This window comes from Phaenicophaeus curvirostris, chromosome 5 (genome assembly GCF_032191515.1).
Source record: "Phaenicophaeus curvirostris isolate KB17595 chromosome 5, BPBGC_Pcur_1.0, whole genome shotgun sequence".
Taxonomy (NCBI): domain Eukaryota; kingdom Metazoa; phylum Chordata; class Aves; order Cuculiformes; family Cuculidae; genus Phaenicophaeus; species Phaenicophaeus curvirostris.
In genome coordinates, this window is record NC_091396.1 from 60,933,151 (window position 1) to 61,005,239 (window position 72,089).

Sequence of the window (72,089 nt, forward strand, 5' to 3'; positions counted from 1 at the left end):
TTATTGCCTACTTTCTTTTTTATTTTATAGCTTGATTGAAAAGATAAGGCAGAGTATTTATTTGGTTCAAAGATCTTAATTGTATTTTCTCTGCCATGGAAAATATTTTTATCTTTTTTAACGACTTCTGTATTTCCCTTCTGTTCTGTGAGGTTTTGCTAGGCCTGGTTTTACAGAGGAAACATAGGGCAACAGGACTTGTACAACAGCGACCAGGTTCATCCTCTGCTTATGGAAGCATCAGTCATGCATTGGAATGACTTGTCTTATCTATGGAGCAAAGCATGCACTGTACACTCTATGCATGTGCCAATACCTCTTCCCTGCTGTTAAAAGACAAAACAGCTGCACATAAATTTGCAAGGCTAGACTTAGGGCAGGCTGTAGTGTGGGCAAGCAATGAGCTCTGCCCAGCTCTTAATGGGAAACAGATTCATAAACTCAATTGCTGGTTCTCAAGTTACGTCTGTGTTCTGATTCGAGCTAAAGTAGAAGCTAAGATTCATCTAAGGATCTTCATTTTCTGAGAATCAGTTGCATGTGTTTCAGACAGTTTTTCTCTGTAGAAGTCATGGAGGATGGTGGTAGAGTCAATTTTGTATATTTTTATACATTCTATTTTCTTATTAATAGAATTTTCTTTTTTATTATTATTGTTTTATTAAGGCTGGTTTTGTTTTAGTTTTCCAACCTATGAGTCTCTCCCATTTCCCTCCCCCCTTCCCTGATGTGCGTGAGAGGGGACTGGGGCACAACTGCTCACATTTAGCTGCTAATCAAACAAGGCTGGGGCTAAACAGTGACAAGTCGGCTAGTCCGTGGGTTGGTGCAACTTTTACAGGGTATTAGCCATTCTGATGAAATTCTGGAAATACTGAAATCCATGGAAAAATATCAAATGTGGGCCTTAAAACTAGGATTTCAGCTTGAGGGATGCTTTTTCCCCTTCAGCAGGTTTTCTAACATACCCTAATAATGAAGAATCAATGTTACTTTATTTTGCTGTTTTCTTATTTTTGCTGGGTTTTTTGGTTGGTTTTTTTTGGTTGGCACACACACCCCCCCCTCCCCCATTTAAGTTACTGCAGGTTTCTGAACTCTGAGAGCTTGCAAAGCCTTAGTTTGTGAGCACAGAGGGCGGGCCAGCTGGATCACTTTCTAAGCTCTATTATTAAGATAATTCATGCGCACTTGTTTTATTTCAGAGTGTTTAGACTTCCTGAAAGTGGTTTATTACATCATTTGAATGCTTCTACTAATTTTTAAAGGTCAGACAAAATCAACCAAACCAAATCAATTTATGTTTTAAAAACGGTGTTAATGTGACACCATTATGGTAACAGAGATTGAGAGACCCTAAGTTTCAGGGATAAATTAAAATAGATTTATCAAAATAAATAACTGCTGTAATTGTGAAGAGCATGGAACTGATGCAACAAAGACAAAGAAAAGGCATTTAGGGATGGGTCTGCATCTGATGTAATTCTACGTGTTGATGCTGATTTTAAACCAAATGAGAACTAGTCCAGAACCCTTAACTGAACAATCATTTATTTCTGTAGGCTTATCTCCTAGGTTTTTTCCCTCTGACAGAATTCCTCTAACCAATCCCAATTCACAGTATATGCATGTCTTAGCTGAAGCCTAGCTCCATACTGAATATGCAGTGTGAAAAATGACTGAGCATATTCATAAGCTTTCTTGCCCCTAATTGCTTCTCCCTCTCCTATTGACACATTTGCTTGGTTTTAGATGATAACATTACTTGTCAATCTTGCTCACTACTGTCTGATTAAAATTCAAACATCAAAAGAATACCATAGACCGCAGTTGTGCTCTTGCACAGCTTTTTGGTGAGTCAAGACAGAGAAGAGCATGTTGGAAGTTGAACACAGGGAAAATAAAACGTCTGTCAGCTGAACTTTCCTGCTCTTTGCAAATTCTAGGGAAACTCGGGTGAGGTAGCTCAGCAATTCAGGGGAATCTCAAAAATGTAAGCTCTTGCTGCAGCTTTTTCCTGCTTCTTTCCCTCTCTAGTTAAGAGGCGGAACAAGCCTCTAATTGCCAAGGCGGTGATGATTTTCAATACTTTGGTTAGAGTTTTGGGAGCAAGTAGCAAGCCATGTGTTGAACTTTCAACATGTGTCAGTGTCTTTATGATTTCTTGCTTATTTTTTTTATTAGCAAGTTAATCACACCCAGCCCTGTTTATATATTACAGAGGATGTGAATGTGAATTTTTTTCATGCTCCCTCCAGGGTCAGGCTATGCATCCATTTTATCTCTTCAAAGGAAAATAAGTTTATTTTCTGCAGGAGTTTGAGAAAAATTAAAAAAACCCTACATTTTTCCTATTGTATTTCCAAATCCCAGCTGGGTGAGTTTCACTTGAAATATCCGATTGAAATGTAGTTGCACTGATTTGGAGAAAGATTCAACTCAGTATCCAAAGATACCAACCCAGCAATATAAGGATAAACCACTTGGAACAAGATGTACTGGATCCTCCTGTTTAGTTTTAGAAGCCAAAGCAACTTCAATAGTTTAAGAAGCTGTTAGAAAGTCTGGGAAAACCTCCTTCTGTATTTACTGTCTTACTGCCTGTTTATCACATTTATAAGATCCACTTAGGACTAGGACCAGAAATATTGCCATGTTGATGAGAAGTTGCTCTAAATTTTAGTTGAGATTAGTGGAAGATTGCCAGAAATCTAGTTAACAGACCCTGCTTTTGTCAGTTTTACAGCCTAGTTGCCGTGGCTTCAATCTCGGCCACACATCATCGTCTGAACTTGCAGATGCTTTTCCAAGCCAAGCCCCAATCTTTTAAGATTTTCCCATTAATAAAGCCCACATTAAATCCTTCATCTGGCAATATTCAATAGTAGTCAGAGTAAATTTTAACTGTTTAGTGATTTTCTATTTACTTCAGAAGTGAGCAGTTCGTCCTTAAAGGCAGAAGGAATGAAAAAATCTTTGAACTAAAATAATAGCTTCAGGTACATTTGATTTGGAGACATCTTAGAAAGTGTCATGAGCAGCAGGGCTGCATGGCAAAGCCAGGATGATTTCCGCAGTCCTTTCTCAGAAAAAAAACCCTTCTGCTGTTTCATGAGGAAGGAAGGTCTGGTGGATATGGCAGTAGATGAGGTGTCAGAAGAACAGGCTCTTCCTGCGTGACCTTTTGGCTGCTCAGTTAATCTCCCTATGCAATTAACAGACTGGTCACTGAAGATAGCAGTCCTCCTATCTCTTGGTCTCTCATCACATCTGTCATGTTTGTTTTACACTTTGAGGGATAAACTTTCTCTCTGGTATTGCCCTATTATAGCCTCCTTTTCCAACCCCCAAGCCCTAATCCAGGCTGGTTTAAAAAGTAGGTAAGACTGTCAGGTTGGAGCTATGAATTTGCTTCACAAAGTTGTGCATCTGAACGACACATGTAGTGATGCGCTGGCAGTGCAACTATTTCATGGCCACAGCAGAACAGATCCTGGGAGGGAGGAAAAATCTGAAAGGTAAGGTAAGCTTGGGAGACACAGTTCCAGTTTCCACTCTTCTCTTTGGCTCTAGTTTTTACCTCCTTACATATAAAGCACACAGTCCCTTTACCCTGGGCAGTTACTTGTATTTCCTATATAATGAGCTGGCTCTGGCTGATACAGCTTCTAAGCATTTGGTGTTTTCAGAAGTCTGCAGCTCCCTTTGCTAATGGAAAGCTAACAGACCTCTGATATTAATACAATGGGTGGGGTTTCCCCTCTTCTTTCCTTTTTCAACTATACTAAAATAGCCATCTCAGTTTTGTCCATCAGTTCTTCAAGGGGAAATTACGCTAGAGAATGGAAATTTTTTTTTAATGCCAAGTTTTAACAATTACTGTGTCAGGTTCCAAATCTCTGCAAAATAGGGTTTCCTAATGGAAACTGACCCTCCTCTCACCCAGATAACACTGTCACTGTAGCTAATGTCATATGTCTCATGATACTGACTGTCAGCCTAAATTGATTACCCAGGATGTTTCCCCCACCACCCTGCTGTAGGATGTCACTGCTCATATTTGTAACTGGCCCCTATCTACATATCTAGCAGACTGCGTATACAAAGCCTTGTCCTCACTCTCTTCACAAATGTTTCCTGAAGAAAGAAAAAAATGCAATATTCAACATTTCTTCCCCACTCCAATCGCCTATGACATGAAAAAATTTAGTGGTATCACAAAATAATTTATATATTTGAAAATTAATTGCAGGTTTCTGAACTTTACCTCAGCTCCACACTATGATGCTATACAGGTATATATTTATGACCTGGGGAGATTTAATCAAAATGATAAAAAAAAATCAGCTGTATTCAAGTGTCAATTGCTACTTAACGCCCAGGCTTACACTTCTTGTAACAGTTGCATTCTTGAATGTTAGAGAGATGAAAGATTGAGAGCCTTAGTTCTATGAATTGTATTTTTTTATGGTTCCTAGAGATGTCTCCCTGAGGACCCAGAACATGATGGCATACATTGGTTAGGAAATAAAAGGCTGTCTACTTAATAAGCATGCTGCCTTTTCATATTTTAAGATATCTAAACAGTATTTGCATTTCCCCAGTCTGGCAAAATTTCTGACAAACATCTCAAGCCATCAGGTAAATAAGAGAAGTAAGTGTTCCCCTACTTTATGAGAAAGGTGTTTTTTGATGTTTAAAGCACCATATTCCATTTAAGGAGATCATTATGGCAATGCTGGACAGACTTAATGAATGTTTTACTTTGATCCTTGAGATTTGATGTCAGGAATATCAGATCTCAAGAAAAGCAGCCAGATTTGTATCTGTATTCATCACATGTTTGTAAAAGGAATGGAGGATGAATAGCTGTGCCTTTGAAGGAGAGGAGCTGAAGAGGAAAAAGATGCATATTTTAACTAGCAGCCCTTTGGCAAAAGACGAGCACATGTTAATGGAACAGGCATGGCCATTCCAGCTGCCATGTTTCACCTCTGCTGGGCCCAGCAGATGGATCCATATTGACTTGAATCAGGTTTCAGAAACAAAATTGACCTCAGCTCCTACGTCCAAACTTTCTGCATCTTACAGACTCCCTTTACTGCACAGACTGTTTTGCTGCTTGAAGTGGTTTAAGAATACAGGGCAGATATTTTTTCCTGCTTTGGAATGTCATTCATACAGCTGCTGTGCACTGGGATCTTTTAATATTTTGACAAAGAAGTTGAATGGTTCTACACAAGAGATCTTTTCCTGTTCTTTCATTAGTGTGTGAAGTTAAATGAATAGGAGTGGTGTGGACTATGAAAGGAGGCTGAGTGCACCTGTTATAAGCTTCTAAGCTGATTTATTTTCAAGGAAAGCCTAAAATTTTCAGTCACTTCAGATGTGGTTCATTGTCTCATGAGTAACTTGATAACTAAGGTTGCTAAGTTGGTTTTACTACCTTTTGTGTCTTGTCAAACCAAATTACTTACAGTTTTTCTACATGTATGAAAAATATTTTTTAAACTTTAGAGCTAGAAAGCAAGGATCTTTCATTAAAAATTGAAATAATTTATTATATTTAACAATAAAACTGTAATACCCGAGAAAGTGAAGCTTTAAGAAAATCATTATTCTAGTATCTTTTTATGTTGATTGCTGAAATAGCCTAGCTTCACAAAAATCTTCTCACAAAAGAAAGCCAGTCTTTAAATTATTGTTAACAATGTAGAAAGTATTTAATCCCAACCTGCTTAAATAGGAAGGTCTCAAAAGGAAGCAGTCATTGAGGTTGATAAAAGCAGTTAATTACTTACACTGGAATAAAATATATTCCTATTGTGGAGAGGATCACCTTTAGAGCATGGGCAAACAGCAGTTATGGAGATATTACCTTTTTTTCTGTAGGTTGCCTTTGCCATCTTTGAGTATTTTTACTCCACGTGGGGGGGCTTCAGGGTTTTTCTTTCAATGCTTCTATTTTCATCTCACTTAGGACTGGGGGAGGAGTGGATGCATTGTCTTCTCTTTGGTGGCTCTCAAAACTGCACAAGATGAGGGAAAGGCTGAGCAGCACATTGAGAAAAGATAGCTGAGCTGAGTTTTCAGAAAAAAAAGAATGAAAAATGAGAAGAAGGGGGGAAAGAAGGGCAAACAGGAAAGGGAGGTCATTGTTGAAGAGTGAAATGAAACTTGAATAGTGAAAAACATGATATCAGAATTACTTTGCTATCTGTCAAATGAAAAAGACATATAGTAAGAAGCACTAGCTGTTTTTTCCTTCACACTGAGAAAGCCTATGTAATGTTTTCAGCACTAGCTACTTGGTTTCTGTGTTTTATAAAATGCCCTCTTACATTGTGAAGTAGGCGTAGTTATTGATTTAACTGTGCAGTCAAACAGCTCAGTAGACAAAAAAATCAGACCTCTTGAACTTTCTCAGGTCCTTATCATCAGGAATGCTCCATCAGAAATTTTTATCAGATCTTGAGGAAAGAAGCAGAAACACATACAAACATACATTGTTTTATTAGTGAAGGACGATTCAGTTTTGATCATAGCAAAAGCCTGGAAATTGTAGAGTCAGTTCTTGTAACTGGAGGTATATTTCCGTAATAAGATACACCATACTATTTGTACTCCATCCAGCTGGCCCATTGGAGCACAGTATTTTATGTTATTATTGTATAAATTTTAAAAGATAAAACATGTAAATGAACCTTAGCGGTAGTAATAGATGATTTTAATTACCCAGACACAGACAAGATTGCATTAAGTAGAGGAAATCTATTTTTAAATCTTGAATGAGAGTGCTTTCTAATTCAATCTGGACATCAGGCAAAGGAACACAGCTGGGTTTGAGTGTAACTTGGAGAAGATGTTGATGAAATAATGTTAGAGGACAATTTGGGCTTCAGTATATTAGCTGTGGTCAGAAATATACTGCAGGGAGAATTAAAATGGCAATCAAAGCTAAAGAGAGGAGCAAAAGGGAGGACCCCAACAATCAGCTTCAAAATAGTAAACTGGGATACCATGTAAGGCAAATTAAATAAAGCATTAAAGAGAAAGATGATAGAAAACAAAAGCGCTAAAATGAACACTGTGTGCTCAGAGACGCTAAACAGCTTTCCTTACACCTGACTGCATTATCATCTGTTGGAGGCTGGGCAAATAGTCCTTTCTTCAAATGTAAGATGAAACTCTTGTGTGCTGCCTGGAACTCATGGATCTACTGACCACAGGAGGCAGAAGAGAAGTTCACAAATTTTCACGACAATTCATAACGAGTGACATGCCTCCATCCCTTTTATGCATGTAGTTAAACTTACTTGAAGGAGCTCTTCAGATTCCTTCTAAGCAAAAAGGTTGGGTTCAAATTTATTTATATGCCTGTGCCTAGTCTTTTTTTTTTTTTTCTTTTTTTGGTTTGTGTTCTCTGCACTTTTCAGCAGTGCAGGTGCTACAGAGCAATAACAGTACACAACTTATGAACTATTTGTGGGTACAGGATTCAGACCTGGAAGGGAACACATAGAATACCAAGTCCAAACTTCTGTAGTTAGATGCAAGTGTGCGATAGATGCTGACGCACTGGAAGGGTTTAGAGAATACTTGCACCTTACACTATCCCATAGGCTAAGCCTCTGAGCTAAAGAAGGACCTGGTTTTCATGACATACTTCATATGACTGTAGATCAGTAAAGATCATCACTTCCAATTCAAAATTTTCTTGATATTTAAGCCACTTTACGTAAATTTTTGATGTGATGTAATGCTTAAGCTGTGATTGGCTTATTGATCCTATCAGCTGCTCCAAACTCAACATATAGACTTAGCTGCAATTAATCTTGTTGCCAGTACAGGAAATGTGAAGGGGATTCATAAAAAGAGGTTTAGCTGGAACAGATCCCTTAGATCATGGGGATCAAAGTAGCCTTCTGCTTACCAACAGCTTCTTGATATGACCATAAACTTACACCCTGAGAGACACCACCATCTACATGAACAATACTGGCCAGATTGTGTTGCCCTGTGCTTTGCTACATGGCCCTTCCCCAACATATGCTTGGAGGCCCCACTTCCATACTAAGCAGTTTCTGTTCCATTCCCTCTTCTCTCATTGCCTTTGAGCAAAACCTTGCCTTGATGGTGACTGTTACCAGGATGCAGTCATGATATATAATAGTATAATGTTCTTTATGTTGTCTGCATTAATGGTCTGGAAAAGGACTAGCCTAGCTGGTTTCCCCCTCTTGCTGCTTGATGGGGAGAGCAAGAGGGGATTTTCGTTCCTCATTTGTTTCTTCAGAAGCTCTTGATCAACCTTATGGAGTACCTGAATTTTGAGGTTGAGTTCATAGCAGAGGTGATACATGGATCTTGCTCTGCGTTGTTAGTGGCTGAAAACCATGCTGACAGGATTTTTTTAAATTATTTTATTTATTAACCAGCTACAAACTAAATTTTGCCTGAAGATCAGTCGCTAATGAGGGTTTGGCATTGAGAAGAAGTAGAAGCTGAGGGAAGCACAAGTGGTTAGTCCAGCCCTTAGGCCCAAGATCTGCACAAAAGATGGAAACTTGACAATTTACCAGGATTTCTGACAGGAACACAGGAAATGAAAATGCCAAGAGAATTAAAGATGAACACCCTTATTTCTCTGTCCTAAGACAGCTGAAGTAAACAGCAAGGTAGTGAGGCTATCTAGCTGTTAAAGATCATGACTGGAAAGTTAGTGACAGTTGGGTTGATAATGTTGCTGACAGTCTGAATGATTTCTTTCCTTCAGCATTCACAAAAGGAGCTGAAGGTCACATTTCTGTCACTAGTATACATTTTCCTGGGGGGAAAGTGAAATGTTAAAAGGCTTTATGATTATACCAGAGCAGATAGGCAATTAGAAATATTAAAAGTTGACAGGCAGCAGGTCACTATGAATTATATCTCAAAATTCAGAATTCAACAAGAAGTAGCAGAGGAAATAACAAAAGCCTTTTGCTGCCGAATTTTGATAGGTCACCACAGACAAGAGAAGAGAATAGGAAGAAAAGAAAAAGGCAGAGACAGCCAGGTTAAATGCAATAACACTGAGGAAAGATGAGCTGGGAGAAAGAAAGAGGCTAGCCAGGACTGTGTTTGGCTTGAGCAGAAGGTGCAGGAAATGTTCAGGAATGAAGGCAGCAAACCATATGGTGATCCTGGGCCTGTAATGAGAAGACCTAGGAATGGCCGTCAAAAGAGAGAGGAAAATACAGTAGCTGTGGAGGCAGTGAGGAGAGATTGAACCGAAGAATAGTTAAAATTTTTCCTTAAAATTCCTAAAATTTTCCATATTCAACTCAGTCTCAGGACAACCTGACACTGAAGGAGTGTCACAGCAGAAGGTTGGCATTCCCAAATTCCATTTCAGAAATGGTCCTTACAGAAGTAATAAAGCTAATCCCTGTCCTCTTCTTGCTGTTGCTCTCCACATTTTCCGTGTTGTGCTCAACTTCTCACTCTTCAAACGCCTTTATCTAAAAGTAGAACAAATCACAGCTGACTTCATTTGACCATATTGGTTGATACTTCTATGGTTTTCATGTCTGAATGTACCTATCATCTTAAGAAGCTCAGGGAGGCACTGAGGAAAGAGCATTTTGTTTCTCTGAGAGAGCAGGGGGAACTTCTGCCAGCATTTTCTGATAGTGCCTCTGCTGGAGAGTTATTTGGAAGTATGAGAGTTATGGTAAGAGTAAAATATTGAAAAAAAATTACTCATAAGAAAATTCTACAGCATTTTGTATGGCTGAAGAGACAGGAAAAAGCTTTTAGCTGGAGTTGAGTAGTTAAACTGACTGCTTTTAAATCAAAAGAATCCTTCATTCTTGTGTTACATGAAGAACTTACTTTGTGACCTTGTATAAATTGTCTGATTTCCTCACATCTCCACCAACACTGGTGAAAAATAGGAAAAAAACCACAGCATCTCACTTAGAAATGCATTTCTCAGATGATCTGTTTTCCCCTAAAAAGTGAACTATGGAAATAAAAAAGGACAACTATTGTTCAAATGCCAGGAAAAAATTAAGGAAACAAGATGAAATCAGGAATATGGCTGGATTCTGTAAGTCGCTTTGACGGTGATGTAAAACTAAGCAAATCTAGGTATCTAGCAAGAATTAGCATGACCATTGTGAGCCTAAAAAATGGGCACAATTGTGTTCATCGCTACAATTGCATAAGGTTTTATATACTCCAGGTCTTCACCGTAGCCATCCTAGCAGAGATGGACAGGGAAATTCAAAAGCCTGAGGCAACTCAGCCTGTTTGTAAGGTGCTGAAAATCTAGCCACTTCTCCAGCTTGTCCAGATCCCTCTGGATGACATCCCATTCTTCTGGTGTAGCAACTGCAGCACTCTGCTTGGTGTCATCTGCAAACTTGCTGAGCATGTATGCGATCTTGCTGTCTATATCATTGATGAAGATATTAAACACATTGGTCCCTGTACGGACCCCTGAGGGGCACCACTTGTCACGGATCTCCATCTGGACTTCAAGCTGTTGACCACTACTCTCTGAATATGACCATCCAACCAGTTTCTTATCCACCAAACTGTCCACCCATCTCCTGATTGCCATGGCTTTTCAAATATCATGGACAGTGTCTTGGCAACCATATTGGCTAATTCCCTCAGAACTCGGGGGTGCATCTCACCAGGTGCTATAGACTTATATATGTTCAGGTTCCTCAGGTGGTCACAAACCTGATTCTCCTCTAGAGTGGGAGGGGCTTTACCTCCCTGGTCACCATCTTGTTGTCCCATGACTCAAGAGGGGTCAGGAGACTGGTTGTCAGTGGAGACTGAGGCAAAAAAGTTAAGTACCTCAGCCTTCTCCTTGTCTGTTGATACGAGGTCACCATTTTCAAACATCAGTGGGGGCACGTTCTCTTTAACCTTCCTCTTCTGATTGACGTACCTCTAGAAGCCCTTCTTGTTGGTCTTCACTTCCTTTGCCAAGTTCAGCTCCAGCTGCACCTTGGCCTTCCTGACCTCATTCCTACACAACCAGGCAGCGTCCCTATGCTTTCCCAGGTTACCTGTATCTGTTTGCACTGACTGTGCAGTTCCCTCTTGTTCTTGAGTTTGACCAGCAGGTCTCAACTCAGCCATGCTGGTCTCTTCCCTTTCCTGCCTCATTTCTTACATACGGGGACTCAGTGCTCTTGTGCCCCATGGAAAGCATTCTTAAATATTTGCCATCTCTGTTCTGCTTTGCTGTCCCTGAGGACCGTGTCCCAGGGGTTCCTACTGTGTAACTCCTAGAAGAACGGGAAGTCTGCTTTCCTGAGATTTAGGGTCCAGACTATACTCCTCACCAGCCCCATATCCCTCAGGATCTTGAATTCCACCAGTGCATGATCACTGCAACCCAGGTTGCCTAAAATCCTAATGTCATTGATGAGTTCACTTGTATTAGTGACCATTAGGTACAGCATTGCAACCCCTCAGGTGGGGGTTTCTGTCAGCTGGGCTAAGAAATTACCTTCAATGAACTTCAAGAGTCTCTGGATTGCCTACAGCTTGCTGTGCTACTTTCCCAGCATATGTTGGTGTGGTTGAAGTCCCCAAGTAGTATGACAGCTTGTGAGTGTGAAGCCTCCTGTAGCTGGAGGAAGACAGCTTCATCGGTTGGCTCTCCTTGATCAGGTGGCCTGTAGTATACATGAAATCCGTTGTGGAGAGACACATGAGGAGGTGTGGGCAAGGAGGGGGATGTTTTCTGCCCTCTTGGTGGACTTTCTTCCACTCACTACTTCCTTTTGAGCCCTTGCCTACAACCTGATGGAGAGAAGATACCAGATCCCTTTGATCCTGGGCTTTTTCCTGTAGCTGATTCTGCTCCTGTATCCTGGAGCTCAGGGTGTGGTTCCACCAGTCCATCTCTAGCTCACTGCCCCTTCGCCTCAATCTAGTTCCCTGCTGCAGCAATTACCACGTCTGCTGCTGAACTGCGTTGATTTTCAAAGTGGAGGCAATAGGTTTAGATGCCAGCAAAACTGCCCTTGGCTCTCTAGAGCTATGTGCGTGACTATTCTCCTAGATAACACCCCAGAATTATTGGTTATTAAGTATATTTAGAGCTGTAATGGCACTCTAGCATTAATATGTTACTCATCGCCAACATCCAGACCCAATTTTCAGGATACAGCTGCAGTCTACTCCACACTATGATTCACAGTTCTGATTCGATGCCAGATTTATTTAAAATGTTCGCGTCAAGGATGATGCCACAGTCTAACTTTACAGAGACTTCTGCTTCTGAAGAGCACCAGCAGGCCTATGCCGAAACTTAGACAGCCATCATCATCAACAGCCTGGCAAGACAAATCAGTTGCATATACCCATATATATGCAACTATTTTCAAGCACAAGCTGTCTTTCTGGAAAGTCACATTCATAATGGAAAGCCAAGAGTCCTGGCAGTTTAATCTAATAGTTTTTGAAGCTCCAGTGAGTTTTAATGTCTTGTGTTTTGGATTAAAATCCTTTATCTAGAACTCCCCAAAACTGATGACTGCATATTCCTTTCATTGCCTTCACTATTCAGAATTCAGCCACAAAAATGATGCTGTGCATAATGCTGTCATCATGTAGATCCCTTTTCTACCCGCTTGTGGTCTGCAATCCTCCAAAAGCCCCAGGAGCTTGCGTAGACATGGGAAAAAATTGCACAGTCCTCCCCTGGTTAATCTGAAATGATTCTTGAATGCTCCTGCCTGACATCTATCTACTCTGTCAGGCTCCCATCTGAAATGTAGAAAGACATAACACAGATGAAGCGGAGTTTAGACCTGAAGACTTACGTTACATGTACAAGATTATATGTTGCTTCAGAAGCCGGTGTTGCTGGCTCAGGAGAAATATACTTACGGCTATTAAACTAAACACAACAAAACAACAACCCAAGAAAAAGTGACAAGTCTAATAACAGATCAAAACAAAGAAATATGCTGGGAGCAGCATTATTTTCCATGGTGACCAGCTTTTCAATGAATCACAAAAAGTCCCAGTGAGCAGCACCATACCGAGATGCTCCAAAGCTCCTACCCCAGCTCCTGATCACTCGACAGCTTACAGGGAGGAACTGCACACAGTTGTGTGCTTTAATGACCTGATCCCCCCAAACACAGGTCCTGTTGCTGCTGGTCCTGCTACAAATCTGAAACAGTGAGACTTCCTTAAGAAATGCATATAAATCAGGCAGAAGTCCACTGAGCTTCAGACTGCAGCCCATTACAGTCTGGGAGACAGGACAAAGACATAAAATATGGGTTTGTTTGCCCATACCAATTGCCTTTTTATCTCCTGTCTTCTAGGCACATAGGCATTTGAAGTGAGGAAATGTCACCTTTGTTTTGTATGTTCACAGTTTCATTGTAATAAATTATGTCTTCCACATGTTTTTGTAAAGAAGGAAAGAAAAGAATAAAACCTGCCCAAACCCTTGTAGTCTCAGGTACAGAGAGACCACATATATTTTGGCAATGATTTTTGACAGCTAGAGAAAAAATGTAATATAAATCTCTAAAGTGAGACATCGGAATGCAGGCTTCAGATGCCCTATGCTTTGCCATGTTGGCTTGCAGCAAATTTAAGCCTATTTCCCAGCTCAGTCCTATTTAGGTCCCAAGGTTCAAACCCTGGGAAGACAGGTGGACAGACTGGAGCCTGTGGGAACTTGAGTGCACTACTCAACCACACTATGGTGCTCATCTGAGTGGTAGTGAAGAGACTCTGTGTCTCACTAAATGGAGAGAAAGAGTTAATGTGTCCATTGCCCACATGAGATTGAAATTGTTGTCTTTGCTCCCTGGCACAAGTTGCAAACGCCTGAGAAAACTCAGCAGAAAAGTCACAAAAGCAGGGGACAGCTGGAGTCCCCTGCCTGCTCTACACTCATTCATTGTGTGACTATGAGAGGCACTCATACCCTCTGCCCCTCCTCACTTGCTCAGCTGCAGAACATGTCTATCAGTGCTGCTCTCAGTGGGGGATTAATTAAAGTTTGTAAAGCACTTTGGATATACTAGAAAAGCACAAGATATTTAATCCTTTGATAATATTTATTTGGCTGATGCATGAGCTAGGAGGGGAAGGAAAACCAGGGCACATGTCTGTTTAAAAATATCCTTTCTCATTAAAAAGAGCCAAGTTAAATGAAAAGGTTTTTGGAATGTGTTTCCTGTCAAACCTCAGACCTGGGGGGAAAAGTACTGGAGGAGGATTTGTCGCTGTAATGTGTGGCTATCTGAGCACAACTACAGGGCTTTCAATGATTTGTGAGATGGAGGGCTGACTTATTTCATCACCCTGTAACATTGCACGCTGTTAATACCTGCATTAGTGTGTCATTTAGTTCAGCTACAGCAGGTATTAATTGCCTATCCAGATAAAACTAGTTTATGCTTTCTTTGTCTGAATCTTTAAAATTTACATAAAGGCTGGTGACTTTATAGTATTTTGCACGACCCAGCTGGAATCTTTCCTGAAGCCCCTACTAAAAATTGGTGTGTTTTATTTCACTATCTAAAAATCTTTAATCTTTCAAGACTGACATAAAATACATAGTTGTTCCTCTCACTTTATTAATTTTAATTTGTTTTGATCCCTTATTTGCTGTTTTAAGAATCCTCTCAATCTAACTTCAAGATCCAAAGCCAGACAAACAGCCTATGGCGCAAATTTCACATCTGTATTATGTTACACTTGGCAGGGGAGATAGGTGCACTCATTTACTGGAGCTCAGCATGGGGTGAGAGTTCAAAGGTTATCGTTCCTGATGGCTTACATCTTTACAGATGTTCTCCCTCTATGAACAACAGAACCAGTTGTCAGTCAGAGCTGAAACCTAAAAAACAGATGCCTATACCTTCTTTTCATAATTATTTCCATGTATTGTAAAGTGCCTTTTTTAGGGTTCAGTAGTGGGGAAATGATTAGAGGTTAACAATTGCAGGAGATTAGTTAACATTTTAAATATGTGTGGAATATGACAATCTAAAATAATAGCAAAAAATATAACGATAGTCAAAACATACGAGAAACCTAATCTGCAACAATCTTGACTCAATATTAAAGTCTGTATCACATTTTTCCAGTCTTGCCGCTGTGGGAATACTGAATTCACACATGTAATATACATTGCTACAGAATTTATGATTTATGTGATATATATTGCAGTAAAACCTAAATTTGACTGAATCAGATTTAGCTACATAACTGATCAGAGTTGTGACCTTCAGTTTGGTCTTGGTTTGGTTTCTCCACCCATTTACAATAAAACTGAAGAACACCACCTGGACAAGAATGAATACCATTTCACAGAGGTATTGAAATACCATTTCAAACTCATAACCAGAAGTTATGTCATTTTCCCAAATCTCATGGGGATTCTATGAAACAATTGAGAAGTTTACTTTTTTTTTTTTCTTCTGAGCAGTCCAGGTTAGCCCAAGAATTTTTTTCTTGCTTGTGGTGACTAATACTTAAGATTTGTGTTACGGATCCAGCCTCAATCTAAAACAGGTATCCAGTAATAACCTTTTCTGCAGTAACTTTCATTGAACATTTGAAAGTTTGGTTTAAGCTCTTTGAACTTCTAAATAAGTGAATTGTAATCACTGGGAAATTGGTAGGTGTTCAAAAAATAAAGAGACTAATTCAGATAGCAATGGGCAGGTCATCAAAAAGAAAGCAATTTAAAGGGTTTCCCCTCTTTGACTATTCTTCAGTAACCAACTTCGTATGAATTCCTTGTCATCTGGAGCACAAGCAATATCAGTGGTGTGAATTTTTCACAAAGTGGATGTTACTTTGCAGAGCAACAGATGTGGAAGTCACACAATTCTAGCTACCACAGCTTAGCTAAGGAGAAACTTTAAATAGCTTCCATTAAATCCTTATTTAGATACTTAATTTAGCTCTTCCATTAGTATAGTTTTATAGTAATTTTTTTTAATACTCGAAATAAATGTACTTTTTGCTTGCATTAGATTTTCAAATTCTAGCTATGATTATGTATGCATAAATTCTTTGTAATAAAGAGTAACTACAGTGACAGAGGCTAGGAATCCGCATTATGCATCTTGAAAGTCTTAGTAGGGATGGGCGACTTGTCACAGGCAATAAAAAATGTCAGTGGTGCATGTTTGTGTGTAGTCTACAAATGCTGTTTGATGTACTTATCAGTTCCTTCTTATAATATGTCGTAGTTACTGAATAGCACAGCTTGGCTATTGATGGGTAAAAGAAGTAGAAGATAAGAGAATAGGCAGACAGTGATTTGGATTCTGTAGATGATATTTTGCAGGTTGGAAAGGACAAAGACAATCTGCAAGCACCAGCAGCTGATACAGCCTCAATAGAAGATAATTCCGGGCTTGGAGACAGAGAAAAAACATATGCACAGTAAATCATGCAAATCAAGTCTAAATGGCAGGGCATTTGACAATAAGGCAGAAAATGATGGAGTTGGAGGTTGTTTCATTTTTTTTAACATCAATTTTGTAATAAAATTATTGTTGCACTGATAAGATATTAACTTCTTGGGGTGCAAAAAGCTGTGATGATGGAGAACACTGGGATAACAGCAAGCTTGTACTGGGAAGAGGAAGGACTGAATAATGGTCCCTCTAGATCTTCTTTACTGACTTATCTGAGTCCTGTGAGAAAGTCACAAGGGGATAAGAAGAGGCCAGTTCGTGGCAGGAAGTGGGAGCAAGTTTCTGTATTTAAGAGCCAGAGGTTCTTTTTTCCCATTTCATTTTTTCCAATTAATTGCTCTTTCTGTGAATATTTAAATCTTAAAAAAAACCAAAACAAACAGTGAGACTGCTTTATGACTGTCTCCCCCTGTAAAATCTCTGGAGCAGTTCTTGGAGTGGATGCTGACCAAATGAAGAAAGCCAAATGGAGCTACCAGCAATTTCTTTGTCACTGCAACATCTTTTGGGAGAGTGAGATGCTTGGGGACAGAGATAATGATCAGCTGTGGCACCATGCCATGGAACTGTCAAATTATCCTGAAAGAGGATGGTAATGTATGTGTATCACTGTTACATATGATTTGCTTTTTAGCAGGTAGGTAGTGCTGTGACTGAGGACAAGCCATTAAATTATGAACAGAAGGAAAGCTATCCAATTTTCTGCCTTGCTAAGGAAATGAATAGTTTTAATGATAACTAAAGACTTTGAGTTTGCCCTTCCTTATGTAATCTTCTTCAATTGTTTCCTTTTAGTACAGAAAATCTCATTCTCTAGTCCATATCATCAATGTTGTCTTGGTATAATTCCATAGATGTTTCTAGAGAAGCTGTGTTTTGTTTTAGTGCCGTGGAAGGAAAAGTGAAGTTCATTGTTCTAAAGGTCCTCTGGCAATGAGATGATTGGAATACACAATTTACCTCCCATTAGCTCCATTACAGAAATGTCTTCAGCAAGAAGAGCTTGGGATAGGGGGCCCTTTCATGATCTGTGCTGCATCTAGACTTTCTTCTTCACTTCCATGGAGAGATTTTGTTCAGGACTAATTTCACCAATGTTTAGCATAGAATACAAAAATGGGGCAAATAAGGAACTGTGGAGCTCCCAGGCTGCTATAAGAGCAATAACTTATGCTTATCACCAGGAGGTTCTGTCACCAGCTCTCTGAGGACGTGCAGAACTGCAAAAACCTTCAGTCTTTTAGACTAATCGTATTGACAATGTTGTTATTGACACAGATTGTGGTCACTGTAAGATCATATCATAGAAAAGAAGGTGCTGTGCTCAAATGTATCTTTAGTAAAGAGGCCTACAGTTTAAAGTAGGGTCTGCTTATGCAGGTCAAATAAAAGAGAAATTTTTCATAGTGAGTTCTGCCTGGACAGTATTTGCTAAGTCCTTTCTCCATTTTGTTGAGATATAACTGAAAAATTTATAGGTATGAATTTCTTACATAGATGTTTTTCTGCTATTGCAAACTGATCTTAAGCTCTGTACCTTAAAAAATAAAGCTAAAAAAGGTGCGCATTAAGGATACTTCCAATACATACTGCATGTCTTCTGAATACCTTTTATCTAGTTCTGACTAAAAGCAATTCAACACCAAGAAAACTTGATGGGTTTATGCCTTATCAACTGTCCTGTTATTGTAACATGGTTAATTGGCCCTCTCCTTGCTTTAATCTCTAATGTTTTATTCCACTAAATCTTTAAAATATTTTTGACTACATCATCCTGCAAGTCTTTAAGATAAATGTTCCTCAAATGCATATTTTCTGTTTTAATAAGTTCTGCTTAACACATAAATGTGCAAAGGAGTGAGGAGAAGGGAGAATGCATTAAATGTTCATAAAGACCAGTATTACACAGTCCATAGACAAGCCTTGTTAAGGTAAAATCTTGTTTTACAAGGCATTCAAGTCTGGATTCCTAGGTAAGACAGTCTGTGCAGGTCATGCTTTCCTTTTTGTCTTTCCTTATACAGATGGGAGCAGAACCAGCAGAAGGAGGGAAAATTTCTCCCTTTTCTTTTTTCAATTGTTTGTCTGCAATTGTGAGGAGAAGAAAGTCTCTGTTAGAGCTCCTGCATCCTGACTTTAGATGCTAAAACATCATTTGGAAGAGGCTCACAAAAAAAAGAAAAAGTGTATAGGGTCAATGTAATTTAAAACAAGCATTTGTTCCTATGCATCTGTGCACATCTGTGCATATCAGATAATGATCTTCTGATGGGATCTTACTGTGGGGGTACGTATGGTGGGGGCCTATAACTCTCTCAAGGGTAGTGCTGTATTCTAAAGACCATAGATATGGACAGAGCTGTATGGTATGACAGCCACAAATAAGCCTCTTAAATAAAAAGTTAACGGGGGGTAGGGAGGTGAGGGGTGTGAGAATGCAGTAAGAGCTGGGCAGAACCTGTGTGTTCCTCTGATTGCTGGTCCTAGTAGCATCTGTTTTAGGTAGAATGAATGCGGGAAGACTGGGTTGTGAGGTAACCTGCTTTGGCTAGGAGAGTTTTTATAGCACATTTTGCTCCCCTCAAGACTCTCAGGGACAGCAGGTGGTAGTGTGACTGAATCCTGCACACCATGCAGAGCGGTCGGCATGAAGCAGCGGTCGGCATGAAGCAGCGGTCGGCATGAGGCAGCGGTCGGCATGAAGCATTCTGCCTGATGCTTCAAAATAACCTTGGGCAGAAAAGTGGGAAACACAGTAACTGTGTTTTATTTTGTTGACTGGAGATGGGACTGAAATCCTGATGGAATGTAAAGGTGTGCTGTGAAGGTAATGGGAAATGGTAGGAGTTGTTACAGGCATTTCTCTTTAACTGCTTGTTTTTGCACATTTGAGTCAAAAGGTCATAATCTTGGGTCACTTTCTCTGTTCAAGCAAGTGAGTGGGTTGTTGCTAACATATCTATAGTGATTTCTTGGAATTCCTTACAAAAGTGAAGTCTCAGAGAAAACATTTTGCAGAGTTAGGTGCCTCCATGGATTTGTGCCTTCTGAAAACCTGTTTTTTCTGTAGGACAAAATGTCAATTAAAACCATTCCTGTAATCTGTCGCTAGAGGGACATGAAAACATGGACTAGACTAGATCCTGTTGTTCTTAGTTATGGCTCTGTAATGTGGAAAAACACAAAAGGGATAATTTAGGGTTTTCCTTCTCAAACTGAATGAAAGAGATTTCCAATATGATCTTTGAACTGCTTGATGCTTGTTAAAAAAAAAAATAAGAAAACATTTACTAGTCCTGAAGATAGTGCAACAGTATAGATAAGACACAAAGAAACAGTGCCTTTTACAGTTCTTTTGGAAATTAACTTCCTAATGTCAAGTATTTATGTAAGCTTAGCCACACACATGCACATGTCCCTTTTCATAGTGTAGAAAAACAACATTAGACCAACTTTTAGCCTAGAGTTTGAGGTCTAGCTATGAAGCTTTCAGTGTCACCCATGGGTTGTGTTTGGCAGCTGTGCAGGAAAAGGAGGCCTTGTCATAGGCTGCAGCAAAAAAAGCTTTTGTGTACAGCTAGAACAAAGAAATGAAACTGCTTCTTAGCAGAGGCTGGTGCTCTGCAGGCAGCTCTCGTCCACCCTTGCTGCCATCAAGCCAATAAGACCAGCTCCTATCCTCCTATGTCTCATACTAGATGGAAAAGGATGATCCTGGCATTGGTCTGAGCTGGGAAGCAGCAGCTGCAGTGGATGTACCCATGTGTTTGCAACCTGCTGCCTCCCAGCCGAGACCTGGGATGCCTGCCTAGGGGGATGCCATGGGTGCCCTGGGCCATCATCCAAGCTTCAGGTTTGTGAACACACAGCAAAACCACAGCCCACAGAATCCTGCTGGTGTACACTTAATGATATTTTTCTTCACATTTATCTTGAAATAAATCTGTGGCCACTCAAGGCCAGTGCAATCAAAAATTTTTAGTAAGAAGTTTTTGGTTACAAGCAAATGTGCCACAAAGCCTTAAAACTTCTTGTTTGTTTTTTTTCTTTGTTTTTTCTTTTTTTTTGAAAGCCATTAAATAAGCACAGCTGAGACATATCTTCTCAGCAAGCCTGGCTTCCAGATAGTTCCAAGCACATTTTGGCACTATCTGACGCAGGGACACGGGGTTTGCAGCTGTTTTGCATCACCTCCTCTGCCTCTCCTCTATGCCTCCCCTCACACCCAAACAGCCATTCTAAAGTGAATTCCTTTGGTGCCCAAAATGGGTGAAAGCATTTCTCAGCTTCTGCATGGGGTATGGGAGGAGGGTGCTGGTGAGACCAGGGTGTTCCTCGGCTTCGTTCCAGGGAGAGAATTTTACTTGCATACATTTGTCCATAGCAACTGCAAGGGTGCTCAGTATTGTTTTCCCATCCAAGCAACCCCTTCTTGGGGCTTTCTTTGCTTGGATTGCTTTTGTTTAGCATGTAGTAATTAAGGAGAGGAAACTGAGCCCTTTCCCTTCGTGCCTTTGTTTCTTTTGTGTATCACATTACAGGTGCGAGGAGGGATGGGGGTCATGATGTGAACATGTCAAACGCTAGTGGCAATAAATAGCTCCAGAAGAGGACTTGTGTTACTGCAGCTTCAGTGAAAAAGCAAGCAGTGGCTGGCCTCTTTCCTTTCTCTTTCTCTCTTTCTCTCTTTCTCTCTTTCTCTCTCTCTCTTTCTCTCTCTCTCTTTTTCTCTTTCTCTCTTTCTCTCTCTCTTTCTCTTTCTCTTTCTTTCTTTCTCTCTCTTTCTCTTTCTCTTTCTCTTTCTCTTTCTCTTTCTCTTTCTCTTTCTCTTTCTCTTTCTCTTTCTCTTTCTCTTTCTCTTTCTCTTTCTCTTTCTCTTTCTCTTTCTCTCTCTTTCTCTTTCTTTCTCTCTTTTTCTTTCTCTCTTTCTCTTTCTCACTTTCTCTCTCTTTCTCTCTTTCTTTCTCTCTTTCTCTTTCTCTCTTTCTCTCTTTCTCTCTTTCTCTCTTTCTCTCTTTCTCTCTTTCTCTTTCTCTCTCTCTCTCTTTCTCTTTCTCTCTCTCTTTCTCTCTTTCTCTCTCTTTCTCTCTCCTTCACCTCTTCTCTTTTCTCTCCTTCTCTCCTTTCCTTCCTTCCTTCCTTCCTTCCTTCCTTCCTTCCTTCCTTCCTTCCTTCCTTCCTTCCTTCCTTCCTTCCTTCCTTCCTTCCTTCCTTCCTTCCTTCCTTCCTTCCTTCCTTCCTTCCTTCCTTCCCTCCTTCCTTCCTTCCTTCCTTCCCTCCTTCCTTCCTTCCCTCCTTCCCTCCTCTAGCTTATTTTTATTTTAGTTTATTTTTCCTGAGGTATTTAGGTTTAGTTTGTCCCTCATTAACTCTTGAATGATTGCGCATGCAGTGTGATTAGTTTCATGTTGTACCTGTCACTGCCTCTGCCCTTTGTTCAGTCTAGCTAAAACAAACATACTAGCACCTCATTTCAGCAATAGACCTGACCTAGAGTAAAATGTGCAAATTCTTACAGAAAGCACAATAATTGCAATTGATTTACTCTTGTATGGGGAACTAATGTCTGTTTCAAACAATAACATCAGCTTTTTCTTAACTGCATTACATTAATATCATATTAATCTGTTTTCTTATCCACATACAATGCTGTGAAGCACATTTGGGCTGTGGGTTATGTTTTTCCCTAGCCTAATGACACACATGACTCTCCAAGTATGTTACCAAGTCTGGGAAGCCCTTTTTTCCCATTCCATAGAAGAAAGACAAAAAGGAATTAAAATAAAACCCCAAACTCAACAAATCTATATATATCACAATATCTATCTTGCCACAGCCCAAAGCCCATGTTTATTTTTGCTCTTAATTCAGTAGTGGGGATGATGTCGTGCTAGTGATACATGGGAGCTTTGGACTACTCTTTATTCCTGGCTCAGAGCATCTCCTTCAATAAATGTCTATTACACACATATGTGATCTTTTGGCTACCTACACTTAAGTCTATCCATCAGGATGGCATCATGCCTGTGCATTAATGTGGTCCAACTTCTAGGGCACAGAGGAAAATGGCCTCTGTGGCCCTGTAAATGCCATTTCCTTGTAGAACATCTCCCTCTTCTCCCATTCATGTGGCTCCTGGCTTCGAGAAGCAACCAGCCACCTGATTTCCATGCAACTCCAGCCCTAAGCAGCTGGTTGGGATGTCTGAGGGGATGCAGTGACAGATCCGATTTGGCACTGAAAGAGGGAGATGCCCTGGCACAACGCTCCCCATCCCCTGTCTCCCTCCCTTGACATCAGGGTCTCTGAAAACACCAGCCACAGAAAAAGCTGGGTCCTTTACAGAAGGCTGTGACAAAGCAGAGACCCAGACTGTAAATCCAACACGTTTCAACAGGGCAGAGTCATGGATAAAATCCTGGTTACTATTCTTCTTCTCAAGATCAACCTATGCAAATTGGAGCATCTTCTGAGGAAGATGTTACCAGCATGGTTTCTTTCAAAACAGACATATTTTAAGAAAGTTGCTTAGTTTTTATTTGGAGTGGATGAAATTTCAATTCAGAGGTAAAAATGGCTGTTTGAAAGGCAGTTTTTGTTTTCCAACTTTTAGGCAATTGGACACATTTACTTACCTGGAACACAATATGCTGAGCTCTCCAAAGTGATTATGTGTTTAATTTCTGCAAAATTTGTACCTGTTCTTTTTCAGACTGGAAAAGAACTCAAATGACACAATTTCCCATGAAGTGGTGAGTCTTATTTCTCTCCTGTTTTTGCTAGGTTAAAAACATCACAGGGAGAATTTTCCAAAAAGGTTATTTATAACCCTTTGAATATGGGAATGTTTCAATGTTTTCAAACTGAAGTATGTGGAAACCAAGAGGGTAACAAAACATTTCCATGATTTTTGATAACCAAAACAGCAGGTGCTAGAGCTATGAATGATGACAGTGGAATGGGAAATTACTTTTCACCATTCAAGGAGGCAGTCAGTGGAATTGCCCAAAGAGCAGGGTTAGCACAAACACAGAGAAGCCCTCTTCACAACCCGCATTAATTATACTGGGGAACTTTTTAGTACATGATGTTGCAGAGGCCAAAGGTACAAATGGGTTCAAATTGGGATCAACAAATTTGATATAGGATCCCTATCAGGAACAATTATGATGTTACCTCCAGCTCAGGAAGTCCCTGAGCTACAAATTGCTGGAAGAATTCCTGTATTTCCCCCGCTTCCTATAGGTTTTCCTTTATTGTCTGCTGCTTTTGGAGGAAGGAGAGCTGGCTAGAGTATCTTTGGCCTAACCTTGTCCGTATGTTATTGGCAGAACTGAGAACATGGAAAGCAACCATGGCAGTTTCCTGCAAATGGGGATAGAAAAAAATAAAAAAGACTTGAAATGAAACAAAACAAAAAAAAAATCATTTCTTTGATTTGTTTTTCTTTGAGAAGTACTGTATTGTATACTTTTGAAAAGTATATGGATTTCAATCATTTTCCACCCTCAGTGATGTCTCAATAGCTGCAGGTCACTGAGCAGGGACTTGTTGCAGAGACCTTGTTAGGAAAGAGAAAACTGCACATCAATAGCAAATAAAGAAGATGAGGAGAGAGAAGAAAAGGAAGATGAGGATTTTAAGATGGTGAGAACAGAGGGCCCCATTTGGTATCTATTTAATGCTTATCTTAATATTGTATTTGGCAACCAGTTACCATAGTGATTGGCAGTTGATTGACAGGATTGCATAATGGAGCTGTCTGTGTAGAGCAAGAACCGTATTTTCTGGGGGGAAATATCACTTTGCTACTGGTGATGGGACCAACGTGCAGTATGCTCAAATCAAGGGAGGGTTTTGAATGGAATTTTCTCTTTAAGCAACTAGATATTAACAACTCTTTCCCAGCGAAATGCAAGTGAAAGACAAATAGCCATCAGGACTTCAAGGCTGTCTAGACATTTCATCATCCTCACGACCATCTGACAGATCCTACAGCAGCTGCTAAGCTGGCAGCACAAAGTGCCTATTGAATTAGTTAGGTGGTACCCGAGCCTCAGGGATCTCCTGTTTAATGCAGACGTAAACATATTGCTTTCAGAATAATTTAGAATATTTCTATGAAGCAAAATCTGTAAATAAGGAAAGTATTAATAAAATAAAACACAAGGAACCAGTGGATAGTATAGCAAATTTCCTCTTGGTATTTAAAATACTTTGGCTTTATTAACTGGGGCACAGTTGTGGGTGTGACCCAACCTTGTTTGCTTCTGAAGGGCAAGTGAAGCGTTTTGCTGACTATCCCACAGGGCATTTATCACATCAGTAACAAGGATCTCCTACTGGTGCTGCTTCATACCTAGCCCTTCTATAATATCCCTTGATATTTGAGAACTTAGGGATTGCTGTCCCTGATCAAATAATCCTGGGATTTGCTTACACATCAGTGAGATTCATAGGCACAGTGAGGGATTTTTGCTACTTCAGGGACTGAGCCCACAGATAATGTGGCTGGAGTGCTCCTGGTGGCTCCCTTTCCTGCAGGAGATGCTCCCTAACTTTGTTTTCCCTCTAGGGAGATCCTGAACTTGCTTTTTTTTCCTATGTAGATCAGACTGTGTAAATCAGACTATAATGGGTGGCCAGAGAGTGACAGCAGGATTTTCAGGCCTCTTGTTTAACAGTCGGTCAGCCAGGAGCTCACTAGTACCTGGCTGTTGCTCAGAGCAACACAGTGATAGCCTTTCTGTCTGCAGGGGTAGGACTCTGGCTGGCTACACTGAGAGGAAAACGTGTTAGAGTGTTACCCAATTGCTACTACTCTAGGGATCTCCTCAATTGCTGTCAGGCAGCACCAAAATTTACCTTCTACTCCCAGCTGCTTGCTGGAGAAGCCATTTCCCTCTGTGACCCCAGGGGCAGCCTCAGCACTGGATTTCCTCGTGGCAGAACTACCCTCTGGTGGGGCAGATGCCCTCTCCCTTCAGTTTCTGAACAAAACAGACCAAAGTTCTCTTTCTCTGTAACACCAACTTGTGTGAGTTGCAGGATGCATATTCATTCACTAAATGGGTAAAACAGATACTGTTGGTTGCCCACAGCACATACACTGAGTAGTTTCTGTAGCCAGTGGGGTCTTTTGCAACAGCTTTTGCTTTCACCTCCACGTGGCGTAGAGGTCTCTGATCTGCATATGGAATTTATGAATGTAATTGCCCCAAAGAAACACTGATATGGTGAGGTGGTAAGGAGAGGTTTATTTCTCTAGCTAGGAAATAAAATTTCTGTAGCCTCTGACAGAGTCTTATACTATCAGCTGGAGATGATAAATCTATTTTCACATGACTCTAAAGCATCTCGGAACAAAGTTTTTACATCTCCTTTTATTCATCATGTTTCCTCTCTCTTCCATCAGGACCTGGGAAAAAAAACACACTAAAGCCAAAGTGAAGATTCCCACTGATTTCAATGAGAGCTGAATCTGGCCCTTTACAGACCAGCTTTACAGGTCTCCGTGCTCACAGTGCTGTTGTTGGAGAGCAGCAGTTTCCCTGGATTACATACCAGAGAGAGATTCTTTATAAAGATGCTTTCCTTTGGACTTCAAGCAACAACAACAACCCCTATGCACACACACACACGCACGTGCACAAAAGCCAAGGAGAAGTCATCCATCTTAGAAAACCTGTTATGCCTTCTAAGCGTTTCTAAATCAAAGACTGATAAATAAAACATAGGTTCAGTGTTAAAAGGAAAAAGGAGCCCTTTTAACAGATTAAAATGCTCACAGTGCCTGACATAGTGAAATAAGAGTGTTGAGCAGCAGGGCAGTTAAGAAAAAGGACTGGTTTTGCTGACAGGTACAAGCTGTTGTGTGTCTTGTAGCAGCCATTGGCAGCAAAAAAAGCCCAAAAGCTACTTTTCCAGGAAAGCCTTCTCAGAAGATAACAAACTGTAGCCCTCTATAACCAAAGTTTTGCATGTTCTCCAGCTGAAAGTTGTGAAACAAAGCCTCACTCTGTGAAGGAACAAAAAAAAAGTTTTAAAGCGTCCCCCCCCCAAAAAAAAGCAAACAAAATCAGCATCTTGTTTTGTTTCTATAATGGTTTATTCCAGCAAACTGGAAGCCCTGCTGGTTTTTTTACAGAATTTCTTTTTCCTCGATGTCCTGATTCTTCTTAAAGCCCAGTGCCCTAGGTTGGGTCCTTAAATATTTCAAATTTCTCCACAGCAGCTGAAAAAGAAGGGGTGGTAAATCCCTATGCACTTTTTCATTCCTCCAGGACTGTGAATAGAGAGGTCAGGACATCTAAAAGCTGCGTTTGTGCAGATGGGAACATTTCTCCATATGAAGTGGCATTAACTAATTACCTTTATTTGGCTGACCAGAAAAACTGATCGTTAAAACTGATTTTTCTTTCACTTTTCCCTCCTGAGCCTGTGGTGCCTTGGTGGAGGGGAGTCTAATAGCAGAGGTCACTGAAAATCCTTCTGAATATTTTATCAGTTCTGCTTCTTATGACAAACCCTTAGGTGTGAAGGGCATGGAGCTGGAAGCTGCAGGTGGAGGGATAAACCTGTGTTTGCCCTTGCTTTGCTTTCTGACCAGAACAGAGAATGGAAGTGGCAAACTGAAAGAATTTATTCACTATTAGGATCATTCTTGATATGGAGTCTTGCTCTTATTATCCAAAAGAATCCCCAGTCAATGTGAATGAAAGCCAGTTGATTTTGCACTCAGGCTGTTAAGAGGCAGTTTCATGATGCCAGCTGCCATCACATAACTGCTTAGGACTAACTTGCCTACTTCTATCATGGATTTGTAATGTTGCAGCAAACAACAAGCCTAGTTTAGAGCACAATCAGGCAAAATTGTGAAGTTCTTTCCCTAACCCAGCAGCACAATGTAGCTGTGTCTCTGCCATTTGAGAACCAATTCCACACAGCCACATAAACTACCTCCAAAATGTCCCACACAGCAAAATGCGTGGCTAAAGGCAGGTGTGAGGAACATATAAAATTCAATTGCATTATTTATTGGAGAGAGTCAAGTTCTGTCTTGCCTTAGGATGTCATTATGCACCTCTATTTTATGCTGATAATAGTAATCTGCAATCTGATAGTGACTTCAATATCTTTCTAAAATGATGATAATTTAACAACTTTATGAAAGAAACTCCTTTTTGACATGCTGATGACACCCCTGACCGATCATGGTGTTCATGCAGGCACTGAACGGGACTAGAGCCTGGTAAACCACGTTTGCTATCCACTCAGTGAGTCAGGCTTGCCTCCGTCAGCAAAGTGAATCACTAACTTCCCTGAGATGCTGCTTATATTGAGTTTGGGGCCATAGTGGCACAGCAGCTGATGTTTTATCAGAGGCAAAAAGAAGCTGAACACCAACACCATAACCGTATGAGACTCTCATAGATATTGTCCCGTTCCTATATTCAACAGAAGAGAGGGAGAGAGTTTTGTGTCTGGTGGGCTGCCTCACTCTGCGTTCAGTGGCCCTTGCTTAAGGTTATACCCCAGGTGACTTTTCTCTTTGTATTCCATTTATTTCACATCATTCACAACAAACACACTGCAAGCTTTATCAGGTCAGAGCATCTTATACCATTTCCTCATATTTCAAAACTGATGGGAAGAAGTAGTGGGAAAAAATACTTTTGCTCACGGGAAGCGATTCTGAGCTTTTTCTTTAGATATGTATCTTTTCCATAATTCTGGAAGAAGCTTCCACCTCAGTCAGAAAGACTTGGATTTTTCCATTTTTTCCGCTGTTTAACTCAACAGTGTCTCCAGCACACTCATAAGGCAATGGCTTTGGTGAAACACTTCTGCCATTACAGTCCTGTCTACAGCTTGCATACACACTGGGACTTTTCAGTTTTTATTTTAATTTTATTTATTTACTCATTTATTGTAGAATTGACAGCCCATGGACTGATAGGTCAGGTTTGTTCACTCAGTATCTGCTGCGGGGCACAGAGCATTTGTTATGATACTCTTCCCATATGATTCCACCCTGACGTGCAGTGAACACCTCTCAGCCTATGCTGACACTGACAATTAACACCAATTACACTGGTATTTTTGTAGGGTCAACATTGACCCTCTGGGAGCCCAACAGACACCAACACACTTCATACAGACTACCTGATAGCTGTTAGATAATAATGATTTACTGACCGCAGCTGGGCTCTGGCAGATGACCTAGATTTTGTCAGTCTTCCCTGACAATTTCAGCCTACAAAATCTGAGACTTTTGAAGGAGTAAATGCTATTCACCATTGAGATTATTCCTTCCTTGTTTTAAAAAATACTAGGAAATTTGTTTTTTAATCTTCCCTTTCAGTACCATGGGAGATGAGCAGAATGGGACGTCAGATTCATATCCTGTGGAAATTACTCTTTCTCTACTGCACCTCCTAATCCTTTCCAGTTCCCTACAGTGAGATCGGTAGTAGCAGGAGTTGGCATTAAATGGCATTAAATAAAAGCAGCAAAGAACTGAGCTTCCATCCACTAACTGTAGCACAGGCACGAGTTCAACCACTGAAAACCAGGGGGAGTGGAGTCCAAGTCCATCAGCAACAAGAGCCCTGATTTTAGGTGCGTGCACAGCACCAGTGCAGTGGGGTAATGTAAGTGCTTTGGGATGGTAGATGCTAGTATCAATAAATTAAACTAAAAATGATGTTTCTAAGTTGTCATGAAAATGTTATGACGGTTTGCATACCACTGAAGCAGCAGCAGCTTAGAGTGTGTGCCTGCCTCTCCGTAAATCTCAGCTCTCTAGAAAGTTCTTTTTGCAGGAGTTTAGTGTGGGCAATAGAAATCCCACTCTATGGAAAGAATTCCTTCTGGGGAAAAACAAAATTGCCAAAATGGCTCCTACCTCTAAATCTGCAAAAAGGGAGTTTTCTTTTTCCTATTTAACTAATTTATTAAATTTCTTTCAGTGTACAGATAGGGTGAAAACACTAAGTCATTTTGAACTGTGCTGACAAGTCTCCTTTCCCTAATTTCCTTTTTTTAAATTTCCCTTGCTCTTTGCCCAAGATAACTTCTAGCAGGTTCATATGTCCAACAGAGGCTGTGAAATCTGTTTTGAGGTGCCAGACATACCTCCACCACAGGCAGCTAGATGGCTTCCAGACTGCTTCCTTACACACTTTGGTGTTCTGACTCAATAGGCAGTGGTGCTTTTACAACTTCTTCTTTCCCAGAAGCAATCACTGACACTTTTGGAGTTGATCTCCAAACAGATAGAGCTTTAGGAGGATAACAAAGAGGAGGGGGCACTGTGGAGAGTGAGTGGAGAAGCTGCTCCAGAAGAGAGAGAGGTAAGGGGCTGGTGAAGGGAGAAGGAAAAAGGGCAAAGGGAGGGAAAGCAGAGCCACTTCAAATTGCTCAGGCCTTGAAATCCCAGGGACTAACATTAGCAAAAACAGGTTTGGGGTTTGTCTCCGTGCTGGTTAGCTCTGTGACTCCAGCTGAGGAAAGTAATTTCTCCTTCAGACTGGTTCCTCCTACTGGGAAAATACTAAGAATTCTTCAAGGAACAAACTGAAATATATCTCCTACCATCCAACAAACTTGAGTCTACCAGAGCTGACAGAGAACAATCCTGAGAGACATGATTTTGATTTCTCAAAATCAATTTGGTTTATGCTGCTGTTTAAGTAATTTCTTGGAAATTTTAAACTTAAGTGAGGAATGTTTGCTCTGCTGCTGAGCCCATGCATGGCAAATTACTATACAGCCCAGCAAAACTGACAATCTCTAGTCCATGCAGAAGAGGCAGATGTGGTGTAAAAAAGGGTGAGAACTAGGATGGCTGTGAGAAAGAAACTCTTCTAATGAAAGACAGTGCTAAAGCCAGTAAAACAGCATATTAATTCCTCTTTGCATTTCTATGTCTCCCATAACCATTCTCTCAGCATATCTGCACTTCCTTTCCTCTTATTTTCAATAAATGCTATTGTCTGTGACATGCTACTAACATTTTTTATATCTCATTTTAAAAATTAATGTGTTTTAAATAAAATCTCCCAGTTGCTCATGCAGAGAAAGTTACTGGTTGTGGTGAACAGCATATGCTGATGCAAAATGTAACCTTCTGACATTCTGGGCAGCAATTTCTTTTTTAAGAATAATGTTTCCTTTGTCAGCTGCATTCTCACCTATTGATGGAGAAATGATTTATAACAGAAATACATACAATGGTGACATTGTTATACTTAACTCCCTATTTTAGGTCTAAGCCAAAGAACTTTACATATTCTTAGAATAAGAATATTGTTTGGCTTGCTCTTCCGTGGGTTTACTCTTACTTTGGAGTGACTTCCTTCACCTCCCCTCATTCTGTATTGAACATGTTTATTTTTACACCTAATAACTTAAGTCACTGCTGGATAGGAATACTGGAAGTTCGGTAGTTCCTACAGTTTCTCGGTTTAGTTCTGTATCTTAATGAACTCTGTGGTCTCTCCTCTTTCTACCTTCTTTTGCATTTATTTGCTGAAATGGAGCTCTAAAGTTGTTGATTTTTGTTACGAGGCTGAGGGCAAATACCTCAGCTTCCTCAAAAAGAATTCAGATGCAAAGAAAAATTTTTGATCTGAGAGCTGTGATTTACGCAAGTTTATGAATTTCTCACTAACAAATGGAGGGATTTCCTTCACTGTTGCCGTATGAGACAAGTGGCACAAGTCCTTCTCCTGCCATAAAATACCCGGTATCTCGATTGCAAAGGGAAGAAAAAGCGGACAGATGAAAGACAGAGCACTATGTTATATCAGACAAGAATTTGTGCCTTGGAAAGGAATAGTAGGCAATGACTCAGAACATCCTTGGGGCCTCTCTGACCCTTTGAGGGTCAGGATACTCTGACACCAGTATCCTTTTCTGTTTTGTTCTTCTGATTAAAATCTGATCACGTAATTTACAGTATTCTTAGGAGAGATTCATTTTTGTTCTTTCCATTCAGAAAACTCATTTCTCCTGTTTATGTATGTTTCCCTAGATTGAACAAACTGAAATTCACTCCAAGTAACTGATTTCTGAAATTAAAGAAACCTGATTTAGGTGTTATTGCCAAATCTTCTTGAAAGGGGAATAAAAAAAAAATTTAAAAAAGTCTTTGCTTTAAGAAAAATGGGTGATTCTTGAAATTGAAACTAGCTTTGCTGCAGCTTTCTTTGTCTTCTGAGGGGACTAATAAGCAGATCAGTAAGACTGACCCTTTGACCTCCTGCAACTGCTGATGAGGGCACCCTACCAATATTATCTATTTCTGCATGCAGCTTTCTCTGTCTGAGACTGGATTTGCAATCCTTCCCAGGTTACTGGTAAGCAGCAAAGTCTTGTTTGATAGACTTTGCAAAGTAGAGATTCTTTAGGTTGAGGTTGAATTGCTGCTCTGGTTATCACTTTGCCAGGTCAGTTCTGGGTTGTGCCAAACTTTTGGGATTTTGGAGAAAGTCGTTGCCCAAGGGAATGTCTTGTGCTATGTGATGATACAGTGCCTGATACTAGAAGACACTAAAAGAACTTCAGATGAAGCTCTCTTGACATTTACAGTGTTAAAAATAGCAATAAAAGACTTCCATCAGCCCCTACCTATAATCTTAAACATTAATATCTTCTGGCTGGACTATGATCTGTTGCATAATGATGTTGCTCTGCCGAATTAGAGGTTGCTCTGCAGATTCCTACCAAGCCAACCAAGATAAATCCTTATAGAGGTCATTCTTTGGAACTTGCTTTGTATTGTCTTTAGTAGATTTTTTTCAAAACAACACAAGAAAAATCACAGATTTTGCGATTTCCTTGAAAGGATGTTTTCAGAACCCCAGGAAAGGAACAGTCTCAGTACGGTGCTCAGGAGCCTGCTTGCAAAATCCAGCTATGGACTTTCCTTGAGGATTCACAACTTGATAGGCACTTTCTAAATTCTACAGATTTTTCTTTTCTGCCAAAAATAATTTATTTCAACAAGAAAAAATGTAAGAAATCAGCTGAGCCCACTGACACTAATGGTCCCTTCTGCTACTGTGTTCCCAAATATATAAACACTGTTGTTGACAATCTGACAATTCCCTTTTCAAATTCATTATTTCCTCAGAAAAGTTTTGTACCTAAAATACTGAAAATCTCTACTCTAATTTGCAGTTCACCTGTGCTACTGGTTCTAGCTGAAATCAAAATCGTTTTCATGCTTAGGCACTGTTCAGTCACAGCATGATTCAGTCCCTAAGCTGAATACTTTTCAGGTTAGTAAGGCAGGACAGACCAAACAGGTAAAGTGTGGAAGAGAAACAACTTTTCTGAGACCATACATAAAGCAGGTCACTGCCAGAGCCAGAGACAGAATCTCCAGCCCTTCAACATCACTCTACTTCTTTCCCCTTTCCCATAATCACTCACAGTCAGGGTGGTAAGAAATGTAATTTAAAAGTGTTGGGGATTTTCTTCAACCAATACAGTAGGAATAATTTAAAATTAGCAAATTCCACTTAGCCATAAAAATTCACTACTACAGACCAGCATACAACAGCAAAAGGGCCCCCAGTATAGAAACTCCTTTTAGAGTGCTTAGGATGCTTGCTTCAACAGGTTTTACTTATAGATCCTTTGTACTTTTATTTGGTTTTAAGAATAATTTTAAGCTGGCTGCTTACAACTTACACTGTTTCCTCATAGGACAGAGCACTGACACAATTTCTACATAACTCTCTCCAAATCTCCATCTCCTTTCCACATCCACTTATTTGTTGAGCAGGAAAATGACTGCATTTTTTGGTAATTAGCCATCTGACAAACCCTTAACTTGTAAATCAGCTGCCACCCCTTGGCACAAACAAATGAAGTATTGAGAAGTTACTGCCTTTCCTTTTGAGTTGCTGATCTCCATTTGAGAGCCAACTTTCATCACCCTTTTAGGATGCTCTGTCCATCTGACAAATTGACTTGAATGTGGCCAAATGTTACTACAGAAAGGACTGGCAAGACACAATGATCACACAGATGTTTTTGCTATAGAAGTCAGGATAAAAACGATGCTTGACAGCAAGTTTAAAATGCATTATGTGTGAAGGTAAGGGTCTGCCCCACTTGAGACAGTGGAACAACAGTCATTGCCCATCCGAAGGCCACATTGTGTTGTTTCTTACAGAGTTGAATCTTAGGCAAGTAAGCACTGCTGAGATGCTTTATAGGTAAAACAGATCCCTGTTGGACACAGGTAGAAAGTGATCTAAGAAAACCAACACTCATGTATATCACTAAACTGCCATGTAAGAGAAAACAGACAACACCAGTTTAGGCATGATTCGATGTCTCATTCCTTGTGCATTTGCTTCTTACAAATACATTTCATTGTCTTTGTTAATAGAAATTTAGTTTTAGGTTTGCTAATGACATTTGTTTCAGGATATAACTCAAAAAAGAAAAAAAGGATTTGTGGATTTGTGGCAGTGATGGTAGACTCTGGGCTGGAATTAATCCAAACTAATTTCTTTGAAACAAACAAGAACAAACATCCATTTTATTTCTTAGTACTGCTCCTTAGTCTGTTGTAGTCAGAATTACCATGTTGGGGGAGAGAGAGAAGGTATTCACACTGTCACCTTGAGTCTGAAATAGGAGGCTAGGCACCATAAATTCCCTTACATAGTCAGTTGAAAGAGAGATTCCTCCACAGGCAAGTTCAGAGCTCCCCAGGGTATGGCTGTGTGGGGGCAAGTTAACAGATGGTTGATGCTGCAACAGCAACCTGTGCCCCTTCCTCCCCTCTCCCAGCCAGGCACTGCCTCATGTCAACACTAGTGCTCAGCATCTACCCCTCTGAAGTATCACAGAATCACAGAATCTCTAGGTTGGAAAAGACCCTCAGGATCGAGTCCAACCATTCTTCTTGACTTGATTGTCCCTTCTTCCAGAAGAAGCTAGCTCTGCTTTTTTGCCTGAGTCCCAGCAAAATCTCCCTGTTCAGACTGGCTAGTCATCTTCCCTGCCTGTTCATCTTACAGCAAGCACATGGGGACAGCCATGAGAAGCTTACTTTTATTTGTCAATATACTTATCCTTTCTGAATAAAGGCATTTTATGTACCAAGAGAAGGTTAGTTCCCCCTCCCCTTTTCATTTAAGGGCTAATTCATACGCAAGCTAATTTGTTCTGGCTATTATCACAATTTATTTCCATTGCTACAGGGCAGCCAATAATTTTAATAAAGGAGGTTCCAGTTACCCAATCTTCCCAGTTAATAAACTTCATTGAAACACCCAGAATGAATTGGCTCCCACATGCTACAAATACAGAAAATTACTATGCTGTAGTGTTATCACTACCACACAGGTACAATAAAATGTGTGTTATGCATGGAGTTGCACAGAACATTACCAGTAATGTCAAATGCAATTAAAAAGGAACTATTGTCTGAGTCCATTTGAAAAATCAGCCTGCTTGTATGTACTTTATGCTGGATTACTCACTGGATAGGGCAATATTGAAACACTTGGTGCTTGGGATTTACAGGCAAGAGCTAAATAAACAAAGGAGTACAACCTGCCAGGGAGCTGGTTAATAGCGAGGAGCTGAGGCCTTCCACCTTGGATGAAAGCATGAGGTATTTATTTCCTGCACCATTGGAATGGGATTTGTTCATTAATGTTGACCTAATTGGGTAGAGACACTGTTCAGAGGGTGGCAGATTTTGCTCAGCCGTGTACTCTATCCTTCTCCTACAGAAGTGACAGTTTTATACAAGTCCACTGCTCTGTTTAATAGATCACCTTTCCATCACATTATGCTCCCGTTCTTCTCCCTTTATCTTTAAATCTTTAAGTCTCAACCTTCTTTTTATTCCTCTGTCAGCCTGAAGACAATCCCAATCCAGGCAATTGTTACAGTATAACTGTTGGCATCTTGCATTAACTGAGCTCTTGGAAATAAAATCCTCTCTTGAGACGTATCAATGTATTAAATAAATATGAGCTCAATATTTTTATTACTTTTATTTGGTGGTTTCTTTTGCTTATAATGCAAAATTGAAGTATCCTTGGATCAAATTCAATGGTGACTGAAGGCTAAAGAAAGTCCTAGTAAGTTTCTGCAAATTGTACTAATCATCCTTAATCCAATGTGAGAGACTTACGAAGACCAGACAGCATTAGGGAACCTTTGAATCACAGACATTTTTAAAGACAGCAGAAAACAAGGCACTTTTTGGTGATGGGTTGAGTTTTTTTATGCGTAAAATTCACAATCCACTTAATCAAAGATTCTAGTGGGACAAAATATTCATTTGCTTTTAATTTAACAGGATAAACAGAGGAATGCTTGTTGAGAGGAGACCTTCACTGCAGGTTATCATTCTTCAGCACGATACTGACCTAACTGCAGCAAACTGTGTTTCCCCTTGCAAAACATAGTAAGCCCAAGAACAGGTGTTACTCCATTTTTGTTTATTAGTCCAAGATACATTTTTCTCCCCTTTTTCAACTGATTGATTTAGAGTCTCAGATAACTACTTAAATAAATACACTTCTTAATGGGAGAGATGCATTAAAGGCACGGTATGAACATGCTACTGACTTAAAATTCTTCACTGTATGTCATTCCTGGCACTGGGCTTTGGCAAAGGGGAGGGTAAAATGATAAAATGCAACATTTTAAAGACTATGTCCTTGAATACAACAAATCTGCCAAACTCCGTCCAGACCATCTGAGCTGCAGTGCTTTACTCCCATCAGTGTCACGGCTGTATATTTATTCTTTCATTACAAAGTCCAGAACAATTGAAATGATGATCCAAATGTCAAAATAATAGCTATTCCATGAAATTATTCAAAATTCATTCCTTTAAGAAAGATACATTTGTGTGCTATCTCTCTCAGCACTGCTGAAGACTATAGTTCCTATTTCTATAGGCTTCCTAGGGAGCATTCCTGGACCCAGAGCAGACCTTGCTGGATGTGATTTTTGTAGCTAATCTTGAATCAACTCATGTAGAAGATGTCAACTGAAATTTAGACTGAGAGCTCGTTGTCCCATCCCTGGGACAGTGTGTTCATTGTAAAGCTGTTGCAGCCACTGGTAAGCAATGTTGCCTGTAAACTGGGTGAGCTCTGTGTGGGGAATGGTAGAATGGAGAGGGATGTGGGGGACCACGAGCTGCAAATCACATGCTGAAGTTACTTAAAATGTCATGCTATTGTGGAGTTACAGTCATACTGAATATACTGTATGCCATAATATTGGGTGGGAGCAATTACAGCATGCATAATTGCTGCCTTCCTTTCCCCTCACCTTTCTACTTGGCCAAAGATTCATATGCAGATGTTATCCTGTGGGTGAAGGAGAACGTAGTATGAAGTAAAGAAAATTGCACGATTCCCTAACATACATATTACACAGATTGATTTGCATTTACTTGTAACTGAAAACACATGGCTAGTCATGGTTTAAGAAAAGTAAAAAGGATTAGAGCAACCCAATACCATGACTGAAAGGAGTTATTCAGCCCCTGCATTGTATCATTTAGTTTCACAGTGGAGCAGATACCTAATCTAACATACAACAGACCATCTATAATCAAGGAGTTTGCTGCTCCCTGGCCATCCTGGAATGATCACTTAAGCATTTGACATGACAGATACCCAAGACTCGTTTGGTGAGGGGAGAGTAGCACTGAAGGGAAAACCCAGGTAGGAAAACCTTTAGGAGACTGATTGCAAATGCAGGTGACAAGGGGATCGATGGCAATTGCAATTAGGCGCCCCCTGGGAAGTAGATAACTGTTAGAGATACAAGAGCTGGGTTCTGCGTGGGATGCCACAGTTATCCTCTGGTTGAGAGAGTGACCCACTCTCTTCTCCAAGACAGCAGAGTGATTTCCAGCAGGGCTTCTGCTTTGCACCTCATTGTGATTCAGGAAAGCCCAGCACTGAATATTTTCATTCTTCTCATACCCTGATGAGATTGTTCTGCCATGATGCAGTCAGTACAATGCCTAAGAAAATTTCTTTGTGAAACACTGGGCTTCAAACCATTACCTTAAGTAGAATCCTTAGGCTGAATTTAAAGCACAATACAATGCACTTTCTTGTGTCCTTCCCTTTCCTTTTCTTTCTCGCTTGGTTTCTTTTTATTTTCTTGTAATATTACTTCTTTTTAGAAATTAATTCAGACTGTAGATTGTTTGTTTTTCATAGTTCTGGGCTCATCAAACTGATGGATAACTCTAAGTAGTGAATCCCATGACTACACTATTGAAATCATCTCAACCACCAAAATGTCAATTTAATCTACATCAGAGTGCCTGTGCTCCTTTTGTGCCCAGATAAATCAGCTAAGCATAACAAAGTGCCTCCAACTTTCATTTCCAAAGATCTAAAATGCGGTTGGCTTGTCTTATTGCAGTTCTATGGCTGACGGCTGTCTGGCACTGTTTCTGACAAAAAAAAAAATGTAGGGGAGTGGGGAGGAAACTTCCCTCTCTAAAATAAAAGAATGATTTTACTAAAATTGGAATTCTGGAGATTCTTCTTGTTTGTCTTAATTTCTGTTGCCAGTCAATCAATATTCTCAATGAAGGAACTGAAGATGCTTTCAGGAAGAAAAACGTGTCTCCTTTCTTCTTCTTTAATTGTTCTTCATCTTTGAGTGGATGGTATCTATACATGGCAGCCAACATGGGCAAACTTCCAGTCTTGCTGAAGTGAGACCCAAAGAAAAAGAGGCAGAAGAAACACTATGGAAGCAGCAGCAGTTCTGGATCCTCCATATGTGCTTGCACGAGGTCATCCTCCCTTTAAGAGCAGCCAATATCTGGGGTCAAATTTTGAGCTGTGGCTGCCAGGAGAAAGCAGCCCAGCCTCCCTGAGAACACCCCTTTCATGATGTTGAGCTGAAACCTGGGACTTTTCCATTCCCTCTGGTGGTGGGCTTTGGGGTTCAGGCTCACCCAAAGCCTGGGTGACCTGGTCCTTGGGCTCCATCCGGGGGAGGACGCTGGGGAGAAGGGACTCAAGCATTGGCTGAGCTGGAATTTCTCAAGCTCTGCCTGCTCCACAAGGCCATCACACAATGCTCACACTCATTCTCAACCCTCAGCTACTTCCTTGCAAGGCAGCCAATATGTCAGGCATGCATAAATTCGGGAGATGTTTGTAACATAAAACAAATGACCTTTTAATCCTTCCACGGGGGTGAATGGAAATAATAAAACCACTAAACTGGTTTCCACCAGTGTTGAGTTGTCTGGGTCTATTTTTCTGGATTCCACCACTAATCTTAAAGAGGAAAAAAAAAAAATACAAACAATGTTTTTTTCTGTCTTGCATTCCTTCAGACAATGGAATAATATGTAATTGTCATTCATTAAACAAATCTCTCCGTGCAGGATAGAAAAGAACCACAGAAAGTATCAACCCTGAACGAAGAGGTTCATTAATCACAAACACAATGAATAATTATTTTTAAAAGAGGAAGCACAAAAGGCCTCAGAACATGGAGTATACATTGTGGGACGCAGCAGTTAGGAGCAATGCAGACCTACCAATGATGCCTGTCCCACCCAGAACAGTCTTTCCTGGAATATGTCCTGTTCGGTTTTCTGTTTGTTTCAATATACTGTTTGTTTGTTTGCCATTTAGAGCAGTCCAACTGGCTGTATTACTCAGTAGGATGCTAATAAAATTTAATGGGAAACCTTAAAAAATGTTTATTTAATTGTACCATAGAAATGTTTGGTTAAAGAAAAAATATTCCCCCCACAGCCGTATGGTTTCTGTTTGAAGTGCTTTTGGATTGGACTCAAGGCATTTGGGAGCTTGCCAGGAAGGAGTGTAAATAAAGGAGGCGTGGAGCTTTTATTCTCAGAGAATGTATGACAGATTCAGGGTGCAGCAGTGCCAGGATGTTTGTGCTTTAAATTCAAATCAGACACACAAAAAAAACCCAAAAGCCATTGTTTTTACTTGAGAAAGAAATGTGCTGGGATTACCTTGTTGCAGAATTTAGGTAAGAAAAGATTGATTAATTTGTGTGGTTAATCTGCCTGTCAGAACACAGTTAATCCCATACGCCTTCAGTAATGTAGTCTCTGAACTAATCTCAATAATTCCCAATGCCACCATGTTTTTTCTGGAATATTTTTTTTTTTTTGCCTTTAAGTAGCTGATAATCAGGAGGATTTTATTAAATAGAGCAAAAAATAATTCTGATTTTATGCTACTGCTTTTATAAGTAGCTCTAATTCTAACAAATATTTGCTGAAGTCCATTTTTTTTTAAAGAAGATATGTTATACTGTCAAGAAGTAGGAGTGGAAGGTCCTGTTTTAGATTGTCTTGTCTGTTTTTCTACCCTCAAGGCAGGTTCAACTCACTTATTTTGTTTACCTTGTTCTTGAAAATCTCAAAGGATGGAAATTTCACCACCTTCCATGGAAATCTCTTCTGTTGCCCAGCTATTTATCACCTACAACCTTATCCTGATGTTTACCCTACATGTCCTTTCCTGCAAGTTAGGCAATAACTCATTAATCTTCGTCAAAGCCATAGATGACAAAGAGAACAATTCTTTCTCTCTTTGCAGCAACTTTTTACATTCTCGGTGTTTATTATCATCTCTTTCCTAGTTAAAGATACTTAGTTCTTCCATAAGGGACCCGTTTACTAGACTGTTGAATGTTTCTTTTTCTCTCCATTTCAAACACTTCCATTGGCTGACCTCCTTTTTAAAGCACAGTGCCAAGGATATCAGGTGAGAAGCACTCTCTTTGCCTGACCACATGGAATGATTACTTCATTTGACTTATGTGTGCAACTGTCCTGTTTACACAGCTAACTGTAGTATTTATTTTTTGCAGTCATGTGTCAATGTTGACTCAAGTTCAGTTTGTGAGCCTTGGCAACATCCAGATCCTGTTTCACAGAGCTGATACCCAGCAGACGTTTTGTATCCGGTGTTTGTACAGTTCATTATCATCACTTAGAATTGTTCACTTTTCTCTGTTTTCATTGAACTACATCCAGTATTTCTCAGCTCATTTCACCCGTTTGTCAAGCAGATTTTAAATTCTAATCCTGTCCCTCAAAATGATTACAGTTCCTCTGTGTTTCATATTCATCCATTAGAGACCTGCCACCATGCCTCAAATTAGGGGGCAATCATCCTAAACCACAGGCCATTTAACAAAGTATATGTCCAAAAGCTATAAGACACCTGTCCAGTGCACTGGAAAGCTTAGAGGAAGGTCAGCAGCTTCAATCATGGGTTGCACAGTTTCTCAAGAAGCCTGGTATTTCATTGTCAAGATGAACTTGGGCACAGAGAGAAGCAGCATCGTGGCCCAAGCCCATCCAGACTTCAGGAATTTGTGTTACCGAGGATGCACCGCATCATCACAGCCCTGCTGCTGGTCATGGAATCATAGAATGGTTTGGGTTGGAGGGGACCTTAAAGATCATTTAATTCCAACCCCCCTGCCATGGGCAGGGACAGCTCACACTAGATCAGGCTGCTTAAGGCCCCAAGCAACCTGGCCTTGAACACTTCCAAGGAAGGAGTATCCACAGCTTCCCTGGACAACCTGTTCCAATGTCCCACCACTCTCATGGTGAAAAATTTCTTCCCTAACCTAAATCTTCCCCCTTCCAATTTAAAGCCATTCCCCCTTCTCTTATCACTACATGCCCTTGTAAAAAGTCCCTCCTCAGCTTTCATGTAGCCCCTTTCAGGTACTGGAAGGCCACTACAAGGTCTCCCCAGAGCCTTTTCTTCTCCAGGCTGAACAACCCCAAATCTCTTGGCCTGTCCTCATAGCAGAGATGCTCCAGTCCTATGACAATCTTCGTGTCTCTCCTCTGGACCTGTTACAAGTTCCATATCTTCTTACACTGGGGATTCCGGGAATGGACACACTACTCCAGGTGTAGTATCACAAGAGTGGAGTAGAGGGGGAGAACCATAGAATCATAGAGTAACAGAATAGTTAGGGTTGGAAGGGACCTTAAAGATTATCCACTTACACACCCCCACACCCCCACACCCACACACCCCAGGATATTGTTGGCCTTCTGTGCTGTAAGCACACGTTGTTGTCTCATGTCATATTTCTCATCAACCAGCAACCCCAAGTCCTTCTCCTCAGGGCTGCTTTCAATCACTTTGTCCCCCATCCTGTGTTGAAACCATGTATTACCCCTATCCAGGTGTAGGACCTTGCACCTGGCCTTGTTGAACCTCATGAGGTTCTCACAGCCCCACTTCTCCAGCTTGTCCAGCTCCCTCTGGATGACATCTTATCCTTCTGGTGTGACAACTGCACCACTCAGCTTGGTGTCATCTGCAGGTTTGCCGAGGGTGCATTTGATCTTGCTGTGTATATCATTGATGAAAATATTAAATAGCACCGGTCCCAGTACGGGCCACTCAGGAACACCACTTATCATGGATCTCCATCCAGACATCGAGCCTTTGACCATTACTCTCTAAATGAAACCATCCAATCCATTCCTTATCCACTGAAAAGGTCATCCCACAAAGACACAGTGTGGGAGCTGTGAGCGGCACTCCTGAGCTGTTTCTAGCACAAGAACCATGTAGCAACTGCCATGCATATATGTGAATGTAGTCTGGCATGAACGTGGGCTCAAACACATTGTCAAAATCAGTTATGACTCTTTATGCCTCTATATGTTGCATATTACAAATTTCCATTCATTTTATTTTTATACATACATACATTTATATATATCTACATGTTAGGAAGAAGAACTTTAAAAACCCTGCTCATTTGACTTAAAGACCATTTATACTATATTATCTATAGCTGCTGTAAAGGGAATTTGTGGTATAATGCACTTTTTCTAACTCCAATCAAATGCATGTTGCATCTCCCTCTAGTGGCTTAATCTATGTGTCCACCCTCCAACAATAAATCTATGTATTGATGCTAACTCCTCTTGTCATGGACATGAATGCAGCTCCCTCACACAGAAGAGAGCTCATTTATAAGCATATATTTCTTTTGAGATATTTCTTTATTTCTTTGGTTCCCGGCAATGATTAAAGTCTGCCTGAATTCTCTATTACAGCACAAACAAACTCTGGATTTTGCATATAGATTATGATGATATACATAAGGAGGAAAATGTGAATTTCCAGTCTGAAATTTGTTTGGTGGTAAGCTAGCAGAAGCAATGAAACACGGGCCAAAATTCAAGTCTGTCAAACAGCTTTCTAATAATATTTCTTTAAAAGACTGGAAATATCTCAAAGAGCAAAATGATATTTAGGGGTTTGGGCATCAGACATACCAGGAAGCTTTTCAGAGTTACATCCAAAACTGCCTCTCTGTTGCATACACCATGTAAATAGGTGCCATATTTTGGACTGGTGACTTGTGTTCAGGTACTTCTCTAAAGCTACTCAACCTACATGCTTTCAGACTTGTAAGTCAGTCATCATCTAGTTAATCAGCTATAAAATGAGGTGGTTATGACTCTGAGCCATTTCTTCCTTTTCTTCCCATTGCTGAAATGTGCCATATGCCTCTGAGCACAACATGACCATCCCAGCTGAAAGCCAACAACTTAACTACCCTCATTGTTCATTAGACATTCTGCACCTCTCTCCATCCCTCCGTCCTTTCTCCAAAAGACACATAAAACCAAGGTCTTGGGCACTTGTGTTAATTAACATTCCCATAGTCCTTGTTGCAAAACTGGAGATAATAGTCCTGGTGTGCTGGCCAACTTCCAGTGTGCAAATTGCATTCGGCTTACCTCGAATTCCCCTGGCAGCTGGAGGTGGCTGAGGTATTTGAATGCTCTCTGTCCTTCACTGTGCCTTGCGCATAGAATGAGCCAGGCTGGGAGATGACCTGCAAGGGGATGGGGAGAATCTCCCCTTTTGAAAAATGTACCAGCTAAAGCTATAGGCAGAGACAAACACAAATACAAGGAGCTTATCTACTGCTAGTAGAGAAAGAAAAGAATTTATTTACTTCCCTCTGACTAGTCTGGCAATAAATTCACAGGTTTTCCCATTTTTCTTCATTTTTCAGTACACAGCTGCTTTTATAAATCACTAGCCATAAATCTAACAGTCTGTAATCTGAAAGTCTCTAACAAAGCCATAATTAAGCCTAAAAATTCGGGTGCCATTTTATTAGTTTCTGGTTTTATATTCATATTCTCCATGGCCATGGACAAGACAGTTTTCTTCTTATTCAAACATCTCATGTACAGCTAGCTGAAAACTGAATGTTCTTATTGTATCCATTTTTTAAAATAAAGGTTGAGGCTCAAATACCTGAAGTTTAAATGCCTTTTTAATGTTAGACAGAATACAAATTCTGTTTAGGATATGCAGTTTGTGCCCCAAAGATGTTGATAAAGACTTGTCACAGAGAACATATTTATCTCAAAGTGAAAAACACTGAATCAAAATTTTGCCATGTAGTTGCTTCAGTGTTGCTTTCCCAGTCTGCATCTACTCCTTCATAGGAGAGGACTTGAAGACTCTGGATGGATGCTCCACGGTCCTTTTGGATGCTACCATACCCCATATATGATGAGGTTATTCCCCCATAGCTGTATAGGAAATTTGTAGATGCCTCCCTAAAGATTTAGCATCCAAATCCAGGGAGCCAGATTGTAAAATTCCAGCAACGCACCCCTTTCTTTCACTTGATTTGCAGAAGTCAATACAATTATTATATTAGAGAAGATACATTCCTTTGATGATGGATTTATAAACCTCTTGGTTTCTTTGCCTGCTGCAGAGGTTCCTTAATTGTAAGAGGTCCCTTAAAGTCTGAGAGAGCTGGGACTCTTTAGTCTAGAGAAGTGAAGGTTGAACAAAGGATATTATTAATGTATATAAAAATCTGAAGGGAAGATGAAAAGAGGAGGGAGCTAGGCTCTTTTCAGTGGTGCTTAGTCACAGCAGCAGAAGCAATGCATGCAATCTGAAATGCAGGATGTTCCTTCTGAATGTCAGGAAATATTTTTATACTATAAGAGTGACAGAGCACTGGCACAGGTAGACTAGGGAAGTTGTGGAGTCTCCATCCTTGAAGATAATCAAAAACTGACTGAAAAAAAATCTTGGGTAGCCTGCTCTAGGTGGCCCTACTTGAGCAGGATGTTTGGACCAGATGACCTCAACCATGCAATGATTCCGTGAATTTTCGCCTCACTCCATGCTGTTGATGCTTAGGGACCAGAAGCAAGATCCAGATATATAGCTAGAAAAGAGCTGGAAGGACACAACTGATACTGATGCTTTAGAAAGATGAGAATAAGAATAGAATAAGCATTAGACAGTGATTTCTTTCTCTCCTTTGCTCATCAGTCTGAATATTACATGGTTTTGTGGGGCCAGCCTGACAGAGATGGGGGAGGACATGATGCAGCACAGGGGACAACAGGGTGCAAGGATGCTCATATTGCATGAGTCACAAAATTATTCTGCAAGAAGTCAGAGTGAATATTCCAGGTTTAACCCCGAGTTATTCTGAGGCCTGTCTGTCTGTCAAAACCATACAGTCCTTCCACTTCAAGGCAACAGGTTAATCCATGCGTAAACAGTTCTGGTAGGTTTCTTAGATTAATAAATGGTGTTAATGGATTGTAGGGGACAGGAAAGCTGTTTGTCAGTGAGATGCACAACACTTCCTCACTCAATGGTTAATTCTTTCATTGGAATCTTAACTTACATCTTTTTCTAAGAAGCTGGCAGGAGAGGACACCTGGGTTTTGTTTGTTCATTAGGCCATCAACGAAGAGTAGTATTGTTTTTCTTGGTCTTTTAGATCACTGCTTATTTCAAATTAAAATGAAATTTTCAATCCCTGGTATTAACTTTTCAAACAAACTAAGTGATATTTATTATAGTCTTCTATACTTACCTGGAAGATGACTTTATTTGGCTCTGTATCCCTGCATGATCTTACATTATTATGATTTGTTTGTTTTATCTGTTTCTCAGAAATTTATGTTCTGAAACTCCTCCAGTGGCACTAACAAAGATTTGATAACCTAGGTGATAAACCAGTTCTGCTTTAAAGTTTCTTATAAAACTTCATTACAAGTGAAATTAATCACTGTAGATTTTAATGCAAAGAGAAGACAGAGGCAGTTATTTGATGGACTGGTCGAAAAGCTGGGTAAGCTTTATATCACTCTATATGATAATAAAAAATTACAATGTAAGACCAAGGTCATATCATAACATGAGCGATAGCACCATGTGCTCATAATGCACTGACAAAGGATGCTTGTTCAGCTTTATGGCTCATACCGTAACGTTTCTTTGCTTCATATGCACTCCTAATACATTTGCAGTTCAGCTACCTACCTGAAAATAGACAGTATTTTAGGAAAAGATGGTTACATTTAGTTCCAGTTAACTGAAGAAAATCCTGTCTTACATGCCTACATGAATTTGTGATTTTCAGAAGTACAGGGACTGTTCCAGATTTATGTTCAACTAAAGTGATGATTCGATTACTTGTATGAATTATCATTTATATTCTTATTTATCTGTCTTGCTCAAACTTTGAAATCCTGTGAAAGCTCCAGAAATAAAGTACATCCTGCAGGCAGAATCTACACTGTGGTTTGTTATGTTCAGAAATCCTCTGTCAATAGGAAAGAGTAATCATATTGAGAAGCTGTTCTGCTTGGTATTGGGAATGAATATATCATTCTTTTGTTGTTGTTCAGAGCAGGAAAATATGTATTAAATAAAGTATTTCCAGCTAATATCTACTGGTGAATGAAAGGCTATAATAGAGGCTTGTCTGGAATTAATTAAAGGAGGTATCCAGCTACAGCTCTCAGGCAGGGAAAGAGACAGTGCCCATATTCCTGCTTGACCATTGAACACTTAAGCACGAAGTCACTTACACTTTTACAGTCACCCATCTACTTAATTCTATCCTGCAATCCTGGCAAATGAATGTTACACAGCTGAGACCTGAACAGAGGTTCCTTGGCCCAGTAAGTAGAAGCCATTGGACCATAAACATAAACAGATGTTTGCACATGTGTGTGATTCACTCAAAGTATCTAGCTGGGTTTGAAGATGCAGTTTATAAGTTCATAGAGAATGAAATGATGAAATTACAGTAGGAAATTAATTATCTCCAATTCTGCCAGAAGGTATCCGGTTCTTGATAATTTTTAAGGTCTTGAGTTACCTTATCTTGGTAATGCTGAATTGAGACTGCACTAAAAGTAACTGTTATTTCACCAACTAAACAACTAAATTATCAAATAGATGACACAGTATCACAAGTGCAGTGAAACAGATTTCTGTCCCTTTCGTCATTGTCACTAGGGCCACATTCTAAGTATCTGGAAAAGGTGAAGCTCTGTAATTACACCATTTCCTAACAGCAAGGCTTGACCAGTGAAAACTGTGGATATACACTGTGAATCAGCAGTTAGAGACAAATAAAATTGTGTTCAGGTGATCTGATGCAACACACATACTGTATTTCATCTCTTTCAGTACGATGAGAGCAGATTTGAAGGTCTCAGTCACAGAATGGGAATTTAAGTGATAAAAATATTCCAATGTGAGCAGCACCAAAGCAAGTGTATACAGCTGCTTTGCAGAGTAATTTCATGCAGTTACGGGTGAATGTGATTTTTTTTCCCCCGAACATGCAGGAGGAGATGACAGATTTAAGTTCTTCATGTGATTAAGTAGAGACTGTAGCCATTTTTCTTCATTTACGCAGAAGCAATAAAAACACGTGGTCATGCACCAAATCCTGGGGTCAAAACTGCTGTTACTACTCAGGCAAAACTTCCCTTGACATCTGTAGTTTTACTGAATGTGGGAAGTGAGCCTTCCTTCATGCACTAAGTCTGTCCTCACATGTTCTTAAATAGCACCATCAGCCATCTAGCAGGAGAGGAAAAAAAGTCAATGATTTACATGGACATTTGAATGTCTAAAAAGTGTAGTTGCCCTCTTTTACACCCCCACACCCATGAGAATTTAGCATAGCAGCCAAGAGGGCACTAGGGCAGTCTGACCCATAACTGGAGTCTTGCAGGAGGAAGTCTGGTGAGACAAACCACATTGCTCTGGCTTGAAGGCATTCAATGAAATTTTGGACCTATTTAACTTTCTGACCCATTTGTGGCTTAAAACAGCATGTAGCTCAACATAGTGCAGCTGCACAGTGCATGAGCTGAACTTCTAAAGCCTGAATCTTCACATGAACATGCAAAAAAATGAGGACACGTACTTTGTGGTGTTGTATGCCTGCCCACTGACTCTGCTACAGGTAGTGCATTAATACTGGAGAATGGGGCTAGCCCGTTATATTCTCTTTCATGCTGAACTTTTAGCTGAATGGACTCTATTAAAATTAATGTTAGAAATGAGAACTAATTTTTTCATACCAAACCCTCTCTCATAATCTCAATCACCACACCAGAGAGAGCAGTGAGGTGAGAGTGTGCTCTCAGCAAAACATGCCCTTCCCTCTGTGAAGTCTAGCAGTTTTAACCAACTCTTCAACTTTCAAAGAAGTCACACACCAACGTATCACATGGTGCTCTGAACCTGCTGAGGCACTGGCTAACTTCTGACTTGAATAATAATGATGAACCATGATTGAGCTGATTGACATTTACCAAAAGGCGCTTGTTAGAAACAGTTCCTCCCAATGTAATTAACACTATAACCCTTCAGGTGTTCCGCCAAGTACATATTAAAACAGCTATCCTTTTCCCCGAAATGGAAGTAAACTAGAAGTGAGCTTCAATAAAACCAATGGACTATGACTTCTTGTAAGCACAACTGTAATGAAATGTTACTGCTGTAATATCCAGATAAATAGTCTGGTGAACTGGCTAGGCCAGCTGCAGTGGCAGATGCAGACAGGATCATAGGCTTTAAACAATGCTATCACTGAACAAACATAGACGAGGAGATAACATTTCTACACGTCCCCAGATTCCATGAAATTAGTTTTTGTTATTCTAAATGCAAAAGCTGATAATTCTCTCAGTATAAAATGAATAACGGTAATCTTTCCATAAATGGTATCATAATTACCATTAGTCTTTAGTTAAGAACATTTGGAATTATGTGTCACCCAGCAGTGGAAATTAAATTGTATATTTGAGGAGACTTGCTGCTTTGGTTGGTGAGAGAGATTACCCTCTGTTTTATAATATTTTAACTCTATGCTGTGACCAAATAGTCACATCCAAAAGGAGTTCTTCCTTATGGAAATACCTCAGTAAATACCAAGTTATGAACTGACTAAAGAAGTAAGTTAACTACTTCAGTACAAATATGGGGGGTTTGTGTTAGATGTGGCCAAAAAATGTGAATATATATGATATGCTGAGGTTTCAAAATAAAACACCATCCTAAACTGAAGTCAAAGTTCCAAAATTTCTCCAATATGTCTATTGCATATTTTATCATCTAAGGGCACTATGAAAAAAAAAAGAAAGACAAAAGTATACCATATCTATGCAATAATAGCCTATGGCAATAATATTCATGAAGCTTTTTGGGAATTTGCTATGTTTTTTGTGAAATATATAATTCTTAATAGAATTTCTCAAAGGCAAAAAAAATCTAGTTTGTGTTACCAGTCACTTGACAAAGCATATCCAATAGAATGCAAATGTCAAATAAGTATCAAAATTTACCAACTTCAGTGTCCAAATATATAATGATTCAAGCTCAGAGCCTCCCGGGGTCCTATAGTCCAACTAGTGTCTGGGTTTAGATACATATTTGGTCATTTTAGCATTTGTTTTCTTTTGCCCTCTTTAAAACTGAACCTTTCACCCCAGTAAAAATGGTTTGTCAAGATAAGAATATTATAGGATATAATAATGTGCTTAATAATGATAGGGCTGATTTGATTACACTTGCTTGTAGTAGATAACAACATTTTATCCAGCAAAAAGTTCCACTGATGTCAAAATGCCTCTTGGCACTGAGGTAATAAAGTGTTCCCATGCCATAATAAAGACGACTCAGTCCTACCTCTGTGCATTTTATTGGATACTACTTGGCCAATATCTGAATAAATTAAGTGCTACTATTGTGGAAGATAAATCATTGCAAATTTACCACGTCATATAAGATCATTTGTATAGTGTTTGCAGGGAAGGAGATTTAAACTCAGATAAATACAGAAGACAACACTTTAACTGAAAATAACCAGTAACTGGGAAATAAATGAAATGTGCGCCGATACTGCTTTTACAGATAAACTTGGTTGCCAGGTTTTTAAGGGCGCACTGAGCACAAACCATTGAAATGAAATCCAGTTTATCCTGCAGGAATTCACAGGGAGCCTGCTGAAGAGTGATATGAAGACTTGTGTGTTCCCATGAGACCAAGCTGCTCCAGAAGCTGATGGCCAAGCTCGATGAGCAAGGGCAGGAAGAGACTGCAAGTTCGAGAAAGGCACTCTTGGTTCCCACATTGCTGCTTCATATCCTGCATCTTCCCCTCCTTTGTTTGCACCGAAGAGATTTCAGCTGTAACATCCCCATCTTCTGCTGAGCGAATGTCAAAAGTGTTGGGAAGTATTAAGACCTTTTAATTGAAATTAATAGGAGAAAGCAATGGGGAAGCAGAAGTGATCCCATCATTTAACATAACTATACTATAGCAATCAGTTTTAGACAGAAATACTTGAAGGATAAATATACTTTACTATCCTTTGGACCCAACAGGACAGTTCAGCTGTTAAGAGCAAACACAGGGGAACATTTCCTTCCCTCCCTAGCATCCTATTACTGTCTTATAACATATCACCAAACAATTAAGCTTCCTTCAACTAACATGATGGATTTATAATGAATTTGCTTAGCAAAGTAATTCATGCATAGATCCTTACCAGATATCAGTTACCTATTTCACAAGATCCAGGGCATCCATCAATCAAAAGGGCCCAGACTGTTCTTAATTTAGAGGCACGTATTTCTATTTAAGCAGACTTTTTGATAGAAGAATTTACAGACACCAAAGCAAAGTACATAACCCTAGACTTTTCATAGAATGTTTTGTGTCAGAAAGGACCTTCAAAGATCACATAATCCATTCTTTCCTGCTTTAGGAACCCACTTAGTTGCTTGATCATATAATAAAATTATAATTCTCAATAGCAACATCATGGTTTTTCATCATGGAAATGACTATTTGACCTTATAAATTCTTCATTGCAAGCTGAAAAGCTACTAACATTTCCTTAACCTCAACTTTCCTAAAGAGGTATCAGCTCTGTCAAGAGCAGTGATTAAGAACCATGCAATTGTAATAAACAGTTTTTTTTTTATACACTGTAATTTCTTAATCTACTATTTCCAGGGAAAGATGACCCGATATTGAAGAGTCTAGCCTGCATCTTCAGAAAGACAGTCTCAGTTCCTGGTTCATTTTTCCCGATTCCACCATCATACCTTATCTGCACACTTATGTCTTTTTAAATTTTTTTCCTTAATAAATCAACATAACAGTTAAATAGAAATAAAATAGCTCACAATTTATGTTAATGAACTCTAGTAGTATTGCAGGATCTAACACTAAAACTGTTGCTTTCCCTGTACTGTTAATACTGCCTGTTTCTAGTCAAGAATCAGAGCTAATAAATAGAATGATCACTTCTTTGCATCAGGCACTATAAGCTGAGTTCAAGCAGTTTTGGTCTGGTTTCATGTGTACATTACCTGACAGGTCAGAAATTTATTTACATCCACAGCTGTGCACATGCATATCCTCACACCTCAGAGCAGAGCAAGAGGATAATCTGCAGCCAACACATACTGGGATGACCATGTTGATATATTGGGAAACCCTGAAGAGCTTTGCTAACTGGACAGAGTTTAGTAAATCACAGGTTATCCATCTTCATCCAAATTACATCAAGGAATCATGCAGAGTTGTCAATTCAAGAGCTGATTGCATACTGCTATACTCCCTGCATTTCTGATAAAACCTAAACCCATTTTTTTCTGGTTGGACCATAATCATGGGGTTTTTTTCTCATTTTTCAATTTTCATATTTTTTTTCAGTAATTTATCAGGGCTGTGATTTTTTCTGCTTTGTCTTTATACATAGATTGACTGTTTGTTCCTCCCAAGGACATTTCCCTTCCTGTCAGGAAATGACAGGATCAAATAAGGGGGTGGGAGGTGGTTTTGGTTCTTTACAATTAGCAAACAGACTGAAAATGGAAACAAAGCATCTTATTTATGTCTTTCTTTCCCCCTTACAGCAGCTTTCAGACAAGCCAAACAAAGCATTTTTAAGCACATCACATAATTACTGTTGCACTTAATGAAATTATGGAAATTTGTTAAAGAGCTGGCAGTCTCGGGCAACTGTAGCTCACATTGCGAGGGGTAAGTAGCCACAATCAAAGGAAGCCCATGCAACGCTGGAGTTCTCTGTTAGACACCTCTGTTCAGAGACCAGCTTTCAAATGGTGTTTGGGTTATGTGTTGCAAGAGTTCATTACCTACAGGAAGGGCAGATATCTCTAAGTACTTATTAGTTCCATTTATGCACCGTATGAGAAGACTTTGATAAAGTATTTATGTCTTTTCAATGAACTCTTCTGAATATCAAACCCATTATTTAGACAGTTACAGTGTGTCTTGGGCCATTCGTAACAACAGGGGCAGAAAAGACATTTTGCAAAGAAGCAGATGTGTGCAAGTACTGACTCCCATATGGCTTGCACAGGGGTGAAAATACCCCAGAAAGCCAAAGAGCAACTAAGGGAAACCCTTTGCACTGACACCACAGTTCTTCAGATTATGAAGTGGATACTACAGATTGCAGGAACATTATTGTCAAGCTGAAACCAACAGCATGGCTGGAAAGTTTGGGCTCAACCTGCCTGAGCCTGCTATTTTCCTCACAGTGTGGGTAGACCCAAATAAATTTGTGTTACCAAAGTGAGAGCTGCTGAAACATTCTTTGCAACTCCAATTTCTCCACCTTATGCCCTCCCAGGTGTGTTACTTCAGCATACGTGAGAAACACATCAACATGTAACAGAAAGTGAATTCATGTCTGTATGATGCTCCTGAGACAATATCAGTGATCCTTCTTTTACATATTTATTGTACCAGTGCAGTGTTTCTTTATGTTGAACTTACCATCATTGGCTCAGTATGGAAGGGCTCATCTCTTGTAAAATAAGTAAAATTATGGCTATATTTTCCTTCTGCTTAATGGGACTGTTGCCATTTTGAGTAATGAACCTCTGCTTTAATTCCACTTTTTCTACAACAACAAAAGAAGAAATAGGACTATAAATCATTCAGAAAAATAAATACCCTTTTTGTCTGTTATGCCTGATTATGTGTTCTTTATGCTTATGCCCTTCTCAGGAAAAATAAAATAAAACCTGGATTAGCGCTTGAGCCAAGTTCATAATTTGTTTTAATTTGATAAGTCATGAAAAGCAAGGTTTATTGAAGAGGAAGCCAAATACCCTTGGAGAAGGGTCAGACTGTAGGTCTCTCCAATCCATAATTCAGCTAAGCAGGACCAGAAGCCAGTCAAAAGTCAAGCAATGAAACAACAGTACTGGGACATATTTTTGCGATTCAGTATGATCAATGGATATTATTGCAGAAAAGATACCTACCTTAAAAAATAAAGCAAGTAAGTTCACAAAACATAGAAACTTGATTATTACAAAGGCACGGTGTTATTGTTGTGCTTCGTATCATCTCTTTAAAGTTGCTTGGGGTAAAAATGAGAAGTGAATGCTTATAAAAGACCATTCACCTATTATACATCTAGCCACATTAATCTGTTTCAAATTCTCAGTCTTTGAAAAAGAGGGATCAAAATAAAAGGGAAACATATCTGATTTCTGTCTTAGACCAGCACTGAGTTTTTGTTTCAAGGTGGACACAAAATCTAAATTTTCAAGCACTCTGGTCTCCAGAACAGTATTTTACACCTACACATTAATTTACTCCCTCAGATATGAATTATATGCATATGGATGGTAACGTTCAGTATGCCACGATGGGAAAATGGCATCAGGATGTTCACTGCACTCCCTGAGGGCACAGGTCTGAAGTGTGATGGTTGCATGCGTGCGGCTGCCACCTCCGCAGGAATAACATCATCACCAGTGTCTGCGTGTGTTGGGGGGTGGGTCTCCAGTGGTCCTTCCTCTGCTGGAAGGGGGTCAGCTGAGTACATCAAGGTAATGTTCCTACATATGCTGTGGTCCGATGGTGCTCAGTCCAAGGTGCAAGCATGCTTCACTGAACCCACAGAGTAGCAACCCACGGCAGTGCAGCTTGGGACTGACAGCAGGTGAGGTGTCCTGCAGCCTTAGCTGGTTCAAAGGAGAGTAAGGAACACTGACACACATTCACTGCAAGCAGTTAAACATTTATACCAACATGGTCCTGTGATAACAAAAAGGTATGCTCCCAATCGATTCATTGCTTAAATACCATTACATTATTTTGGGTTTATTGTTGTGTAATCGGTGTGAATTGAACCCTGTCCTGCATCCAGTTTGCTAGAGCTAGAATAAATTCTCATTTTTCCATTGAGGTGAACGTTGCATGGCTTTCCTTCATCACTGGAAAACCAGCACAGTGAGTACAGGGGCTGAATCCATACTGTACACCGACCTGGCAGTGAGACCAACTTGCATAGTCAACATTTGCTGCCATTCACGTGTCAAATATACAAATACAAGCTTGGTCAGTCGCCATCATTTGGGCATGCAGGGCCCCACAAGTCTGAATGTGCTTGGAGAGCTGATTTTTCACAGCACCAGGCAGGGTAAGTCTGGTGACAGTTTATCTCTGAGGCTGGATCTGGAGAGAAGGCAGATCATGCAGTGCCTCCTGCCCTTACAGAGGCAAAACTTTGAGCTGCATAGTCACAGCCAGAGACTTAACAATTCTCCACTGTCAGCTTTTGTGGGCAATTATCTACACCTCTGGAATATGATCAGCCTTTTAATACAATTGGAGGAAGCTCTTGGATACTGCTTATTTGTAAAAAAAAAACCAAAACCCACACAAGTTATTCGCTAATCAGCTTTAAAAAAAAAAAAAAAAGAAAAAGACATTACTTTGCTGCTTTCAGTGAGCTATCATTTCATTTACAAGATATGCATCTGAATGGCCTGAACTTTGATAGAGCTTCAGCCAGGTTGTGATCATTATTAAGCTATCATATGCAAAATACAGTATGTTTTTGACAGGTCCTGTCAGCTACTGAGATAGATCCTTTCCTGTTAAAGCATGCAATGAGCTTTGACAATCATGTAGTCACGTAGTCAAATGTTTACCTACTTGTCCACATATTAGTTTGCTTAAATGTCTTCATGCTTGCTCTATCTCCAGGCATGTTTGTTAAGTAGGATATACTGCTGTGCAGATGCTTTATTCTATCATCTGCAAAATATAGTAAAAGATGTAGGAGTCTTTAACCCATAGGTTAATGAATAGCTGTAAACTCTGAGAGTCAGTTCAAGAGCTTAGAAGGAAACCCTTGGCCCCATGGCTAAATGTATGCCTAAAGGGAAATGAAATCAAGACCAAGAAAGCTTAAAAGTACATTCAAAGCCTGAGGGAAAGGACATTGCTGCTGTTTCCACTTAAAACTATCCTGTGAAGGCTGTTATTTTTCCCATATTTCATGAGTATAATTTAGCAATTTACTAGTGAGGGAAGAAGCTCATTTTCACCACAGTTGCTGCTCTGCTCGTGTTAGGTATCTTGTAATTTTAAGCAATCACTAAATGCACAAAGGATTCATTTGGTCTGGTTCCAGGCACAAATATCAAGAAACACTTGAAAACAGAAAACATCATAAATTGTGTGGGAAGAGGTTATTATATCAAACTAATTTGCTGGTCATGCCAAGTAATAAAGTCCTGAGAGTTTCAATGAATGTGAGCATTTTCCTGGACCAACTGAAGATAATGGTGTTCCAGTAAACATTGTTCGGTGTCATGTCTGATCATTTTTCTCCTCAATTGCTCAATTTTTGAAAAAATTTGTGTATGTGTGTTGACTCTCTATGGTTCCATATGAAACTGAAAGGGAAAAATTAAAAGGCTTAATAGAGGAATTATAACATGGAAAAGGAAGAGGCCAAAAGAGAGAGTGAGAGTGTCATTATTTCTGATACAGACTACTATACTGAAGAGAGTTTATCAGCGACATTCCTGAAAGGAAGAATCTTTGGACAAATTTGATTTGGTATTTTCTTTGAAATTGTTAGCATAAACCTACATCTGATTCTGATATTTGTCGATGATGGAGCAACTCTTAATACCAGGTGGGAGATTTGCATGACAGAATATGCTCAAACCCATCAGAGAATATGACAAATTGCAAATATACCAAGTGCAAATGCCTGTATTGAAGGATGAATTAGAAGAACAGCAATCTGGGAGCTCCTTATCTAAAAATTGCAGAAATGGGGAAAATATTTGGATGCATCAAGGATGTAATAGAAGGAAAATATCATAAGAAGTGATACTGGAGAGTTGTTAAAAATGGCAACTATATACTTCTCTTGGTCTAAAACAGAAGCAGTAAGCATGAAGCGAGAAATCTATGTCAGCATTACAAAAACAAGGCAGAAAAACAAATGCCTGAGATGGTAAGAATCTCTTAAACTAGCTCTGTCATTAGATCAATTAAAACATGGAATGACATCCATCTATTATCTCTCTTAGGCATGTTAGTCATTAATAACCATACCGACTTCAATGTACTGCAGCTGCGAAGAAATAAATTTAATATGTGTACTGTGTCCCTGGCAGGGTACTTAAAAACCAGTGAGTATTGTTATTTCACAAAGAAATGTTAGGATTTCATCTGGGATAATTTTCATGGCTGGTAGTCCACAGAGAAGTTCAATATGAAATAGGTGACTAAGAATTGCTAAAATGGTTGGAGAAGTCCTTCTTGGAGAAAAGTGTGTTTAGGCTGTAGGTGGGATAGTTCAGTGTAAAAATACTGGAGAAGTAAGCATGAGGAAAGAAAGGGAGTGATTTGAGGGGAAAGACAGCGGTTATACAAGAAGTGAAATCCTGAGACTAAAGGAAGCTGCCCAAATGAAACAGACTCCAAACTGAGAATTTCTCCAAGAAAGTAGATTCCTCAACAGTGTTTAGTGGGACATGTGGAGGCAACCCTAAATCCATGGTGTTCTACCTGATTCATTTCTGACTGAGATTTAATGATACAATGTCTGAAAGATCAGAGGACGAACTCAGTGATTCAAATATTTTATAGTTATGTTCCCAAATTATTGTCCACCACACAGACAACAAAACATATTAAAACTACTCATGTTTCAGGTGATAAGGCAGGGGTTGAGAGTAGGAATCTAAGGAGAAAACAGAGACAATCAGCAGCTACTCAATAGATGAGATTCACAGTGCCAATATTAGATACTTGCACAAAAACTCAGAGGAAATGGAGTTTGTATCAGCTATGTGTGCAAACCTGTCCCCACAAGACTCATCTTTCAATGGCAAATGACATACGCAGCTGCTACAGTCACCTTAAAACTGTAAATTTACTGAGTAAATTATTCAGTATAAATTGTTCATGCAAATCTTCTTGTGATGTGTGAAAAGAATGAATTTAACTATTTTGGAAACATACAGTACTTCTTTTTTAATCAGTGAAGTCCCAGAAATAATAGAATTTGTTCATAATATTTATATTTCAGTGGTATAAGAAAATGGTACAATTTCATAAATGCAAGACCTTAGAAAATATTGAAGCAAGTACTGGACTATAATTCAACTGAAGCTTTTGTTTACATTGTATAAGCTATCAGAAACTTAAAATACAGTTTCTGCATCTCAGTGATATGGGCTCGCAATTGGAGAGGCTTACATTACCAGCCTGGTGTTTTACAGAATAACTAGTGCAACCACTGTGCCAGGGATTCTGCTTTAAAAGGCTGGTACATAGATCGGTGAAGAAGGTGGAAATACGTTAATACCCAGGGGCTTTGAACAGTGCCTTTAATATTATATAAAAGATGAAGAAATTTTATTGAATTTCAGAAATATTGTTCACTTCTGTAGCAAGATGGACATGCAGGAGTTGGTCTTATTTAATATTTGAAGAAAAATACATCTAACATCCCAAAGCAGACTTCATAGATTATGAATCAAATGTATCTTTCAGTCTGGCCTTGAGCAGAATGCTGGCCATGGGACTTCTTGCTTGACCCAGTCCTTTAGAAAGATGTGATTGTATTTTTTTTCAGTGACAAGGAGTCAAGAACAAACCTTGTGACTTGTTACAGTGAATAATACAGTCTCATCATATCCTCTACTTCAAATGTGAATTTATCTGGTATCCACCTGGATTATAAGAGTATATCTAACATTTCAGCTATCTCTAGTTACTCTATGTACCTGGGTGTGTACCACTCTGCCCCTTTTGCAATAGCCCCTCTTGTTGTCAGCTGGTCATTTTTCACACCGAGCCATTTTTAAAGACTATTTTCCAGTGTTGAAATAAAATCTTTATTCTTCATTGCTGAATATGTGGTTTGCTTGTTGTTGGCATCAAAAGAGATTTTTTAGCGGTAATCTACTTATCATACTGTCCAGATCACTCCCTATCAGTAATTTCTCTTTTGTTGTTCATTGTGTCCCCATTCTATGTGTCATCTGCAAATTATGTCAGCAATAATTTGAAGTTTTCTTTCAGATAATCAACAGTACTTGAGTTTAGGAAGATGAACAGCTCTCACCAGAAATTCATGTACTTTGTAGTGATTTCTCATCCATAATCATACTGTGAGGCATCCATTTATATCCAGTTTTTGGTGCTTCAGGTGGATTTTAATCATTATTTTCACTTATGAAATAATACGCATCCCAAGCCAAAGACCATACAAAGCCTAAGACCCTGATATAAGACTAAGCCCAGATATAGCAACGGGGAAGGGGTGAAAGAAATCATACTGTAACTACTGTGTAGCATGTTTAATTTTGTTACTGGGTGATCTAGAGCCAAACTACGGTCCTTTGAACATCTACATATGGTACATTATGTCAACATTGTGATATTTATCACCCAGGTTTATAGAGTCATAAGCTTGTCGTCAGTTTGACAAGACTTCTTTCCCACTAACTCAGCCTTGTTATTTTAACCTCCTTTCTTTCTTAGTTAATTGAAACCAATACTAGCCAGCTGTTATTTTGCTTGGGACAAATGTCAGGGTCATATCATTTCCTTATTCCAAGTATTAGACCAGCATTAGTCTTCTTTCAGCCTCAATCAACGATACAACAATCTCCTCAAACAGCTCTTTTCAGACTTTTGCTTGCAAGTAATCCAGATGCAGTATTCCACTTTAATTTAATATAATGCCTTTTTTACTTATTGACAGAAAATACTTTCCTCCTCATTGGATAAGATTGCCCTTACCTCACGTCTGTCTAGTAAAGTATCAGCACCATCCTTAGTATTTTTCTGTGTGTTTTTTCTTATAAGCCTCAATTCTGCAGACAATGTGTTTGTTCTTCTCCTCTTACTGGTTTTGTATACTCCCCAGTTTCTAATTTCTATTCGTTTCTAGTCAAACCTTCCATCTGTTGTAAAAATAGGCTTATTAAAATACATATTTGTTTCCCAATTAACAGAGTGTTTTGGGTTTTTATAGTAGAGGGCCTACACTATGCTGTGAATTGCACAAACATATTGGAAAACAGTAGTCATTTTTAAGCAGTGGTATTCTCCCACCTTTTTTTAGGTTCTCTGCTGAGGTTATGTTCAGTTCAATTCCTGACTATTTTCCCTCCATTCTACAGTACTGGGTAAACAGTTCATCCACTGGGGCATGTGCCCTCTGCAATATCACAATAGAGCAGAGGTTCAGGATCACTGGGAACTGAGTGGGGACAGAGGCCAAAAGGGATGTGAGACAAGGCTTGTAATGGTGCGCAAGACAGCAGAGATGGGAGACCGGGGCTGTGATAAACTGTCCTGCTAGTACTTCTAAGACATAAGCCTGTAGTACTTTCTCCCTCACATGGTCCTGCCCCAGACGATTCCTTCTGTCCATATACCTGCTCTGCTCCCTGTAGTAAATATCCCCTAAATGTTCTCAAACAGATTTGCTTCTGATTTGATATGCTGGTTACACTTAAATATGAAAAGGAGAAGCTTCTCCCAAGGTACTCTCTCAATATTGGGAATAATTTAAAGCCTGTCACAGACCTAAAGACAGTTTAAAACCATGTGACTTGAAACTACAGGGAATGTTCATACAAATCTCTGCAAAAACAAACCACCACGACTTGTATGGAACATTTCCCAGCTGCTTGTAAGGGAACAAGTTTTACATTCAGCTTGTTTACTTTTGTGCAGGAGGAGGTTCCTCTCCCTTTTTCTTCCTCAGATTGCCTCAGTAGAGAGAGACAGTGTGTCTCTCTGGGGAAGGAGAGACCTGTGGGCACAAGGGCAGCTGGAGTGCAGATATGATGTCAGATGTGCTTTAACACAGTTGGTGGGATGCTATAAAACAGGGTATTTGGTGTTTGACTGAGGAAGGATTTGCATTAATTCCAGATGTTCACTGTATGATCAATCTTGTGACGTACACAACAAGAGTGTCCCCATGCACAAGTAAAACAAAGCCTGCCTAACCCAAGAGGTGAATGAGTGCACAATTGCTTTCCTGGAAGTCTTTCATTTGCTTTTCCATTCAGATCATATGTGTCAGGTCATATACAGATTTTGTGAGGCTCATGAGACTAATATGGGGCTTTATGGCTGCTACGATGATGTAATACCTTGATTTTACTGAAACTGAATAATCTTTACATCAGAAAATGAAATTAAAATGACAGTCACTAGAAGTAACCTATCTAAGTCCTTAAAGATGGAGACAGATGCTTATATTTCAAGGCACAAAACAACATTTGAACTGGAGGTTAGGAAGGAGTTTTCTATATAGGCATGTCACGCTGTAATTGTTTCTAAAGCCTTTCTTGTCACGTCCTCTAATGTAGCTGCTGCTGGCAAGGGTCATAGACAGTACTGCAAAAGCTGGATTCCTGGCTTGAAATGGTGCTGTAATTCTTGAGTTCCTGTCAGTCACTATTAATTTACTTCATTATAAATAAGATTGGGATCAGATCCTTTGTATTTCACAGAGCAACAGTTCCACTCTTTCCAAAGATGTCAGCATTTTAGGGTTAAAAAGCCTAATGCCCCCATGCAGTCCAAAGAAGAGCTGTACATGAGTTCTATTCCCTGTGGACTGCCTTTTATTTTCTTTCTCCACAAGCAATTTTGCAGCTTAAAGCTATTTACAATATAGAAAGTTGACTCGTAAATGAAACAGAAACTGGAATCTGGAAAATACTGTGATTAAAGCCATGCACAAACTAACATTTTTGACCAGAATTCTTCAGGAGACAAAAGCCAACAGGTTTGATTTGTTTAGCCTCATTGACTGTGAAGCTGAAGCAGAGAGGAAGAAGACATTGAGCTTGTTCTCACCTCGGAGAAGTTATCATATTTGAAATTGAAAGACTTCTGTCTTTCAGCCCAAGTATTTCAACCATTGAAGACTTAGCATTCAAAAATATCTCCATTGGCTCCAGATGTAGTCAGATTTTAAAACCATTACCTTGCCTAATCACATTACAGTAAATATTATCATCAAAGACTGGAAATGGTGAGGCCTGCTTGGGGACTGACTGCTGTAAGCTGCTGAGGAACACAAAATTGGCAAGTCTTCACATACATTTTAACCTTGGTATGGAGATGGACACAGTCTGAGTAACAGTTCTGGAATTTGATTACTCCTCTGAAGTGAAGCCCACAGTGGAAACCAGATGTCTCCAAGGTAGCTGGGACATTAGCAAAGACAGCATTGGTGTCAAGCTGGGAATATGGCCCCCAGGCTGATATCAAGGTCCTCAAGGCTTGCTGAGAGTCTGAGTTCACTCACTGGTGCACACTTCCACACTGGCACAGCTCGGCTGTTCCTGGTGCAGTGGTCACAGCAACGAGTGGACAAAATGTAGGTTGAGTCTATATGCCATGCTCCTACTGATTGCCAGGTGCTGTAGGTATGGACTGAATGTCATCTTTCCAGAAGGGCCATAAATAAAACTAAAAAAACCAACAAAAAACCCAAAAACAAACTATTGAATTAGAGAACAAGGAATTAGGATTCTTGCGCTTATTTAGGATTTCATCATGGCTTGGAATAACTTGCTGAAATAGCGTGATTCAAACAACTTACCAGTTAAATGCAAATAACTGTTCCTCACAGAAATGCAATGAGATTTCACCCCCCCTTTTTTATGGCTTTGCAGTCTTCACATTAAGACAGTGCAGATACTTTCCAGGTGGTTATTGTCCTAACGAGATACGAGCAAGATTTGTTTTGTTAAACACTCACTGTCATACTATTTGAAAATCTCAGGCTGGTTTTACTAACTGGCTATTTTTTCTCTTCATGCAGGAAGAATATCCTGAATACCAAATAATCCGTGAAGTGTGTTTAAGCACAGTATTACTGGAACAAGATTGCTGCATCATTTGTGAACTTTCCCATGGGGAAACAAAAAGTCAAAGCTGCAATAAATCTCCAGGTAAATCTTGCTTTAGTGGAGATCAGTCAGAGACACCCTTTATTTAGAGTAAACTAATTTATTCCTAAACCAAATAGAAAATATTACTATCAGTGCCAGGATTTTGCAGAAATTGTGAGAATTACTGTAGTCGAATGAAAGCACTCTAATAACAAAACAAAATTGCTCTATTGTTCTTGTTGGCTGCAAGGGAAACATTAAGCAAGTAAGAGACCTCATGGTGTCTCTTTAAGAGCAAAATATTCCTTATTGTGGGAGGATGCATGTGATTCTACTCAGTGAGAAGGAGGAGAGTCCTACTGGGAAGAACTCATAGGGTGACATCTAGATGGCCTCTTCTCTCTGTGGGTAGTGGAATAGGGGGGTTTAGCAATGAGAAAAGGGAAAATAGCTTAAATTGAATTATGCCCTGAAGGAGAAAGTTTTGTATTTAATGAGATTTTTCATTGTTGATTTCTAACGTAAGATAATGCAACAACTTTTGAACAAGACACTTTTCTTACCAATTTTAAGTGGAAAACTCTCAATCAAAAAGCTGGAATTACCAAATGAAAACAAGATAAAGGACACTGCTGTGCTTTGGACTCCCATGAAGAGCCCGTTCTATTACCGATTGCAGTTGCCAAGAGGACAAAACTCAGCACATCTGTTTGTGGGTGTCGATAATATCGTTGCCTGCACCACAGCTGGTTTTCTGAGGTCCCACGTAGTCAATTCAGTCAAAGAGGAAAGTCAGTGATTCTGATCATCCCAAAGAAAGCACGTGTATTTCATCGTATGAATCACACCTTAACTCTCCTGAATACATTGGCCAAGATTAATTGGCTGCAATGAGAGCTCAGGATAAGCTCAGGATGAGGTGTTTGGGTCAGACACCTTCATTGCTGTGTCCTAGATCTCAGAGAGATGGATTGTATCCAAAATCCCTAATACTGGTGATGATGCCAGAATAGGGGCAATAAGGGAGCTGAGAACAGTCCCTTTCCTGCAGAAATTACACAGCTGAGCCTGCCATGGATGGGAACTGGAGCTAATCCAAGGCCTCTCAGCATATTGCACCCAAATATGAAGTGTCATTTTGTCCCAGAAACACCTGTCTACAGAAACACCGTGGGGAAGGGACAGAGCTTAAGTATCAGAAGATTTGCCACTACAGATCCAAGGCACAGAGCGTGGGACATAGACAGTTATCCCTATAGATAACTATCCCTGCCCCATAACTGGGCAGGATCCTCCCTTTCCTCACTGAGTGCTGATGGTTTACACACCCAAACCTCTCCAAACATGCACACAAAAAAATACAGTGGGTCCAAGGTCGTGATTGCAATCCCCACAACGTGCCTCAGACCAGCTCTCTATGAGCCTTCCTACCCAGCTCATGCTGGTTGCTGGCATTGTAAGCAACACTTAATGTGCCATAGTGAAACAAGTTTCAGCAGCTGTTTCAACATATGCAGCGTAATGCCATGGGAAAGGTTGTGCACAAGGTACCTTCTACTCTGGGGAAACACCACAACCAGTATGTTATGAGTATTTCCTTTTCGGGGGGTGGGGGGAAGTAAAAGTAAGAAGAAGTTAAGTGTTTAAAATAATTAGGATGTTTGCCTGCAAAGTTTCACTTTTTCTGTGGTATTTTGTGAAGAAATCTTCATGGCTTGGATCCTTTTTGGCCAGAGAGGTTGAGGGGTTGGGAAGAGGCATTACATAAGAAGAATTGCACCTCCACCAGAAAATCTAGTTCCTTTCCTTCATTAGCTCTCTTGTCTTCTCCTCCTTTAAGAATTAGGCTTGATAAAGCCTCGAGTTGTCATAATCACGTTTTTTCACATTGTCATGCAATTTAATTAATATTGAAGAACCAATTTGGATATCAGTTACAACAGTGACTATCCAGTATAGCTTCTCCAATGTCAACGGTGTTGCAGCAGTACATGACTATGGTGAACTCAGAAAGAGCCCTGAAGCCTTTGTTATTCTCTGAAAAATGTAATTTATTCTCATTTCTCTCATTCTGAATTTCAATGAAGCATTTAGTATTATCTCTCAATTCCAGTTTTAAGAATTGATAGTAAGCTGCCGCATGGCATATAGAGTATCCAGCATTGTCTCTTACACAATATGAATCAGTTTCCTGTAAACAGCAATGAACTTCAGGTAATCTGTGAAAGTATACATTCAGTTGGACTAGAGCGCATTTTGTGGTTAATGTCTGTAACTGTTGTAGACTTGATTAAAATCCAAATAAATTCTGCTTCATACTGATCCCTTTGGTGATATGCCAATATGGTAAGACATCAGTGCAAAATAGATTTATGACATCACATAATGAGGAAAGCCCAAAATTTAGGTGATTTATAGAAATGCTGGATTTGATGACTATCTAAACTAAAGTCTTGTTTAGGGGTTGCTTCCATTGCTGTAACACCAAGCACATGGGCTGTTCTTCTGCTCTTATTATTATGCTTTCACAAAAGAGGCAACTGTGTGGGAGGTTTGGATGCACAGAGAATAGAGAGGTGTTAACTTGGTGTTTAGCTGTTTAAAATGTTTAGGGCCATATTCAGATCAGCTTTTGAGAGTTGCAACCCCCTCAGTGACATTTAAGAACATATTTAAAAGTAGGAAGCATCTTCTCTTTGGATTGCCTTTTTAACACTGAATCTTGATTGCATTTCGAAGAACTGAGTGGAATCCACATCCAGAATTACATTGCCAGTAGCTATTCTCAGAAATGTGAATAAAGATAACTTTGAATTTGATATATTGTTAAATTTGGATCACTCCCGTGTCAGCGAGACTGAATTTCTTTGCAAAGAATCATTAGCTCATGTCTAATTCTGTAGGCAGGAACAAAGAGAATTTTATGTTTTTTAAAAAAAAAACCAAACAAAAAAAAGAAAAACAGTAGTAATGACTAGGAACATTTGCAGAAGGACTAATGTGTTTATAATATGGAATGCTAACTCTTTCAGTAGCATACATGATCCTTTATAGACTTTTGCCCTCCACAGACAAGGCCATCGCTGAAAACTGCAAGCAGAAATTTGGAGAGTCTCTGTATCTTGGAATATCAGATCTGATTCCCTTCTATTGAATTGATGAGATCTCTGCATATCAAAGAGAAGGTGGAAAAAGTGCTACATAACCTCTACAAAAATATGAACAGCATCATTAGGCCTGAAGAAGAACAGAGCTGTCATCTGTCCAAATTAGTAAAAATGAGAAGAGGGGAAGCGACACAGGAAAACAAAAAATAAGAGAAATAAATGAAGAGAGAAACATCCTTCTACCTTCCTGCCTTTAATATTTTTAAATAGGGAAAACTCTTCAACTCTAAATCTGTCAGTTTGTATCCTGTAATTACTGCCAGCTATGTCTGTTCAGGCAAATATTATGCTTAATGGATAAGCACAAAGACTCTGGTACTCTTGGTAGTGAGTGTTACTGAAAGAGAAATATCATTATCTGTTGATTTATATTTACCATTCTTTGTCCTGGTGCTTCCCTCCTCTGTTAGGTATATTGTAGATTATATGCAAAATTACACAACTTAATGGGCTGAAGAAGTTTGATGGCAACACTTAACTTGCCACTATTTTTCCAAGGTTGCACTTGCAGGTGATCTGTTGTAATTCACAGATATGTTTCCTAAGAAACCAATCACAGAAGTTCTAAGCTTTGCATATTCCTTTACAGCATGGGTACTTTGACAGTTTTAGGAAAGTTAATGAAGGCAAAATGCTATTGTTAATATTTTTACAGGGAAATAAAAACCTAAAAGAAAAAGAAAGGATCCTGGCAAGTTTGTACTGTATTTAATTCAACTAAAAAACTGGAGAACTAATATCCTCATCTCAAACAAAGACACATCTCATTGCCCTCAAGGGCATTCAAACTCATCATCAACAGTTCAGGACACATTCAGATGCCAAGGAAAATACGAAGACTGTTGAATGGGAATCCCAGGGTACTAGGACTGCAAGGACTCAGCTGAATGTGATTTAGTTTAAAAAAAAAAAGACATTACCAAAAGTCCTTTTCATGTCTTGATGTACATTCTTCTAGCCTGCTCCAGTCACAAGCAGAAATACAGCATGAATCTCTTTCAGTGATATATAAAGGAAGTGCATGAGAAACTACTCAGACGACAGGCAGTAGCCCATCACACATCTGCAATTCAGTTGCTTTTACTGGTGTGTTCAAACCTAAGAACTCTTTAGCTGCTGTTTTAACCCAATGGCAGTATGGAGCTCCTTTTCCTCTCTTGTGCCTAAACAGGCAGGATTGGTCACTGATTTTTGTCTACTGAAGCTTTTGTCTACTGAAGCCAAAGTAAGGCTGCGTAGGTAGCACAGCATTGCATGGTTAAATTCAGGACTGCTTTGTAGAGGAAATGAGGCAGATGGACACAGTCACTGAATGGTTCTGCCTCCTGCAATCAGTGACAAAGTACTAACAGAAAAGAAATTAAAGCTTCAAGCTCTAATTTTAAAGACCCTTTAAAAAAAAAAGATCCAAATATAACCACATTATCTCAGGTGCCTCTGTGTTTCTGGTGGTGTGTCAGTGAGCAGTGATGTGTTGCATCAGACTGCCACATCCCAGGTACTGGATGTCATATCAAATAAGCGTAATACAGGCTAGCAAACATCAGACTTTACATGATTCATCATCCCGAACAATCAATATGTTGAAACTCTCTGCAACCTGTGCTTGAAAATATGTAAGAAGTAGGTTTTTTCCTCTAATCTATAGTTGCAGAATGGAAACCGACATCTCAAATGTGAAATATGTTGGAGATAAGCCAGATGGTGGGTAGGAAACGAGGTTTTGAAAGAAATAAACTCACAGAAATTCTGCACACTTTAGGAATAAAATTTAAGTGTCTTTCCAGGTGGAAGGATAATCTGATGTGTCAGGTATGGCAGTGGAGTGGAAGGAACGTATCAGTCCCTCTTTTCTACAAATATCCCATCTATGCCTCAGTTTTTCTGAAATGGATATAACATCATAGTGTATCACAAGGAGACAAGGAAAATAAATAAGTTAGTGAATGCAAAGCGCTTGGATACCTTGCCAAAGAATGCATGGACAAATGGGCATAAATTCATATGAAAGACTGAATATATGTGTCTTAAATTGTTTCTTACTCTTAGGCAGAAAAAAAAAAGAATAAACAAAAAAAAATCCTAGGCTGGCACTGCATCGATGTATTTCTATCAAGCTACTGTGAGCTTGCAAAGTAAACAGTGTCTTTGTCTTCTCATGCCAGGACCAAACATTGGGTTTGGGTGGTTCAACAGTAACATCAGTTCATGCCAGAAAAACCAAGATGTTTCCTCCTCCCAAGGCTGCAGAGCATGTGAAACTTTCTTATCAAGAAATGATTCCCTTGCCAAGGAGAAAATCAGTTGGGCACTAAAGAACCTATACTGTACACTGTTTGTTAAGTAATCTGTTCAGTAGCGTTAGAATTACAAATGGAAATTATTAAGGATTTACTTACATCATAATGTCACTTCAGTCTACTACTAGGACATGTTTCTGGGACAACACAAGATGCAGGGATTTTTGTTATTAGTTTGATGACTTGAATTTATTTCTTAAGAATTTTTTTACACTTAAAAATCCTGCAGATTTTAAAACCAAGAAAAAGAATAAGTTTAATTAAGGGTTTGGAATCAGCTGGTGTAAAGCTAGATTAAAACGTGTGCTAAAGAGCACTGCATAATTTGAAGTTCAAATGAAAGGGAAGGAAACCAGAAATAATTTCCTGACTCTGTCTTACAACAGGTCAACTCATAAACTATGAAGATTTACTAGTATATTTTAATTAAGACTAATTTCAAAGAACTATGAGTGCTGAGAGTCTCATAGCTATCTCCCGGTGTTTACAATGTGTGAGAAAACACTGTATTCAGTTGCTCTTGCTGTCTCATACAGCCTGTGTTAAAGAGATGCTCACTATAACAACTGACAGTCTTTCCCCTTTAAAAGGACGCTCTCGGACACCTCAACACTGGCTGCAGAAAAGCACAGATCCAGAAGGGGGAATTACCCTTCAAACTGATTACAAAGTGACTTTTAGTGAAAGACAGTTAGACCTGTTTTCACAGGTGTAGGGACAGGCTGCTGTTCTGGTACAAATGAGGGCAGGAGACAGAAGCAACCACCTCTCTGCTCAGCGATGAGTGTCACAGATACCTCTGCTATGACTGAGCCCTTTGGCTCCAGACAGGGTGGAAGCAACTTCATGCGAGGTTTGTGAATGTCAACTACCCCACAGTCCTTGGGGATATAAGTGCTGTATGAACACAGCAAGGCAGTTGCTGCAGAGTACAATTCATGCACAGAGACACAAAACAGTCCAGAATTTTATGTCTGCTCTCACTGAGTCTACTTGTAAACTACAAAATAACAACTTAAGTTCACTTAGCAAACCAAGGATAGATGCCAAACAATACCACTAAACAAACAACAGTGGAATCAGGTAATCTGTTCTTCAAAAACTCCTTCCTTGTGCTGGGTTAGTGCATGAGGGAGACACAACAACCATATTAATGATTTTCACAATGTGTTGTACTTCCAGTAATTAGTTGTACTGATATCTTGGAGACTTTGAAATGACTGCAGCAGCTATATTTCATGGTGCACACTGATACAGTAATGCTTCCATTTATTATCCATATCCTTTTGCCTTTCTTTCACTTTTTTGTGTTAACGTTTGTTTTATCTTGGCTTCAGAGGGTATGCTGCTGGTTTTGGAAGCCACCAGATTCCTAAATCCATCTAAGGACAGGAATTCCCAGTTGCTCCCTTGGTTTATTTAGCGTTGTAATTAAAAGTGGAATAAAAAAATTGTAAAATAATTTGGGCTTGATGGGACCTCTGGTGGTCTTCTGAACCAGTCTCGCTTAAAAGTAGGTCCAGGTTTGAAGGGAGATTCACATGTCATGCTACATCAGGCTTTTCTCTGATGATTTTTAACATCTTTAATTATGGAGATTTTATGTCCTTTCTTGGATCTCACTTCAGTGTTTAACTGCCTTTATTGTAAAAAAAAAAAATAAAATAAATCCTAATCATAGGTTTTTTTGTAACAAACTGCAACAAACTGCAAACTGTGACTGTTGCAACTTGGCCTTTAGCTGTGTTCTTCAACTTCCTAATAGAGAGTTAAAGGCAGATATAAGAAATCCTCTTAACCTTCTCTTCTTGAGGCTGAACAAATCGAGTTCACAACACCTCTCCTAAGATATCATGTGTTGTGTCATGTGCTTTGCCATTTTAATGCCCCTCTTCTGGACTCAAAACTGCTTTTCAATGTCTTTCTTGCACTGAGGGGACCCAAAATGGGCACGTACACCAGTTTTGTAATCAATAGGGATGTGTGTAGCATCACACTGATAAGCTTTAACCCCTGATGTTTTCTGTCAAGATCAAAGTAAGTTTTGACTAAAGTCTAGAGTGAAGTTGGAACTCAGATACAAAAAGAAAAGCTTTAACTCTTCTGAGGTGCAAAAGCACATGTATTAGAAACAGACTTGATTTATTTCATTTTTTTTTCTTCATGAAACCAAAGATCTTAGCATTTTGTGAACTAACAAATGCAAATCAGGTCCTAGAAATTTGAATCACTCTCCACTTGAGCACGGAAGGAAAGTAACAGATGAGTACCAACTCACAGTAATTGTTGGTTTCCTTTTCCACTACAGACTATTTAGATTGCTTTTAGGTTTGTAAACCTACAGCCAGTTTGACACTTCCTAGAGTTTTTCTTGTCCCCATAATCAGTGAAGACAGATAAAAGCAAAGCTAAATCCTAAAGCTTAGGTCACCTTTAAAATGCACCATGCAAAATGAATTTATATTAACATTGCTATGCCAGTATCCTGGGGACTCGGGTGGGAGATTGTCTCCAGTACAGCTGAGTGTCACAGTAAACATTGGCCCCGTTCTCCTCTAGAGCACAGAGTTGCAAACACACCTTCAGCAGCCCACAGAGCTCCATGGGAATAGGCATTCTCAAGGAAAATTTACAAAATTTTTCTTCAATGAGTAGGTAAAGTGGCAGAAAATGAAAGATGGAATAGTAAGACCAGAAGACCCATTAGCATTTAAGATACATTAGATGATAGACTCTCGGAGCTCTTCTGGTTTAGTTTTCTCTGAAGAGAGTTTGGTTTGCATGTTCCAGTGCTGCTCTGTAGTGCAAACTATAGTATGCATAGGCAGGGATGATGGGACTATTCACTTCAAAAACGCTCTCTTATCTGAGCTGAAGTTCTGATGTAGAAACACCAAAGTTTATCTCCATTATCTCCAGTCTAAGGATATGAAACAAGAGAAGCAGAAGAACTGGACTCATCTGACAGCAGACATCATGGTTTCCATTTTCCTCATAAAAAAGAAGAAAGAGTGCTTTGAAGGCTCATCAAATTTGTTCTCATCTTCTTTCACTGTGCACTTTATACTGTATTCTACAGTAAGCAAGATGATGTAATATCCAAGTCGATTCCTTAAATCATATAAATCTCTCAGCCTTACGAAAATATGCCTTACAAATTTTACTTGCTGACAGGGGTCACTAGCTTGGTAGGTGTTTGTTATGCAGGCTGAGAAAGGGTGAGAGCTTTGGATGTTTTGTACTTACGTTTTTACTGTCTGTGCATGGGCTGTATATTGTCTGGATAGACATGGCACTCTACATATTAAACATCACTTCTCTTCACAATGTGGTGTTTGCAAGCATAATGTGTCATTCATCTAAATTAGCTACTATTCATTAAAATTATGATCTCTAAATATTACTAGAAGCTTGATTTGTGCTCCTGTTTCTGGAATTTATTGAGTATTGCTTATTTCCACCATGTGAAAAACTGTAACAAAAACATAAATCAGTGCATCACAGATGTAATATAAATGAAATACTTTTCATTATCAGATATTGTACCTTTTATAGAGATTATCTGTTCTGAATAGTGTGCCATACTCCAGAGACAGGATCAGTGAGTCACTGAGCTCTGTACTTCTTCCAGTCTCTCTCTAGTATGCTAAGATACACCCATCTATGCTTGTAAATAACTCTGACATCGGCTCTGTTCTTCTCAGGGATGGGGAGAAAAAGAGTGACTACAGATGTCAGGAAACTGTTGTTATCACTAAAGACCTACTGAGCCAGGGAAAAAAATGCTCTGATTTCCTTTCTAGAAATGGATGAATGCATCCACCACCAACAGTTTGTGATTCTCTCAGATGTTTTCATTCCACTAGACACAAAATAATGTCTGTGAATAATCCTTATTCAGTCAGGAGGAGTTCACTGTGTTGGCTGTTCCAGCTGCTTTGTGTAGTACATGGGTTAGACATCACATTTATGTACCATGGGCTCTCCAAAAGCTTTGCCTCTGCAGATGTCACCATCGGTCAGTGCACATATTGTGCTGCAGGACACCTCCTGTTGATTTACAAGGCATATTGAATCCACTGCAAATCCTTTTCACAGAGGTCAGTCTTCTATCTGCACACGAGTAGAACTACCCCAGTCTTAGTAGTCAAGGTTGCCAGTAGTTGACATGGGTTCCGTGGCAGTCCCTGCAACATGTTTTTGAGCCCACAGCTGGAAACAAAGAGCCACATAGTGACTCACCCACCCATGTCCCTTATGACGAGAATAAAAAGAAACAAAGGCAAAGCTCGTGGGTTGTGGTAAGAACAGGGAGGGTTCATTCACCAATTACTATCACAGGCAAAACAGACTCATCTTGGGGAAGAAAAAAATCTGATTTATTACCAAGCAAAACTGAGCAATATACTGAAAAACAAAACCAAATCTCAAAAAGAAAATCTTTCCCCGACCCTTCCCTTCTTCCTGGGCTTAACTTTTACTTCCTATATTCTCTGCCTTCAGCCCCACAACAGTGCAGGCAGATGAGCAATGGGAGTTG